At 40.8% G+C, this 72,089-nt stretch overlaps 1 protein-coding gene across 1 annotated transcript; it reads left to right on the plus strand.

The window, feature by feature from the left end:
- Window positions 1–2,363: 2,363 nt before the first annotated feature.
- On the plus strand, window positions 2,364–47,463 carry tsc22d3 (TSC22 domain family, member 3). Its single transcript, XM_084041228.1, has 3 exons — window positions 2,364–3,420; window positions 44,997–45,048; window positions 45,694–47,463. The coding sequence occupies exons 1-3, from the start codon at window positions 3,092–3,094 to the stop codon at window positions 45,964–45,966; spliced, it is 654 nt and encodes a 217-aa protein (XP_083897354.1). The 5' UTR covers window positions 2,364–3,091; the 3' UTR covers window positions 45,967–47,463.
- Window positions 47,464–72,089: the final 24,626 nt, after the last annotated feature.

The raw sequence follows: 72,089 nt of genomic DNA on the forward strand, positions 1-72,089 counted from the left end.
CACTGGAGCCTTCTGTGTGAGAGTCTGTAATCACCGCCCTTTACAACAGGCCTGTGAACCGGACCCAAACACACCATGCTCTTGACCATTCCAAAATGATTGTGCCAGATATTGAAACTGACCAAGTCGTAAACAAACAATGACCCATGTTGATAAGATAGCGATGTTAATGTTTACCATGCACGGAGGAGATTGCATGACCCCCCCCCCCCTCCCCACACACACACGTGCACAGTCATAAACAAACACAGTTAAACATGCAGGCACAAATACATGAACATGCACACATGCATGCATTGATAATCATCACACAAATGAGCCATCATATTGTTTCTTGAGATCATACTCCAGGACATTAGTAAATGCATGAGCTTCTAAATCATTTTAAATTTCTTACAAGTCGGTAATGCTAACAAACAGGTTCCATAAACTGTGTTCAAGAAAATAATGTGATTTGTATTAACATGGTTTTTGGTCATATGTTAGAAAAATCTATGTGTTGGCCTATCTAACTATATAAATGGCGACCAACTTCCGCACCCTCGGTGTCCACACCCCACAGCTCTGTTATCGACTAAACAACGCACCGCCAGACCACATCTCGCCAACTGACTCGCCACGGCGGCCGCGCTGAATTTACGCCTCGCGTAGGGGACATCTCACTGCTGACTACACCTTTTCCACCGCGCAACATAATTAATTCTACTCACCAAATGTCGGACAAAACGGAAGGGGAGGCAGCTTCGTACCGTTTACCGTGCGCACGACCTCATCACCACAACAGCACGCAGCCGCTGCGGGGGTTTTTTCCTTTTTTGGTCACCATTTTCTCCAGGCACCATTTCTGGTGTAACGTGCGGCACCATGCGCTGGGTTGCCACGTTTGTGCGGCAGCATGCGCTGGGTTGCCAGGTTTGCACAGCCAGCGCCAGAAACAAGCAACCACCTTCATGAAAAAAAAAAAAATTGTTCCAGGGGTGTCCCCGCGCGTCCCAACACTCCACAGGGGGTCAGTGGACCATCAGGGGGTCCGCGGACCCCCTGTGGACCCCCTGAAACATAACAAATATTATTTCTTCACATTTTTTCCTTTTTCAAAAAAACTTTTCCACAGTTTTACTCCGGCGATTTGGGTCCCCCAATATACACACGGCCACGCTGCGCCCCGTGCGCGGCTGGGGTTGAGGGGGGCGTAGCCCCCCGAAACTCTAGTCCATTCATAAACCATTAAAACGTCACCTTGGTTAAACGGGTATAAAATGTTTAAATATTTTTGGTGACTAATGTGTGGGCTTATTTTAGAAGTTAAGATTCAGCAGATGCAGGCTCAAATGCAGTAAAACAAACACCAACACAAGAATAATCCACCGCCTTTTTTATTTGAGAAATGAGATTCACAGAAAGAAAAAGTATGAATTAACTTTCAAAATATAAACATTTACCCATTTTTTTTTAAATTACTGAGTTAACTTTACACTCATCTTTACAGAGTAGCTTGGAAAATACAGGTTACATATGCTGGAAGCTTTTCTTTTTCAAATGACCTAGAAGGACAAACTGTGTGTGTGTGTGTGTGTGTGTGTGTGTGTGTGTGTGTGTGTGTGTGTGTGTGTGTGTGTGTGTGTGTGTGTGTGTGTGTGTGTGTGTGTGTGTGTTTTTGATTGATTGAATAATCTATTAACAGTTTGCAAATGGTACAGTGGTACGATTATACAAGGGTGCTAAAAGGATAACACAAAAAGGGCTTGTTTCCATTGTTATCCTGTGTATTCAATTCATCGAGACATTTAAAGACATACAATAATATACAAGACATCATCAACGCTAGTAGCAATAAAACGTATTATGTACAGTCAACAGTGTGTGTGTGTGTGTGTGTGTGTGTGTGTGTGTGTGTGTGTGTGTGTGTGTGTGTGTGTGTGTGTGTGTGTGTGTGTGTGTGTGTGTGTGTGTGTGTGTGTGTGTGTGCGCGCGTCCTCACACTCTTTTACAGAGCCACTCCTAGAGCTGTTAAGCATGGCAGGGCGGAGGTAACAGGACGTGCACGTTTTAAGCATGCTTCAGGACTCCTGTCCCACCCTGTTTCCCACTGTCTCATTCTCCTTCATTCTACCGAATGCAGACTGAGAGAGAGAATTACTGTGCACGCCACAGGCTTGTGCTTATTTTTTTTACCAATCACAGGGCTTTCCCCACCCTCCCTCCTATTCTTCCCTCCCTCCTATTCTCTCTTCTCTTCCCTCCCCTGTTCGCTCCCCTCCCTCTGTCTCTAAGCATGCTGGCCAAAGGAAAAAAAAGAAAAAGTGTAGGGGGAAAAAAGTGCTAAGCAGCTTCTGGGTTTTGCTTTCACGAGCACTCCTGCTGAATTGCTGTGTGTGTGTGTGTGTGTGTGTGTGTGTGTGTGTGTGTGTGTGTGTGTGTGTGTGTGTGTGTGTGTGTGTGTGTGTGTGTGTGTGTGTGTGTGTGTGTGTGTGTGTGTGTGTGTGTGTGTGTGTGTGTGTGTGTGTGTGTGTGTGTGAACACTGTATGTGTGTGTGTGTGTGTGTGTGTGTGTGAACACTGTATGTGTGTGTGTCCGGGGCGTTCACTCTCTCTGCTGCCACAGTAGCAACACATTGAAGCAGTGTTCGGCCTCCCGAACAAAAGGGTGAACGAGGCAGAGCCACAGGAGAGGAAACTCAGGGAGAGTTGCACAGCGTGACTGTACTTCTCAGGGAGGAACCCAACCTTTTAGCACTCCTGGCCCCAGGAGCGGAGCGGAGACGAGACGTGACGGGCCACTTCAACAGCCCGAGCACCTTGGATGCTATCCAACACCACGCCTCTCTGTCTGTCTGTCTGTTTGTCTGTCTGAAGGAGGAGCACAATCTCTTCCTGACATTCTGTGTGTCGCGCTACATCGGTCACACCTTCACACGCAGAACTGTAGGGGAAAAGTAGAAACAAGTCGGAGGGGGCTTAGTTCTTGTTTTCTCAGTTCTGTTTCTGCGAGCATCTCTTATCTACCTGCTGATTCATCTCTGAAAGCACGGCACCTGCCTGCAGCTCCTGAGCATCTCCTGCTGCTCTCCATCCCCTGCCATCTGCCGAGATGTCAGACGGAGAGCCCCGCTCGCCCATCGGCTTGGACTGCTGCAGCTGCTGCCTGGACCTGGCCAACGGTGCCGATGACTCCATGGCCGGGTCAGCGCACAGCCCAACGGGCATCCCCGGTAGTCCCACCAGCCCCAGTGTCAGCCACTTCCGTCAGCTCCGGGACCAGTTGATGTACCACAACCTGAACACAGACAAGCTGAACAACATCATGAGGCAGGACTCCCTGGAGTCAGTGGTGAATGACCCATGCTTCCTCCTCAACGAGGGCATCTGCAACAGCAACATCGACCAAACCATGCTGTCCATACTGCTGTTTTTCCACAGGTACAGTCTTCTTTCATTCATACTGTCATGGGGTGGTACTCATCTCAGTTTACATAGGTCAGTTCAGAAGTGGAAATCCCCCCCCCAATATGAAGCTTTTAGGCAGTGTTTCTCTCCCCAAACCAAAGGTGTGAACCTATTCTTGTTTGATGTCATGACATGGTATAAGAAATGTTTCAAAGAGTTCTGTCACTATACTCATATTACTTTGGATGTGAAATAACATGAGCTTGAGAATTAAATCATACAGTATATGATTCGCTAAAATCAGTTTACCACCTGCATGTTAATCTAATGGATGTGTCATTACATCTAACTGAATTAACCTCAAACCAACACAGAATAAAACATTTAATAAAAAAGAACTCACCGCTTAAGTGTGCCTGTACTAGATAAACAAGCCTACCATGATGAGGTTATTCTAAACTTACCTGTCATGTTGGACCGATTAAAATCAGCTTTAATTGTTAGAGGTCAATTAAAACTGGTCTTACTCCTTTTGTATTACTGCCAAATACTGTTTATAAAGACCAGGCTTATTTGTTGTCATGTTGGACCGATTAAAATCAGCTTTTATTGTTGGAGGTCAATTAAAACTGGTCTTACTCCTTCTCTGTTGCCGCCAAATACTGTTTATGACGACCTGGTTCATTTGGCACCTCGCTGACATACTATGTTTGTGAGGATTACGATGTCATGAAACACAGTACTGCCAGTTGGCAGGTTGGTTTGGCAGGTACTTTTCAATGACTTCAGCCTCAAATTAGCAGTTACCATGTTTTTGCTCAACTCTTCCACTGCTTCCTTGACCACTGCTGTGCGGTTGACTCTGGGCCAGGAGGTGCTGCAGCACAATGCTGACTTTGTAGAGCACAAATTACATATGGTGTGTTTGGTTTTCGAGGCAGCAAAATGTGGAGACCCAACGAGAAATGCCATCTCGATGCCAGGCAACGCAAAACTGTTATCAGCAAAATGTCCCACCTTTGAATAGATACTATATACCTGGAGTTCACCAGCATTTCCGGCAGGGGAAGCAGAAATATAGGTTCAAGTATCATGACATATATATGTCAGACACACGTCATACAGTATGATAATGTGAACCAGATAATGTGGTAGTGTTTTTGCTGTCCTCAGTAAAGAATGGTGATATCATCATTTACCTTTGCCCCAGCTCTAACCCCATCTTATCCCTTTGAAGCCCTTCGAAGGATTACGTATGTCACCATAGACTCACATACGCAGACCTGCTTTTCAGTGTTATTGGCTCCTGATGGAGCAATAACCCTTATTCCTCTTATCCCCCTTTCATTGAAAATAACAAAGGTTTTGAACCATTTTGATCCGCTTAATATGGATTTTTACCTCCAAAACCGGCCTTTAAACCGCCCTCTCTGTGAACGCAGGTGTGGGACATGACACATGACTCAGGTACTTCATTCGCATCATCAGGGACACGCCAATCAAATCCTTTTCAAAGTCTTGAATACACATAGCGTGCCTCGCGGTACCTGCAATGCACTGCATAATGTATTCAGCCTCTGATTGGACAACAGACTCACCCACATGACGGGAAGAATAGGAAGCAGGAAGTAAACAGAAGCATGTGAAAGCATAGATATATATAAGAAAGGCTAGATGGCTCAAGGGGGCGTCGCAAGCGTAGCTCAACCGCGGCCATCTTGCGACAGTCATTCATAACATTATGTCTATGGTACATGTACTATTGAAATAACCATAGCGTGCTCAATTTTCATCCGATTTTCAAACGGTTTGGTGTGTTTCAAGTTATTTTCATATCAAATCCATGATATGATTATAATTATAAGTATGCAGTATCATAACTACATCTTTGGTGTTTACAACACACCAGACCGTTTGAAAATCGGATGAAAATTGAGCACGCTATGGTTATTTCAATAGTACATGTACCATAGACATAATGTTATGAATGAGCGAGCTGACTGTCGCAAGATGGCCGCCATGTGGCAACGTCGTACTCTATTGGTCAGCAGCGCGGGTGAGTCATCTAGTGTTTATATATATCTATGTGTGAAAGACTCTAGTCGGCAGATCGCTGTGTATAATTTAATGGTAACTAGATTCTGCCAAGCCATCTAGTTGTATAACAATATAACGCCAAAATCATTTCAAAAAGTTGACTTAAAATGACAGGAATTTGGGATGACAAGCATTCTGATAGGCTGAGGACATAGGCAAAAAGGCACAATGAAGCAGCAGTGTTAGGAGAGTAGAGTTAGGTAGACAGACAGACTGAGCTAACCGACTAACCTCCTGACATAACCATCCTTAGAGCCATCTTGCAGAACTAAAAACACACCCAATTCAAAAGTATTCTTCACTAAATGTACAACCTCCCTAGTTGACCTTAATCCAAAATGAAATAAAAATCATGTAAAAACTCTGTAAACAACACTATCTTATCATCCACAAGCTTGGAATGGGCATTAGATACTTGTTATCATGGATTCTTTTGTATACAATCCAGAAAAAAGTCAAGGTCAGGGAGTTTTATCATTATTTTAATCAAACAGCTGTGCTAACCAGGCTTTCAAGAACACACTAGTAAGACTGTTAAATTTTAACATGGTTTATCATGATGAGGCCGCCTTGCTACGTGGCTCAGGCTATTAAAGCCTATTTTTATCATTTACTGACACGAGCACAAGATAGTGTGTGAGGACATATGGTACACAGGACAATAAAATAGTCCATATAACAACTGAAGTAGTAGATGGCAACTATGATTAGACTAAGTCTATATGATGTCATTCCTTTTGGCAGTGACAAATTGTGCAATATTGTCACTAAACAACATTTGACTTATAGTATATAGCATAGAGCAAGACAATAAATCACACTCAGGGAATGTATTGAATTTTCCAGTATTTTTCACAGTAATCTTTTATGAAACACCCCATTCAATGCTCATTAATTTGAGAACATTCAATGCTCTTTAAATTGAGAACATTTTCAAAGACGATATTATTCTCAGCTGTGTTATTTACTAAAGGAACACTGTGTACCTGATCTATTTACGATAGAGGGGTGTGCCGGTTTGATAGGAACATAGCAGAACAACGGGTCAAGAAACTTTGGGCCATGCACTATACAAATTTGGCCAGTACTTGACAGAGACAGATAATGGACTTAATGAACTGCTAATGTTCCTGGCTTGAGTCTTGAGACTTGGACGTGTTTTGATAAAGAAATATAATGTTTATCATGCATTCAACAGTGTACGATGGGAGAGCTTTGTTAATGTGTCATGTAGCTACAACATGGTTGTATATTGTAACGCTATATGGTCTAGCTGGTTCTGCATTTCCTTAAGTCTGAATCCAGAATATATATATATAAAAATAATTTTGCAAAGGGAACATTTAAAGTCATACTGTGTTATACACTCATTTTAGTAGCCCTTGTAGCTCCGTTGTCAATGCAGCATTTGTCTATAAGGAAAGAACGCTGAAAAAAGGAATGCTGCAGGGTTCTCTGTCATTTTGGAAAGCAACAACGCATCATAATTATTTATTAACTAAAAATATGTTACATCATAGATAATGAAATGACACATAGAACGCCGCCATCTCCCAGGGGGTAAAGGCAATCAGGTTATACAGTAAGTAGCAGTGTTTTGACACTATTGGCAGAGAAGTAATGTGTTCACCCTTACCATTGCTCAGTGTGACCCTGCATCTGTCCGTGGCAGCTCAACTGTTTGTCTGGCAAACAGAGGCCTTCGCCAGAACAGTCTGTCCTCTTGTCAAGTAGGAATCACGGACACAGGTCATGTGAGGGATCATCGTGGAGTGGCTCTCTCTCTCTCGCCAGGAAAGTCAGAATGTACAACATTTTGGTTTCACACACTCACACGCATGCACGCACGCACGCACACACACACACACACACACACACACACACACACACACACACACACACACACATTTCGCACGCACGCACGCACGCACGCACGCACACACACACACACACACACACACACACACATTCACACACGGATGCGCACGCACGCACGCACGCACGCACGCACGCACGCACGCACGCACGCACACACACACACACACACACACACACACACACACACACACACACACATACACACACACACACACACACACACACACAGTTTTAATCCTGTCAGTTGAAACAAGAAAGCTGCCTTGTTGAGCTTACGCTCTTAGAAGTTCGTACATTTTTCAAATACTTGGTTCAGAAGGGCCAACGTTATTATGAAAGACTTGCCACAGTTTATATTCTGACTAGGTTGTGGGTGGTCAATCCACAAAGCAGCCATCATTCTCAATGACCTTTTATTGCAATGTCCAGCATAGCACACAGAAGCCTACAAGGACCTGTTGAATATCTGTGTGAGGTAGCAGTGACCTTGTTACATAAAAGCTTTAAGGGTCAGAGAATCCTGCTGAGTGGAGAATTTCAGCTCTCAAGGCTTGTTTGGTGTTTGAGTGCTGTGATTTCCACAGGATAAAACTGGAGGAAATGGGTTGAGTTCAGTTTTTAAGCGTAGAGGGGGAGCCACACTTGGCTGGACTAAGAGAGATACCCTTCCAGTTTCACACCAGGCAGTCAGTCAGTCAGTGAGACATAACCACAATTATAGCCTGCAGGGATGATGTAAGCATTTATCCTGGATTTAAGTGCTGTGACCAGTTGGTGAGTTGTTGAAACACAAGAGTTTAAAACTGGCCCTGACTGAGTGTTTGTCAGTTACTTTTTCTTGTCTTTTCTATAGTCCCCACTACTGCCACCTAATGATCTACAGTATCTCGCAACACTGATTTCAGTCAGAAACACAAAATGTTACTAGAATATTCAGATGGTAAGATCATCTACAAAAACTGAAAGGACAAATGCTGAAGGGACTTTGACACTCTCGGTCCGCAGGTCGCAAAAAGTGCGAACCAACTGAGAAAAGCACACTATTGTACATTTTATTAACAGGGTCCCCACGGTCATGAAATTCCTGGAAATATTTTGAAATTCAAAAAAAAAAAATCCAGTACTGGAAAAGGTTTGGAATTGATCAAACTTCATCAAAGGTCCTGGAATTTATCAAGGGTCCTGGAAAAAGATTTGGCTATGCATTGTTTTTGGCTATTGATTATTTTTAATACAAAACCTTTTCATAAACATGTATAACATTACACGAAATATGTAACATAAGTAGTTTTTCGCCGAACAGGCTGTGTAACACCCCATCCGCACTGCCAGCGATGCGACGTGACGCGACGCGAGCGGGCGATGAAATCTCATTAAAATACATGTTTTTGAATGAGACCGTCCTGACCTACCGCAAGCGACAACGACCCGTGCAACGACGTCGTCCACCCCTCCTATTTTCGCTCGCAGGCTCTATTTGAGCGAGGTTTCGCGGCTGTGCCCCACCCCCAAACACTTTTTATTGTTTTTTATTTATTTATTTTGCTACACTGCCTATCTTTGGGCATTGTACATAGGAGTAAGAGACACATTATTGCGCTGAATGATTTTTATATAGGCCTGGAAATTGGGCTAAATATTCTGGAAAAGTTTTGGAAAAGTTTTGGAAATTCATTGCTAAAAATGTGTGGGGACCCTGTATTAAGTCTTCAGAGATACAAGAGGTTTCACCAGGGAATTTCAAGCTCACGGTTGAAGTCTGTCAATCCCATAATTGCTTTCTCAACCTGGTTGGGAAAGCAATTATAATGTTTGTCAGTCAAGCAAAGGTGCTTGTCTGTTAGTAAAGCATGAGGAAGAAACAATGGAGGAATAAGGGAGGAGGCCTGAGTTTTGCTCTATGCCACCACCAAGGGTGTGCATGTAACTTTAGAAAGGGATTAAGACATAACAGTTATAACCTCCCAGTCGAGTCAGAGCCAACCCGAGTCAAAGTCACAGTTTCTCTTTGGAAACATTTACTTCTGCCTTGTAGCAATTGTAATTTTTTAACAGTTACGCAAGTTCCTTGGTTTCAGTATTTAGACCAGCTGAATAATGGATACGGGATCCGCCTGTGCTTAAAGCTACTGTACCATCCTCTTTTGGTTATGATTGGTGAGCAATGTGGAACTAACATACGGTAACTAACATCATTAACTACTTAAACCAATAATACTTCGTTAACCAGGGTTCCCCAGGGGCCTATCCTTGGCCCCTACCTTTTCCCTCTTAAGGCCCGTTCATAGTCCCTAGATGTGTCTTAACGTGCGTCATGGGGGTGAGGCATTCCGTCCGTTCTTTACGGACACATACATGGTTAGCTCACGTGAGAGATTGCGCGTACCCAATGTTGCCATGTCTGCTTATTATAAGCGACTTTGGGCTTATTCTTCTGTATAGTTGCTTGTAAACAAACAAGCAATTTTTTATTGGTGGTTGCGGTTTTATTTGGTCTTGTTTCTAAAGTGTACTTGCTTATTTGGGCCAATTATTATTTAAACCAGTGATTCTCAAATATATATTGTAGATCTGCTATTTTCATATGCAGTGGTGTAAAGTAACCAAGTACATTTACTTAAGTACTGTACTTAAGTAAAATTTTGAGGTAATTGTACTTTACTTGAGTATTTCCAATTTCCAATACTTTTACTTTTACTCCACTACATCTCAGAGGCAAATATTGTACTTTTACTCCACTACAATTATTTGAAAACTTTAGTTACTAGTTACTTTTCAGATATAAATGATGATATTATGAAACATACATTAACCACTTTAGCCCAATTTTATACATAGGCTATTTTCAAACATTTTTGTACTTTTACTTTTGGTACTTTAAGTACATTCTGATACCAATACTTTTGTACTTTTACTCAAGTACATTTTTCATTCCAACTCCAATTTTTTTTACTTGTAACAGAGTACTTCTGCATTGGAGTAGTGATACTTTTACTTAAGTAAAACATTTGAGTACTTTTTCCACCACTGTTCATGCGTGGCCTAGTCGATTCTTTTGGGCTTGTTTTCATAGACCTGGTTACTTATTTCTCTCACAAAATCTGGCAACCGGTTGTGTCACGCTGCAATGTTATGAAACTAGCATTGTAGCCCAGTGGTACAACAGGCAAAACGTAGAAAACGTCCGTCGGGCTGACGGTGAACGTCAGCCCGACGGACGGAACAACTGGAGCCTTAAGTGACGGAGGGGGAGTAAAAAACGACAACGCAAGGAGCGCTGGCGCTCGTTACGTATCCTTACGTCCGACTATGAATGATACTTTACACAGAATCTCTTTGCCGAAAATAGAACATTGGCTGTTGGCTAAAATTATTTTAAATATGACCACACTAGCCTGTCCAGTGTCTGTGACCTCAGAGAATGCAGGCAGACCGTTTAATTTCCTTGTTCCTCAGATAAAGAGGCCATACAGTAATAATAATAATAATAATAATAATAATAATTGTGTTTATAATGCACTTTGCATTTGAAACAAATGCCATTGTGGTAATGAATAGAGGTATAGATAGAAGTCCCAGACACCTCCTCGTAGAAGGAATAAAATATGATTTGCATAGATCATAGACTGATTAAAAAGCTGAGTCATGTACTGTGTACAGTGCTCTCTCTATAGACGAATCCACAGACGCGCTGCCTGTAGCTGCCTGTAGGCGGCCATTGCTGCGGTGTCGCGGTGCGGAGCGTTGACACCGCAGCTATGGCTGCCTACAGGCAGCGCGTCTGTGGATTTGTCTATACAACAGCTTACTGCTTGCAACTGATTTCTGCTAGATGGGAAATAAACCTTTACACCTTTGGCTTCCTAACCAACAACTTGTTGGTTAGGAAGCTACAGGTGCAACAACACTGCACTGTTCTCTATAAAGCTTGGTTCATACTGCAGCATCATAGCCACATTACTACCTAACCCCCTTTCTGTATCAATAATAATAATAATAACAACAGCAGCAGCAACAACAACAACAACAACAACAATAACAATAACAATAACAACAACAACAACAATACATTTGACTATAAGTGTTTTTCTCACTTTTTGTGCCCATGGCACACCAAAGGGCAAGTAAAATCCATGCAAAATATCACTCATATATCATATCTTATCACTCTGTAAAAACATTTTTTTTACTAATCCCAGATAAAGGCTTTAAATAAATATCAGATCTACAAGCTCACAACATGTCATAGACATTTTAATTATTATTACTATTTCTGGCAACTGGGTAAAAAAGAGAACACCTCACATAACAGGCAATAGTACACTACAGTATACTGCAAACAAGAATGTAAAAATGTACACCTAAGTCCCATTTGTACACTCAGGATGTTACAGTTTTTTATAATTCGCTGTTGGCTATCTTACTCAAATAATCAGTATCAAAGTGCGACATGTCAGGAACATGCACAGAAGCAAATAATCTAATTTCAAGGATAAAAGTCACACTTAATGCTAGGCAGAATTCATAATAAAACTTGTGTTGACTAAAGGCAGAACTTTGCTCCCCCTAATTTAATATCTGTGATGTCTCTGCTCCATTGCATAAACACTCATGCCGCATTAGTCAAACTTCATGTTAGCCTTGGGCAAAGAGTATGGTTTCAAATGTCTCAACCACACATATACATATGTATTTGATTCATACCTCACAAGATAACAAATCGGTTGCTTTATGATTTCCAAGTATATATACTGTGGTGTTGACAACACTGTGATTTAATTGCACAATGCAGCTAGGTTTATAAGATACTGTATAAATAGTTTTTTTTACAGTCAAAATTGCCCCATTGATAGACAAGTGTAAACATTACGACAATTCATCATCTGGACATATTGTTTGTCCACAACAAATAGTTGCCACTAAATTACAGTATAGTGATCCATAAATTGATTTATTTTATCAAACTATGACTCATGTTACTAAATCAATGTTTCCCATTACTGCGAAGGAAATGTACAAGGTCACTGTTATTAATTAATACGGTTTAGAAATAACATGCATAAATATATATGCAGATACATCTGAAGTGATACATCTCAATGCAGTACGGTGGGTGCCTGCGATTTCGCAATACATGTCTACATTTGTTTTCTTCTTTTCTTTTGCATTTTGACACAGTTTTAAACCAGTCAAAATGTTTTACTTGCATTGATTAATTGCATTAATTGATCTAAACCACAACATATGCTCTATTTTCAAAGGTAATATAAAATAAAATAAAAGAGAAAATAAATAGTTAATTCCAGTTCTATAATAATTCGGGTCAGTTCATCAAACAGTTCAACAACAATGCAGTTCAGTTACCCGGTTGTTCAACAATACACAAAACAAGCGAAGCAATAAGTCTATGCTGGAAGCAAGGCTATTCCCAACCACTTTAGGATTATTATAAAAAACTAACCAAAAAAAACCCCAGGATATTTACGGGAAAATATTTAAACTGGAGGACCTTGGGAGAGAATGGTAAAATACAGGACAATCCTGGGGAAAATGGGAGGGTTTACAGGTGTATCACCGTCATCTCTCTCATTGTCTTTTATTTCTCCACATGAAAGGCACTAAAAAAACAAACAAATCTTTAGGACAACATGCAGGACCATCCTGCAGTCAAATACAATGGAGTTTTCTTTTGCTAAGAAAACAGGCACAGTGTAACTCACTGTTGGTCTGTGATCCCCAAGGGTCACACAGACATTAAAACGGAGTTGCATAACTTCATGGGCTGCAGGTGTCATGGGATGTAAACAACAGGCGGATTAGTGGAGTGACGGGAAAGGAGAGGAAGTCTGGGAGAGACTCCAGACTCGTGGGCAGACAAGTTGGGGCAGCAAATCTCCAAATGAACAAAAGGTGCGAAGGCAAGGTCTTCTTGAGCAATGTCAACGGAAGAGAAACAAGACTGAGTGTGTGTGTGTGTGTGTGTGTGTGTGTGTGTGTGTGTTTATGTGTAGAGAGAGAGAGAGAGAGAGAGAGAGAGAGAGAGAGAGAGACAGACAGAGAGACAGAGAGACAGACAGACAGACAGACAGACAAAAAAAAAAGCAAAAGACAAAACAAAGAGAGTGAGTTTCAGGACTTCTAAGATATAGGAATTCAAAGTTCTCATACTTGGAATTCCGTGGTAAAAGTTCATTGCCTTTCGATAGTTTAGGAGTCATTGTTTTGCTGCTTTGGACCAGAGGGAGTGGAAAGTACATTTGTATTTCCTCAATACTGTAGAGTCTCTCCAGTTTTGTTTTTTAAAACAAACAACAAACGTTTGATTTTAGGGTTTTCCTCTCTAAAACTTTGTACAATAGATAAGCCCCATTCTAGATGTATAACTCAAGTAGTGATAGTGGTGTGTGCAATAATGGCTCTTTAATGGACTTGTTGAGTTACTGCATTGTTGTGTCTGTGTGAATAGGCTGCTTTGGTGCTGTGCCAAGAGATGTCTAGCAGCTAGGAGCTGTTGTTAAATTTGTGTGTGTGTGTGTGTGTGTGTGTGTGTGTGTGCGTGTGCGTGCGGGTGCGGGTGCGGGTGCGGGTGCGTGCGTACAGTGTTTAGTGTCTTGTCCTCGGGGATGCACCAGGCACAGTCTATAAAGTGGTAATCAAGCCGTTGTTGCTCTTTGTGGGGAATGTGCGTGTATGTTTGTGCGCATGCACATCCTGTACACACACATGTTCACAAACGCTCTCGAATGCCATCATCATTATCTTGTGCCAGAGGCAGAGGCCGGGGTGTGAGCATTGTGGCAGTGGATCTGTAACTTTATGTACCTGTGAAGTTGGTCTGTGGGGACTAGGGCTGCAACTAGTGCTTACTTTTATTGGTTTATTATTATTTTTGATTAATCAAATAATCGAGAAGCATGTTCTTTTATAATATGTTTTATTTATTCATCATAATATATATCAATGAATTGATTTTATAATCAGCTAAATCGATTAATGTGATTAAGCACTTAATTTTTGAAAGCCATACTTTATACTTTGTCGCACCACAGTGTTGCGCAAAAATACAGCTATTATACCTCCCCAAATAATCTAATGATAGATCATTTAAAAAGAAAAAACGATTAAATCAATTAATTAGATTAACTGCTGCACCAGACCTGTGGCTGGAAAATAGCATCAGAGAATAAAGGGCACAGTTCATTGTGAACTAGGTGCTGCACTGTCACTTCATCTTTTCGAGCATTGTCACCGCTACCCTGAGGTGTCACATGAGCCCTGCGTGACTTCTGCAAACAAAGGAAACCATAGCAACTTCAATCTGAAGTTTGTAAGACCAAAAATAATCTAACACTCGGTGGTGTGATTATGTACAGTATCAATACACAGTTGAGATTGATCCTGCGTGCGTTCTTGAGGCTTTTCAACTTGGGGACTGGTTAGGGAGATTGATGTCAATTTTACCTTGGCTGAACATTTCTTTTCAAAGATAAGCCTATAGTAATCTTTTAATCAAACGATCCTGTACTTTTCAAGGATAAATAAAAGGGTCAGGTACTGTACGATTAATCAGTCATATTATTCAGTCATGCGACTCATGCCTGAACGCGCACGCACGCACGCACGCACGCACACACGCAAGCACGCTGAGAGGCACCATTAAGCAGCTGTTGACATCTCAGCATAGCAGCTGATTGCAGCTAAATGGTGTTATCCTGGGTGTCAATCACTACAGGTAGGTTCATGTAGATTAAGTTGATCAAAAAGCTCTTATTTATTCCTTTGTCATCATTAATCATTATTGTTCAGTATTAAAACCAAAAGATGCAGGTGTGCCAGGATTTTGAGGTGTAAATGTATATAAATGTATGTTTGACAGGCTTCCTTCAAAGGATCAGCCAAATTAATCTCTTGAAAAGTGTGTTTAAGTGTAATATGTTTAAAAAAGAATGCCCTCTTCTTTCTCCCTACCTTTGCATCTTTCTTTGTTTCTTTGTTTCTTTCTTTGTCACTTTCTTTCTTTCTTTCTTTCTTTCTTTCTTTCTTTCTAGCCTCTTCAATTCTTATTTTATTTGGCAGAAGTCGAGCTTATATAATTCAGAGTGGAGGGGGTGAGGGTTGAGTGACCATGGCTACTGCTTACAGTCTTATCTGTTTGGACCATGGCTGTGGCGCCTATTTAGATAATAAGGCAGTCTGTCAACACTCGCCTTCACACGCATGCACACACACACACACACACACACACACACACACACACACACACACACACACACACACACACACACACACACACACACACACACACACAGCCCAGTACCTGACACTGGGGCTGTTGTTCTGAATGCGAAGTGATGAGTAATTGCAATACAAATAGCCATTATGTTGTAATGACACCATGTAAAGGACCATTAGACAGTGATAGGGTTTTGTAATGCTAAATATTAGGGATAGACATAATTTGTCTGTCTTTTTGTCAGAGTACATGCTTGCATCAGACAGCATTCAAGAGTTGTTCTCAGACCACAGCCAAAATCTGTATTGCCTAGTTCAGTGGTGGAAAAAAGTACTCAACCCCACAGTACTTGAGACTCCTGGTCAAATATTACTCAACTGAAAGTTGCTCTGTCAAATTTGAGTTATAGAGTGCTTGCTTTAAAAAGTACTCAAAAAATACTTTGCACTTTACAAATTACAAAGCATTTTTTTAATGCATGTAATAAAAGGTATACATTTCCCCCCAAAATGCAAAGATTTCCCAGACATTTTCAAAAAATATCAATAATAGTGAATATAGCAGATCTACAAATATAGTGTTGCACCGTGACGCGCTGTGAGCTTGTAGATCTTCTATGTTCACTATATTATTTGAAATATAGCTTATAGCTTAAGTGGTTAATTCATAATGTACTTTTTCCCTTCCTAGAAATGTAGGCCTAGTTGAGTCAAAAATAGCTTCAATATTTGTCTTTGAAATGTAGTGGAGTGGAAGTATCGTAAAAACACTGTAATAATACAGTACTAAAGAAAATGTACTTTGTTACTGTCCACCACTGCATACAAGATTATTCTCAGACCACAGCCACAGTCAGTATTGTCTAGTTCAGAATTCCCTGGTCTCCCTGCAGGCCTGGCTGGAACTTGAGAAATGTGGGCAATAGTCTGATTGGGCTAACCATTTCAAGCCCAGCAGCATCCCTATTCTAGCGACAACATTCTGCAAAAATAGCCGATCTACAAGCTCACAACCCGTCGCATTGTGAGCTTGTAGATCGGCTATTTTTGCCGAGGAGATTTAGTTTAGACGGAAAAAAGCGGTCTATGGACTTAGAGGGCTTAAGTGGCTAATAGGCTGCCATCTCCATACCACCCAGGCTGAGGTATGAGCCACAGGCAAGTGTGCTTGTAAAAGTTACATTCCTAGCCACACATGTTTCATTTTCATAAGCCTGAGGTTCCTTTTTGACTGTTTTCACTCAGTATGAGAGTGGTCAGTGGGATAACCAACCGTGCAAGAGAGATATCAGGGAAAACGGGTTTGGTGAGATACGTCTAGACCTAGCACAACCTCCAAACCCAAAGACCTGCCACTTACATTTTTACAGAATTGAAACTTAAAATGATTTGCTGATCAAGAATAGGAGAATGTTTCATAAAAATATATATTTCAGTGAAATCTGGGATGAAATGCCAGTAGGTCGATTCCAGATATCTGCCTTGTGTGGACCCTAGCAAATGCAGGCATCTCCAGACAAGTATTCTGATGCTTATTCTTGGAGCCTTGTTTGAGAACCCCATGTGCTGTTATCCCAACCGCAAGTGAGGTTTGTTTTTTTCCCAGTCCACTGTAGTCTGTCGAACAATAAAGCCAGACAGCTTCTTTGTTGAGAGGGCCTGAGCCAGTCCTATCATTAGCTAGTCTAAACCTCCCAGGGCATTTTTCACATGCAGGTTGGGTACATACAGTACTGTACCTTGAGAGCACACATAAACACCCACACCATACTTAAATAGTAGAGTATTGAATAATGACACTCAAATGCACATTAAGGACTCTTGTCAGCCGATTGCGCACACATCCGCATGCATTCATGCACCCATTTACCCATGCATACACGTGCGAGTATTCACAAACGCACGCTGAGCATCTCTATTACTGCCATCCATGCCCCTGCAGGGCGTGCAGCTGGCGTTAGGCAGACTTTAGTTACAGCATTGCCAGCATAGCCCATTACGGTGGAGAGCTGCTAATGTTGCTGGGAAAATAACATATTTTCTTCCCTTCTACCTCGGCTCGTCATGAAGTAAGGTTTTCCAATACACAGGAAAGGTTACAGCGACACTGATGAGAATCGTTATTGATGTGCTCTAAGTTGCCAGACATCTGCAGTTGTGCAACACTGTTGTTGTTTTCGCTCTCTGTCTCTAGCCACACTTCTGTGTTTTCTAGTAAACAATTTTGAGCTGCGGAGTCGGACATGTAATTAAAGTCAAGAAACGTAGCCCAAACATGACTGTCTTGTCATGCGATGAGAGAGATCAGTTGACAAGAATAAAGGAAGACAATTTCTGTCATAAAGCAGAGGCAAACTTAGAACTGTATGGTCCAGATAAGTTAATGTATATGTGCAATTGGACTTCATACTGGAAGTTGCCATGGTATGTCCTTAATTAAAGCTGCAATCCATAATTGTCAAGTCCTACCCCGGTCCCCTGCACGATCGTCAACATTTCTACTGTTGAGTTGTGACAGTAAGCTCATTTGGGAATATTTGGGATATTTCATGCCTATACCTCTTGTCAACCAGTAGTGGTCCTACTTTTCTCAAAAGAAGAGCACCTCCAACCACCGCATCTGCCACACAGATTGGTTAAAATAATGTTTATTCACACACAAAGAAAGTTATGGATTGCAGCATTAAATCTACTTTAAATCTGTGAAAACGTCAAAAATCTGGGCTTTGTTTTTCTTCACCAACTGTTATTGCATCATCAATCTAAATATTTTCACAACATCAAGATAGTTTAGAAAAAACAAACTGACCTCAGAGCACCTCACAGCACTCATGCTGGGAACCTGGGTGGAGTAAAGTTGGGCAACTCTTGCAGTTTCATCAGACCGTATAGAGCTGTGTTCCTTGATTGTGTGAACTCGATGAACTGTGTGAACTCGGTGAATCATATGAAACAACCTCACATATGTGTGCAGATGTGCCGCTGTCATTGCTCTTAAATCAACAACACAAAAATACCGCATGGCCAAATGTATGAGCCATGTAACTGCCAGTATAAATTACAATTAATGCGTTTGGGGAAAACATTAAGTCAAGTAACTGGCAAAACTTCATATACATTTACATAATCAAACGCCCTCCTTTAACGTAATGAATACAGTTTCCTGTTTGTTACCAATTTTCCTACTGTAAGTCTAATTTTCCGTCTTATTTTTTGGGTCAGAGGATCTGTGGGAAAAGGGAGAAAGAAAGAAAGAAAGAAAGAAAGAAAGAAAGAACACACAACCAAGGAAACAACAAGAATAAAAGTATGATCTAACTTGGAAAAGAAGTGTCATGTTGGATGGACAATAATTTTCACGAGGTTATAACATAAAAGTATAACATAAATACATGCCTTTTAAAAGTTCTGAAATTTGGAGGCTTACTATAGCACCACCCTCAGGAGAAGTGACCCTACTGTATGTTCTACTTAAGTATGGTTTTGGACTGAACTGAAATTATGTGTTTTTTCCCCCGTTCATGGTAAGGCAGCTTTAGTAAGATGAAAGAAAGAACAAAAGTACAACAAAAGCAAGCTACAGTATAAAGGAAGGAAACAACAAAAACTGATATAATTTGGAAAATAACCTCTGGTTCACAGGGCACTGTACTAAGTGGACACTCCCAAAAGTACAAAACATTTCCTTCACGATACCACTGTGTACCGTATCAATGGCACAATGCAATTTAGTTAATCAGGATAACTTCCTTTGATATAAGAGTGTCCCTTTGAACACAATCAACGTTGTTGGCCGCAGATTTTTCATGGAAGCGATGCATGCAGGACTCTCTAGTCCACTTGGGCCCATTAGCAAGCTGTCCTGGTGTAATGAAAAGGTGCATTTGTTCTGCCAAGCTCTCTCTCATGCTGTATGTCTGTCCATGCAGACGAGAGAGAGAGAGTGAGAGAGAGAGACGAGAACAGAATGTATGTGCCAAGTTTGACTGACTCAGTGATTGTTTCTGGCCATTCCCCAATAGAGAGAGAGCGAGAGAGAGAGAGAGAGCAAGAGGATGAGAGAGCTTAGGAAGAAGAGAGGGAGAGAGAGAATTAAGCACTAGCAGGCTCTAACGAGCGAAAATAACAAGATGTATCCTGTCCAAGACCTCGCTTCTGGCTTTTTGTCCTTTTGTTTACAACAGGCTGCCGTGCCACAGAGTGAGATGGGGCGGGGCAATGGTAACAGGCACTAGTCGTGTCGTTTACATGGAGTCTAATGCTCATGCCAACCTGCAGTACCATCAGGAGGAGCAATTAGCATGCGTGACATTGAATGATGTCTCGTCACATTCTTTCCAGCCTGCTGTCATGGAGAGCGATGAGTCACAGTTTTGTTTGCATGCTCGTTTTAAACAAGCAGAGATTTGGGGTAAACAGCCGACCTCTGGAACACATTGATGTTAGTGCAACAGAGCTCTCAAGCTCTGATGCAGAGCTTAGGGACTAGGAAATATCCTGCACTGCCAAGAGACCATGGGGTATTCACGGAGGAATGCTGAGAAATGTCTCCCTTCCTTAACCTTGTCACTCTCTTCTCCTTCCCTTTAATGTCCACCTCTTTAGAAATGTCTCCCTTCCTTAACCTTGTCATTCTCTTCTCCTTCTCTTCAACATCCACCTCTTTTCCTCTGCAACTTTTGTACGCCGATATAGACACGCGTTGCACACACACACACACGCACACGCACACGCGCACACGCACGCGCACGCGCACGCGCACGCACACGCACACGCACACACACACACACACACACACACACACACACACACAGACACACACACACACACACACACACACACACACACACACACACACACACACACACACACACACACACACACACACACACACACACACACACACACACATGCCTCCATCTATGTAACAGGGTTTGTTAGGGTTCTTCCCTGCATACAAAGACCTGTTTGTCCCTAACTTACTGAATTGCAAGGTGTCTTATAAGGGGAAATGTATGGCGATAGCTGAGGACTGGTAAAGAAGGGGGGAACTCATGTAACAGTTGAGGTCATGGCTCTTTAGTCTGGGAGTCAGCTGATGGGGTCGAGACGGTTCTTGGTTAAATAGCGATGTGGCTTTTTGTTCTGGATTACCTCGGGCTCAACAGGAAGGTTGACAGCTGCCCTCTTCTTCACCTTCAAAGTAACAGCTTATGGATCAGCAAAGGCCACCTTGAACTTGCTGGAGGTTAGGGTTCGCAGTTCCCTCTTTTTATGTGTAGATTCATGACATATATATAAAAATCCTCCATGTAGATATGCTAAAAAGAAACTTAAGCAGGCACCACTAAACACACTTTTTTCACTTGCCCTGTAATTGAACATATCAATTCAATTTAATCTTATTCTGTTTTTCATTCAATTGTTGTATTTCCAATATGCAAGGAAAGCATTGGTCGACATGCGGAATAATTCAATCATAGTGGCGTGTGTTCATTGCTCTCCTCTCAGTCTCATGTCCTAATATCGCCACCACCCTCAGGCTTGTTCAGCTTTTTTGTTGTTTTGCTGTGGGTTACTCATATGCCAGAGTGCAACACGTGGGAAGAAAATGATTGAGGCAGGGCACACACAGAATAAATAAAATAACTTGACTCTTAACTGTTAGAATTCCTGGGCTGGAATGCAAAGTAAAATGATTACCATACCCTGTATGCCTTGCACGCACGCGTGCCCACACACACACACACACACACACACTCGCGCGCGCAGGAGAGTGCACACTCACACATACACGGTTGTAAAGTTTATGGTAGGCATTTGAAGCAACTACAGAATTGCACGCAACAAACCTACAAACATACAGCAACAAGGCCAATGTATAGACAATTTGAATATTACATTCTAACATACTGCTGTTATTTTACCCACTCATATCTGACTGTGATAATCTGTAAAAAGTAAAGTAACTATATCAGAAATTGACATTGTTCATGGCAACTAAGTGCAGAAGATCAATGCTGAAGAGCTCTAACTGTCATGCATGCGGTAAATCCTGCTAATTGACATGAGAGAAAGGAAGGTCAAGCCCTCAGGGTTTGGAGTCATTTGGAGGTGAGATGGCTGTGAGACATCATCACGCACCTTTATTTCTTACCTCAGGTACTTACCGCACCTTATGTCTTACTCAGGTACTAAATGTGTAAATATGCAGATAGTTTGTTTGTTTTCTTTGATTGATCTATCTTCCCCCTTGCCCCACCCCTTCTTCTTCTTCCCTTTCTTTGGATGGAGCTTGGACAAAAACAAATTTCAGTTTTTCAGCTGTAAACCTGTGATGTGACAATAAAGCTGATTCTTGATCATTCGAAGCTCATCTCTGAGGGTTCAGTGTAATGTCTGATGGCTCCTGTTAAAGGACTATTCACAGCTTTGGAAAATATTGTATATAAACGAAGACCAATTTTCCTTGAATGGTTTTATTTTTAGATTTCACTTTTCATTTTCTTTATAGTCATTAAACATGTTGCCGAACATACCTGAATAATTCATTCATTTTCACTAAACATCATCGAGCTGTTAATAAGTCATGGACATTTGAATTACGTTTTTAAATCAATTTGTTCTCCACTGAAAGATTTTGTCTAGACTCAATCAGTACTTTTGCATTAAAACTCTCTGCAAGTAGTTTTTCATACCGTACTGAAATGAACGGAATCCAGTGGCTTCTTTGGAAATCAAACAAACCATGGAATTTTTTGAAAAAGGGTGAGCAGTAATGTCAAGTATACCGTGAGTTCAATAGGCAAAAAATGGCAGACCACCAGTATGGTCCTTTGAGTCCCAGATAGCATTCTCTTATTACTGAGTTACATAACAAATCGATATCCTTCAAAAAAATGGACCCTAGGCCGCAACGGCAATTGTGCCAAAAAAAATCAATAATTCTGCAAATCCCCATACATGGAGTACCCTGGTGTCATCAACATAACGTCATAAATACTTACGTCATAGACTGGCCTCGACTCCATATTTGGACATGGCTGACAGGGAAGTCCTATATGGGCATAAAAGGAGTAACGATACAGAGATCTCCATATATGGGCATATATTTGACACAGGCAGACAGAAAGACAGATACAGATATCTCCATATGGGCATAAAAGGACAGACAGGTACTACGGGTACTCTGACAATGGGTACAAACGGGTATCCTGAGGATTTTGTCGATTAAATTGTCACTTTGAATGTGGAAGAATGTGTTGTTACCTAAACAAGTATTGAGTGAAGGTCCAGTGGGTTTCTAGTTGTTTTTACGTTAGGGATCACTTTAGAGGAAAAGGATGCTATTGTAGCTGACATCAAGGGGAAATTCAGAGAAATACCCATAATAAAGACTCCTGGCTGTGTTTTGTATGGAAGTCAGCAAAGGGAGGATTAAAAAAAAGTCTTGTTTTCTCACTCGTTCAGACGGCAAAGATACTTCCTCCCATTCATATTGAAATAACCCCCCCAACTACACATATCTGTTTCAGACAAGGTGGGGCTTGCCCCGTTTTGTTTCTTTTCTTTTTGTTTTGAATGTTGTGACTGTAAAAGGATTTGGGTCATCACAGTGAATACACAATGCAGCAAACACGTCTTGTGAGGTCTCTCTTGGCAGTGTCTGTTCCTCTCTCAGTATCACCTTTCAAGCGATTTAAAATTAGCATGTTATAAACGTACATTATCACTTGTGTGTTCTGGAAACAAAATGGTCAAGGGGAGTGTACGGTAGCCAGTATTCAGAGACCCAAGGAAAGCACATCCTGTCATGAAAGTCTTCATGACATGCAGCAGGGCAGATTACAGATTTAGATGTGGCTTAGAGCCTAGCTAATTTAGCAGATCTCAGCACTGTGACCTGTAACACAACAATGTCACACCAGACAGGCTTTTGGATATGAGACGTTACATTATATTTATTTTATCTATTATTTTCTTATTATTTTATAACCGCATTAACCCTTGTGTTCCTATTTTGGGTACATTTTCAAAATAGCAAAAATAAATTAAATCTATTCAAAAATAATTTGAAAATAGCAAATAGCACTTTGTAGTATTAGTAGCCCTATGCAGCGCTGATGGAATGAATGACTTAGCATGTGTTATGTTTTTGTCTTGTTGAGAAACACTCAGTCCCGCCCTCTCTCTATCCTCCATCTATCTCTCTATCCCTCTTTATCCATCTCTCATCATATCCCTTTCCTTTCCTCTCTGTCTCACATTTCCACTCTCTCTCTCATCTCAAGGTAACCATGTTTTTTTTGACAGTTTACTTAAGAACTGGGAGTACAGCCAGAGGTTCCTATCAGAGGAAATACTGCCTAACAACAGCTGTGAAAGCCCTCCCTTCAACCTCCAGTCCCATCCTATCCCATCCCTTCCCCTCGTTCTTTTTTTCCTTTTCTTCCTCTTTTTTTTTTGTTGCATTTCCCTGTTGTTGGTGTCCAGTAGCTGTCAGCCAGGCTAACCTGTCTGCGCTACAAAAGCGAGGGGTTGTCCTCGGGCTCTGGAACACACAAAGACATCTGGGTGAACTGTGGCACGGGAGGAAAGGCGATATACTGTGCATTCTTCTCGCGGTGCTACTCCGCGCACCGTTAACCCGGGCTCTCTGCGTGCAGATGACAACTATCCTGACAATTATCTTGCAGTCAATACAAAGAGACGGCTTTGCATCTTTTCTAGTAACGCTCCAAAGACACCAAAGTATTGACTGTGACTTGCAGTCTCCAATGTACAGAAAAACAGGATATGCCGGTTGTTGTTGTTCTGTGATCAGCCAATAATAACACAATGTGCTCATAGAAAAAAAAAACAGAGGAAATATTGCCTCTGAGTGTGGTCAGTCATATCTCCAAGCAAAAGGAAACATGCATATCTTTCACCACTTCCATGTCTTCCATGTTGGTGTCAAGAGGGGTTTATATCTGTCTAAATATAGGAAGCGAGTCTTTTCTATGTGTGTTTGTGTGTTTCCTCCTTGTCCTCGTGAAGGGGTCACACAAAGTTCCATTCTTCTCGATATCCAGCGAACATTCATCTTCGGATAAAACAAGACAACAGCACCACTGCTGTCATGTTGCTTCTTGTTGTGTACGTGAGCACGTGCACAGCAGCGTGTGTTCTAGGCACGTTTGCCACTGTTTGCAGGCTGGCACTGGTGCACTGTACTGCACTCAAGGGTTCTCTTAGGAAAACATGATGGACGGGCATGATGGGGCACAATGTTCGCCTGCCTAGCACGGATCGAAATTGGTGCAAACATGGACCAGTTGCAAGGCAAACACAGGTATCTCGTAACACCCTGCACAGGGCTGACCTGGTTGTACCCCTTAAACGGTCCCCGCCCTTCCACTCCCCGCCTTTCCACACAAGTATACAGTCGCAATCGTGTGCACCGAGCAGAGCTGCCTTGCCCTGTCAACAAAACGTGAGCGACACAACAGTGCCTGTGTCATAAATAGGTTAGCCCGTACCAGACAAAAGCCAGGACTGCACCCAGACACGCCTGAGACAGATAATTACCTCAGGGCTCCTTTGGGCTCGGCAATGCGTGCCAGCGAGATGAGCTTTGCTGCTCACAGACAGCGCAAATGGATAGGAAAAACAAAAGCTATCGGGAGGGGCAGACAGACGTAAAGAGAGCGAGAGGAGAGACATAAACAGGAGAGAGAGATGGGGGGGGAAGCAGAGGGTTGAGATAGGCTTAGACATGCATTCAAACAAAAGGGGGTAGACGTAGACGAAAATAGACGATCTACCAGCTCAGAACAGCTGATCTGCCAGCTCACAATGAGCTTGTAGATCGGCTATTTTCAGCAAGTGACACTGCCATACGCGAAGCATGAATCAGGCTGTAGACAGACCCTGAAGGAGAAGCAGAACTAAACAGTGTTCACAAGGTGGCAGGCGAGATGCACCGAGCGAGCGGTCACAGCTGATTCTATGCTAGTCACTGGCAACAACAACATGTTTCTCACACTAATCAAAACAAGAGGCACATATTATTACACTGTTAGGAGTATCGCCTGGGGCGGCCATGTTTCTTTTTTTCCCTTTTCTTTTTTTTTTTTAAAGACAGCAGCTTCCATTGCAGGCGCCACACTGTGCTGGTTCCTCTGTGGTGCGACCATAATTACAGCCCTGTCAGAGCAGAATACCAAACCTGGTAAAGCGGAGTGTGAGTAAGACAATCAGTTATGTAATGTAGGCTGGAAAACAAAGATAAATGACGTTTAGTGTCAGTGGATGTTATTCTAACTGTTAATCATGAAATACTGTATGGGTGTGCATACAGTATGTGGTGGGTTGTGTGTGTGTGTGTGTGTGTGTGTGTGTGTGTGTGTGTGTGTGTGTGTGTGTGTGTGTGTGTGTGCGTGTGCGTGTGTGTGTGTGCGTTTGTGTGAGTGTCTCCTGTAGATGCGTGTGTGAGTGTGAGTCAAGAGGCCGTCTAGTGGGTGTGGGAGGCCTGTGAAAATTGGTTTCAGTTCTGCAAACTCTGCGCAGAGTTTCCACAAGATTTGGCCTCTGTCCATGTTATTGTAAATTACAAAACAGGCTACACTAATTATTGTCTCTGGTGCCTGACAGTGAGTCCCCGGTTTGATTCCTGGGCCGGGAAGACCTTTGCTGCATGTTACTCCCCTATTTCCTGTCCTATCAACAAAGGAAAGAAAAGGCTGAAAAAATTACTAAAATATTATTACATGTATTTTTTATTTATACATTTTATTATAGAAATAAAATGTCATTACAGGAATGCAAGTAAGAAATGTACATATAAAGTAGAGAGGCAAGTACATAGTAAAATCCTAAGTGGATTCTTTTGTAATGGGATCATTATTAACATGGTGTAATCTTTCATGTGACTAATATGCATATTTCTTGTGATATTCGATTACAATCTAATCAAAGGATGCATGTTAATGCCAGGTGTAAATGGGGCTATAGTAAGGATCTGTCAATCCTATAATGTTTGATTAGTAGCAGCGCAGAAGGATGGCCAGGTTCTTAGAAATACTGCCCTGGCTGTAACTGTAAGGTCACAGGTTTAATCTCGTGTGACAAATAATGGCCAGGTTCTTAGAAATACTGCCCTGTAACTGTAAGGTCACAAGTTTAATCCCGTGTGACAAATAATGTGTCTTGGCTTGTTCCTTGACCCCTCTCATGAGAGGGATATACTGAATGTGTGTCTGCGAGGATCAAGTGAAGAAACTAATTCGTAATTACACTGTGTATAACACACAGACGCAGGCACGTTCGTGCACACACACACACACACACACACACACACACACACACACACACACACACACACACACACACACACACACACACACACACACACACACACACAGACTCCATTCCACCTATAATCCCCTGTGGATTTATAGCTCATTATTCTGTCATAACACAATCAAATGCAATCAATAGGCTTGGTTCATTTCTCCTGTTCCACGAGGAGATACAGTGAGCTGCTGTGTTATTACAGGGTTGAAGCCAAGGACAACCCAGGCTCACTATGACATGGAATGCGTCTCTTTAGCATGTACCTTGCTTCACCTTTTATAGCCTCTCTCACTCTCTTATCCTCCCCCTTCTCATTTCTACCCAATATTGACTTAATTGAAATCCATCCATTTACATGTAGCCTATACTGCCATTCTCCCTCCCTCCCTCCCTCATGTATTTTGCTGTGCTGGCGTGGTGCCAAGGCATTGCCATGTCTGTGGGAACCTCTTCTAACAATACCTGAAGTCTGTGATCGAGGCAGGAGATAAGGTGACAGTTCGCTGGCTCCCAGTCACTGCCTACGTGGGTAACATCTATTTCCCATCTCTCAAACTCCTGCTCTTACGCACGTCTCCCTCGATCTGATTAGAGACGTATTTTTTGGTGCCTGCCTTACCTTTCTTACCCGCAGATCTGAGTGGGTACCATTATGTTCTCTAATCCCTCAGCTTTTTCTTCTTTTCTGTTATCTCACACTTTTCAGAAGACGTGTCATTTTGATTGATGTCAGACGATGACATTTGGTGGAATGACTTTGCCTTTTTCGCATAGATTTCAATTCCTGGCAGTGTAAATCCCTCGCTCTTCAGGAGTATCACCTTTCAAATGTGCATTTAATCCCGGGGGAAGGAAAGCTCAGCTCTACTGTAGGTGTTACGTTAGTACGAAGTTTCTCCATCTATTCAGCGGCTTAAGAATGTGAGGGATTGTCTGCCAAACACTGTAAATCTACACGTCCAGGCAGAGGGTATTATTGTGTGTGCGCGAGTGTGCATGAAGGTGTGTAAGCTCGTCTGTTTCTTCATATGCATGCGTGAGTGTATGCACACGCATGACTGTGTGTGCTTGTGCACCACTTTGTGTTGTTGGCGTCCACGCTCGGATGGATGTTCACGCTTCCGTGAGAGTGAAGCTGTGTACCTGTGCTTGGGCGGGTGTGCGTGCATAACAGACAGAACAGTGTGTTCTACGGTTTCACCGGTGAACTTTGGACCCATGCTCCTTGGGTACACACTGGAGACAGGCCACATTGTTTACCTGAGACCGAGACCGGAGTGGTGGGGAATCATGTTTACCAAAGTCTTCTGCTCCGCTGTGAAACCAGGAAGACGGCATCGCAAGAGGACAATTTGTCTCGCACACTTTGACCGACTGCAAGTTCAAGAGGCTGTTTGAGTGGAAGTATTTCCTGTTTGGTTCTTGGACGAGAGCTTGGCGACGAGGCCTCATACTTTGTAGCGAGCCAGTCCTCTGTTGTCATATGTACAAAATTAAAGGGAATGTTGGGGAACATCAAGCCAACATAAAGGAGAAGCTGTATTTTTGCTTTAAAGAAGTCGGAATCAGTTTGGGGGAAAATATGTTTTCCAGACAATCTTGCTCTGTGTTTGAATTTCAAAACGGGGAACGTTTTACCCTCCAAACCTTAATTGTTATTGTCCCCACCTTACACTTTCATAATTATGCAAATCAGGCATTTCACAGCACAGTAATACAATTGCTTGAGCGAAATCGTCAGGAGCAGAATGGAACTCACAGAGTGTGAGGTGTGAGACCTTTTAAAGAGTTATCTGGAATGCAGAAGGAATGTTTTAATGATGGATGTACCCACATGTAATCAAAATGTTCAAAAGTAAAGTAGTCACATTTGACTTTAGCATAAGCATGTAACATTTTGCACCCTATGTGTTCTACCCCACATTCTGTATCTTGATGTTGTGAAGGTCCATTTCATTTTATATTTTCCCTTAATAAATCTCTTATGCAGTACACTGGAAATAAGGTGATTATGTATCAACTTTAAACATCTATCAGCTGCAAGTTTTTGGACTCTCGGATAGTCTGGGGTTCCTGTAAACTCCCAAATAGCTTCCTACAGTAAAGCTCAGTGTTCCCAATTAGCTTGGATCATTACTTGGAGCTTTTCATGACAATCCTTTTCCTGTCTGATTCACATCCTGACATAGTGCTCTTGTGGTGCACTATTAATCCTGCTGAATTCATATCAGTCGGTGGTGGGGAAAAAAAGGGGGAAAAACAGACCTGAAAATAGTTTTGCCAATTGTAACCACTTAAGGAGGGGCTTGAAATGCTTCCAAAGAAAAAACAAGCCTCGCATGAGAAGGAAGGTTTGCAAAATTTCCATACAAAATTCATGAAATACTTGAATCATATTCAAGAACTCAGTATTATTGTATGATCAGTCTAACCACAGCAAGATAAGAGCTGAAAGAGAGATTATTTGCGTTGCATTGTGAGCTTGTAAATCAGCTATTTTTGAAATAATTTTGTAAATGTTTATGGTAGTAGACAAATTGTATTTTTTGTAAGTAAAGCTACTAACTTCAGTTATGTTACATGTGAAAAGTCATGACAGTACACCATGTCAGAAGTAATGCTGTAGCATCCTTATATTATATATCTAATTTTGGAATTGAATAAAATGAATCAAATAAGTGGATTTATCAGTAACAAGTGAACAACTCAGTATTGAGTGAATGTCTGCAATTCAATCATCTACAATTTAATATTTTACAAATAGGTTTTGTTCAAGATTATACTGGAGCTGGAAGGGGAGAGGAACTAATTAAATTAGAAGAGACAAATCCACCATTGCAGACTCAAAACCATGCTACAACTTTCTTGGATGCACACAAGTGTGTATGTATGTGTGTGTGTGTGTGTGTGTGTGTGTGTGTGTGTGTGTGTGTGTGTGTGTGTGTGTGCGTGTGCGTGTGCGTGTGCGTGTACAGACAGTACACCAAGTGCTTTTTTTCCTTCTCAGATACAGGTCATAGAATCGTGACCTTTTCTTGAAAGGCTAGGAAGCGTATGACAGAATAGAAGCTTTGACTTTAATGAGGTTAAATTCAGGCCAAGAAAAGAATCCACAGAATAATGTTAACCCTTGCGGCTTTCCTTGTCTGTCTGATTGTGTATGATGGGCCCACAGAAAAAACTGTTAGTTAAACTGACACTGGGGATTTTGCGGTGCATGTATACATGCAATGGAGTAGGTAAAAACAAAAGCAACATTTGATTATTAACAAAACAACACGCTTTACAAACTCACGTATGAAACTGATGGGATAAAATGACTAAAATGTGCTATCAAAGGCTGCAGGTCTCCAACATATCAGGATGGTTACTGGGTCTGCTGAGGGAAGGCTGGAGCTCACCACAGTTGCCATAGGAACCAGAGGTCCAGCTCTTCTTTCACTTTCCTTGCACGCTCTTCTTTCATTCAGCTATAGACACAGGTCCACACTGCAACCCTCTCTGTATGCATAGGCATTACATAAGACTCCCTGTGTGTGTGTGTGTGTGTGTGTGTGTGTGTGTGTGTGTGTGTGTGTGTGTGTGTGTGTGTGTGTGTGTGTGTGTGTGTGTGTGTGTGTGTGTGTGTGTGTGTGCGTGCGTGTGTGAGAGAAAGAAAGTGCATGGATGTTTTCTCCATACCAAAGCAACAAAGTCTCGCCCTATTCCCCTCATCTGCAGGACACCACAGCAGGGGGCCACTCATGTGAACATAATATGTTCAGATGACTGGCCCAGTGCTGTATTATGCCAGATTATGTTTAAACTCTGACTTTATGGCCTTGTTAAAGCATGTGTGGTGTGAGCTTGTAGATCAGCTATTTTTGAAAGAATTAAAAAAAAAGAAGTGTAGCAAGGTAATTGTGTTTAAGTGCTTTGAGCTGCCGTGTGCAACTAGATTTCAAAAAGTTGTATCTACTGCACATTTGCTTGTCCTAACATTCTTATGCACAATATCTGAGGTAAAGGTTTGTGAAGGCAAGTGTATGAGTTTGTTAATGTCACAAGTGAGAGCAAGTAACTTATCTTCAGGGAACACCTTATTAATAATCCAGCTGGGGAAATTCTGTTTCAGCTTCACCCAGTTGATGGCTGCTCAGATGATGATGAGTGCTGGGGGGAGCTGTGTCTTGCTCAGGGACACTTCAACACATAGACTGGGCGGCCTGAGAGGCAAACCGGTAACCTTTTGATTACCAGACGGTATCTCCGCCCACTAAGTTGTTTTTTTATGTGCCATTGCTGGCAAGAAAATGTTATACAATAGAAATGAAGCTTGAACTGCTTCACCTGTTCAACTCTAGGTACACAACTTCATTACTTGGCAGGTGACAGCAATCAGGCAAAAGAAGTGGAAACTTTCAAGTGTTTTTATGAAAACACGTCTTGTTTAAATTTTAATTTGTATTTGATACACTTTTCTTCTTTTTCAAATTGGAGCTTGCAGCGATAGTTTGACATGCTGTATACATAGACATACTATATAAAGCTTGAACTAATACAAGCTATGTACAAATGTACATCATAAATCTGATTCAATTTGATTCAATTTCACAGGATACATTTTAAATCCCCCAGTCTTACTCTCTTTATTGTACTAACAAAGAATGACCAGTATCACGCAATAACAAACATTATGACATAACATTAACAGACCTAATAAGCCTGAGATGTGTGTTAATGCAATAACTTGTGTTAATGTCAAAATGCGCCCTAGGTAACGGACAGTTTTCGACCCCCCCCCACCCCCCCCCAGCGCACATGCGCGCGCGCAAAATTTTGCGGGCATTTCGCGGATTGTGGCCGTTTTTGGGCATTTCTTTGTTACTTTATTTCGCTTTTAGGGTTAGGGTTAGGGTTAGGTTAGGCTTATGTTATATAATATATATATTTTTTATTTTTTTATGGGTGCATTTTTCGCCCCCCCGACAAGACATAGGCATGTGCCTACAGTGCCTGTGCTTAAACACGGCCCTGCCCATAGCCATGCATGCATGTTCGTGGTTAAGCCTGACTTATATAAGCCTACCATGTCGTGACAGATATACATATATACAGTATATCTTGGTGGGGGTTGTATAACTACAGTGAGTCACGCCACACATGAGTAATACACAGACTGATGTGGGGCTCAGTTAGGCAATATAGCCCCTCGAGGAGGATCCATACTGCACATCCTGACAGGGATATAGAATAATACCAGTCCATAAAGAACAGCATCACACTACTATAGCCTACATAAGCATCACGGGTAGTCATATAAGCAATCTACGCGGCCCACATCTCTAGTAATTAGTAATGTGCTGAGCAGTGTAAACATGACAAAATCACAACTTGCATTAAGTACATAAGCCTCCTTGATTTCTGTGAATGTATCATCTCCATGTACATTATAAAAAAACAAAAAACATTATCCTCACATAATGCAATATAAATTATTTATTATTATATTATATATATATTATAGAAAAACATTCACAATTACCATTTTAACATTTTCAGTACTAAATGCAATTCAATTAAGACGTCAATAAACCCTCATTACCTTTGAACCATGACAGACGTTGTGTAACAGATACATTTACTGCACAACGTGTTTTTTGTTTACTGATTTCACAAGGGTGGCCAACATCTGGATGTACGTTTTGGTCTCTCCATTTAAGTGGGAGTGGCAGGCTTTAATTGCAGTCTCTCATTAAAGCTTCTCTTGGCATTAAACGACATGTTTCCGTTTAGCAGTCAATGCAATGAAGCTCACATCTGGAACATTCCAAGTCTGTCTCCATCTGCCTGTCCCCTATCAGTAGGGGGTTCCTCACCACAAAGACAGGCTGAATGAGGGTACATTCTGCACACCAGTTTTATACTCTGTTGTACGACGAAGTATAACTCAGGCTGGCATTACCCTTCTCTCTCACGTTTTGTACCCTTCTCTCTCACGTTTTGTATGCGTGCAATCCGCTGTACATCTGTTTCCTTTTTTTTAGACAGATCTTTTCCCCTGTGGTTTCCTTGACCGAGACGTTGAATGGTTTTAATCTATGACATTGTTAAATATACTGTGCACAAGGGCACGCTGCACTGTTGCCTGCAGCTCCACTTCCACTTTCCACTTTGAACAAAATAAATAGTGTCACTTCCAATTAATGTTAATACAACTGCATGGCTTGACATAATTTACGTACATACTGTAGCTACATATGCTATATTTATAGTCATACAGTAGGTTACAAGTGATAAATCAGAGGCATCAATAGTGTTAACAGAGTGAACAGTTATTAGTTCAGCACAAACAGTGGGGGAGATCCCTGGACTGATTGTAACGGAATTGAAATATAATCATAATTATCATTCTACCCCTGTCCCGGTCACATACCAAATCTGCTGGCAGTGGCAAAAGATATTGTATCTGCTCCAGATTTGCACATAATTCCACATGTGTCCTTTACTCATACCATATGCTACTTCAATTCCTCTATCACAGTGTGCTACATGAATGTAATAGTGTTATTTCACAAACCACCTTGATGATTCTTGTAAACATGACATTATCTTATGTGCATAGATGTTTAAGCTCAATTTGATATGTAAACGCACTGCCAATACACCCATAACCTATAAATATTATTATATTCTTTCATCGTTATTTCGTTATTTTGAGCGAGCACATGCTGCATATTGATAGAGAGATTAAATCTGGTCCAGTGTATCTCTGTGGTCTTGTTGAAGGAGAATAATATAATTTGTACAACTCATTGAAATCACTGGACCCTGGTCCTGGTGGTACCATCATGTGTTGATAAAAAAGGCTGGAAATCTTCCCCAGGCTAATATACCAATATACCAAATTACAGCCCTGGGATCATTGCTATCTTTCAATGAGGAGCAATTATTTTGCCCTTAAGCTATAACATTATGGCTTTTAACAGCTGAAACACTATAATCTTCTTTCACTGATTTCACAGGGGCAGTTATGATAATAACTTTTGTGTAAATGCAGCCATTTTTTTAGATGGCAGTTTTTTCATCAGTGAGATTTTACCGTTAATCATACATAATTTGACAATATTAGTGTGATTCGACCATAGTAGTCATGCTTACTGTAGCCCATTGACTACAACTCACGGTGTACTTGACATTACTGCAGTGCCGACCATTTCCAAAGCACACAGTAGTTTCCCATTATTTTCAGTATGTTTTGAAAATCAACTTGAGGAAACTTGAAACTTGCTTGAGATACACAATCCAACATAAGTATCATTGCATTGTTATTTTTTGGGGGGATGAGGGGTACATTGGGGGAAGGATGATGAAGATGGAGAAGAGGCAGAAGAGGAAGGCCAAATAGGAGGTTTATGGATTTGGTGAGAGAGGACATGCAGGTGGCTGGAATGACCAAGCAAGATGCAGAATACAGGAAGCACATGGAAACAGGTGATCCGCTGTGGCAACCCCTGATGGGAATTAGTCAAAATAAGAAGATTATTGCTTGTGTGTCATGGCAACAATGACCGCCAGTGACTGTCTCTTGTTGACCATGGGAACTTTGCTCATTGCTCCATCATCTTCCCCCAGGTGACACGAGTATTAGCTGTGGTGCTCAGCAGATGAGCCTGCTGGAATCTGTGGGAAAGTCCCATTGTTTGGATGACACTGATGGATAGAGTTAGCAGGGTGTCCATCAGCCAGTTAAATCCAGATTGTGCTGACAAGGCAGGCACACATCAGCATGAACCTATGCAAGCACGGTTTGCAGATGAACGCGTACCCCCCCCACACACACACACACACGAGCGCGCGCACACACACACACACACACACACACACACACACACACACACACACACACACACACACACACACACACACACACACACACACACACACACACACACACACACACACACACACACCAGTGATGTGCTCATCAGGGCCTGCCTCCCTGCCGTCCCAGTTGCTGGTGACATGGGTCACACAGCTGCACATTCAGGCTGCCTTGTAGGCTGGGAAAGTGGAGGGTAGCAGCAGGGATGGAAGACTGAGAGAGACTAGGAGGGAGGGAGGGTTTGTCTGGATGTTCATTGGTGGGAGTAAGTGGGGAAGTTGGGGGGGGGGGATCCATTCTACTGTCATTGACCACTTAAGCCCTTTATAATTTGTTGTATGGCAAATAGTGAAAATAGCTGATCTACAAGTTCAGAACACATTTCATTGTGGCACGTTGTGGAGCTCATAGATGTGCTATTTCCTCTAACCCTAACCCTAATCCTAGCCCTTTAATGACATGCCAAATTAGAGACACCAGGTTGAAAGTGGTTAACTCTCAGGATTTTGCAGCGTGTGAGGTCATATTGTGCTTTGCGCCTACACAACTGGATGAGGGGGGCGATTGCACGCAATACTTTTAGATGCAGCAGTGTGACATTTGTAGGGTTAATGTAACTCATATTATGTGCAGGATATCCATTAGAACCATCAGATATACCGTATGTCTGTTTGATACAAGGACTATTGAAACACAATGTGAATGTGGGCTTGAGGAATCATGATGTCCTAAAGCCAATTCTGGCGCTTACCCTTCATCCATTACCTTTCAATCTCTCAACTCTGTCTAAGATAATTCTTGACTGTAAACCAGCATAATATATAGAAGGATGGAAGATCATATACTGTATTACTACTAGCCTACTACTACTACTACTACTACTACTACTACTACTACTAGTAAGAAGAAGAAGAATCATTGACATGCTTCTATTTAGAAAATAATCTCCTAGTTTTATGAAACCTCTTGGTGTGCTTGTGTGAGTAGTGTTTCTCTGCCTGTGGTCTTGTGATTGATTGTAGAACAGTATGCACCCCTCAGCCTGTTTCACAATGAAGAGTGCAGTGAGGGCACACACACACACACACACACACGCGCACGCGCACGCGCACACACACACACACACACACACACACACACACACACACACACACACACACACACACACACACACACACACACACACACACACACACACACACACACACAGACACACACACACACACACACACACACACACGTGCATGTGTGTGCGCATACACTATACTGTACATACATACATACTGCACACACACATACCACTGGTAGACTAACAGGCATGCAGATGGATGGTTTTGACCTCTGTAACCTTTTGTTCTGGGATGAGGCCTACCAGTGCATTTAAATTGGGCAACGCAATTCAACATTTCATGCTCTGCTCCACGACTATCGTCATCTCTGCTTTGTCATTATCTCTCTCACTTTATCCCCGTCTCTTTTATTTGCTAGCCAACATTTTCATTTGTGACGCACTCTTTCTGGCGGATATTTTCAGATATAGCTAATTGATTTTCCTTAGCAAGATTCAGAGTTGAGACAAACTGGATAAACAACTTGCAGCACAGAGGCCCGATAGATCTCTGACAACAGTCTGAGTAACAGGCTTCAGGGCTGAGATACAATGAGTAATATACTAATTAAGTTCTATCTAGCACGGCATGGCCAATTAGTTTTTTGTTTTTGTTTTGAAAAGTTGTGACAACAACACGGAGGCCAGTGTTAAAGCTGCACTATTGAACCCGGGTGACATTTTTACCATTGCGCTAATAGAGCCTGTCTGCTTGATCAGGGTATACATTTCAGGTTAAAATTTGTGTTAAACCATGGTGTCAAAGGTCATGTCGCACCTAGACACAGGATCTAAATGTCTCAATAGAAGAGCAGGGAGACCAAATACAACCGCCCCAAATTGTATACGTTTTATTAACATACTCTATCATACAGTTTGGACAAAATAAAAATGTATTCATTAAAAAACGTTACATTACTGAGGTTAATGCAAATTGTCAAAGATTGTTTCATAAACAGACAGTAGACTACTCTGTATATTCTAGTGAAGTCTGCTGGAGATCAGATGAAGTGCCATCTCCCTCTTCTTAGTTATGTAACTGGGCACCGCCCTGTGTGTGTGTGTGTGTGTGTGTGTGTGTGTGTGTGTGTGTGTGTGTGTGTGTGTGTGTGTGTGTGTGTGTGTGTGTGTGTGTGTGTGTGTGTGTGTGTGTGTGTGTGTGTGTGTGTGTGTGTGAGCGTGTGTTTCCCCACCCTGCCTGTGATGAATGACTAAGGTTGTGGCCTGTAAGCACCCATTTTACCCTCTCAGAGTTAAATGAAACACTCAGGATTTTACTGTGCTGATGAAAACATGCACATCTGGTGGCAAACTACTGGTATAATTAAGTATGTATTTGTTGATTTGATTGTCTCAAATGTGGAAAATAATAATGTGTGCGTATGTATTTGTGTGTACATTTTTGTTAATTGAGTTAGTCGATTATAGTCCATTACAATATTTCTGTGTTGATTTGACGCGCTTCTCGATCATTCGATTAATAAAAAAATGTATTGATAGAATAATCACTAAAAAGATAATTGATAGATGGTTCCTTCACCTCATTTCTTTCTGCTCTTTACTTCAGTTGTGAAGCGCATCAATTTCCCCCTGTATAGGCTACCCATCGGGCATTGGTTGCTATGATAATGTGAAATTGGGTTCACTGTGGGCTAGTTCAGTAATTACAGCTTTTCCTCCACAATCTTGCATGGTACATTTTCTAACGATTGAAAGGGTTATCTTATCTACCTCACAGCTGACAGTTGATGAGCAATGCACTGAATAAAAAGTGCACTCTTCACCTGACGTTCAAAGTAAAGCACACATTTCACTAATGGAATATCGGCATGTTTCCAGGATTTCTACCACTTAATCTAATAACTCCAGCTATTCTCTCCTCTGATGCTGTGCAAGCCCACTCAGCAATAATCAAGCTACATACCATCTCACGGTCAAGCTAACTTGACATCAGTAAGTGCCAGGCAAAATTGCATCACACAAATGTCACATATGCATGCATGTGACATGTTTGTAAGGAGCATTTGTGTAGTTATGATTGTTACAATGCACAGAGTCCACAAACTACTATAACAATGGTTTCATACTAAACAGTATGAGGGCAAAAATATCAATATCACTGATTGATGTTTCATGTAAGCTGTTAATTAAGTGTATTAGAACTTTCATGACAAAAACATGAAGTAAAGTGCTCCTTGTTTTGACATCCAAATCATCTGACTGCCTAGGGTGAAGTTTAAAGCACAATTGACAATAATGTTGAGTGATGACATCTGATATACAGTACAGTACATCATTGGATATCAAAATCCTTCATTTGCCAAGAAAATGGATTAAATAGATTAATGGTTAATTGGGTGCTAGATTTCTTTACTAACACCTGTCAAACTAGACAGCGGCTAAACATTGTTCAGGGTTTCAGCCACACCTCCAGTATCAGTGACGCCTTGCCCAACATTAATATCTGAATTACACTTGCAATCATGCCAGGGTGATTCTCAAAATGTGACAAACCTGTTTAATTAAAATATAACAGTACTTAAAGGATTATAAGAAGGAGGTGCTGCCTGATATTTTATTTTCACACGTCTCAACTTGTTTCGACATAGACATAAAAAGATAAAAATAAATATTACACGGAGGTAAACAACCCAAAAGGCAAAATGACTTTTCATGAGAATTTTATGACACTATAAAAGTCATAAAAGTCCAAATAACTGTTGACATTTGGTTCTATTTATTTGACTGCCTTCAGTTTTGTGGAAAAGAATTGTATGACCTACGTCTCAAAGTCTTCATTTCATGGAACAATGATGCCGCTGTGTATATTATCACAAACACTGTTCTAATGAGGTATGGAGATTGGCATGCTGATTAGTTCCTTCAGGTAGCATTTAAATATGTTGTTCTCTGTCCGCCCACTATATGAAGAGATTCCATCCATAATGGAACAATTCATTGTTGGGACGTTTTTCACTGGTGGCATGAAAGCCCTTATTACATTGCAACAGAAATGGAAATGCATCACACAAGTGCCACTCTGTGCATGGTTCTTACTGTCTGGATTACACATCCAGAAGTATCAGCAATGGTCAATTGTCTCTTTGTGCTTTGAGAGGACACTGTTGACAAAACAACGATAACAGCATAAGATATCCGTGAGCAGTCGAAGAAGTCAAAGTTTCTGTCCCCTGATCATCCACCCTGCCATTTGTTTGCAACGATGGGACATCGTCAGTCGCGTCCCGCTGAAATGGTCCCGTCTGCGGCCAAGCCACCCTTGCCAGGGGCGATGTGTGGCCGGTGCCTAGCTGAACAACTTCCAAGATCCTGCTGTCAAAGCTACCACCACCACTTCAGCTATCCTGAACGAGTTATGAGCTACGCACCCCCTTATTCACCTAGTCTGTTCAGGATACCGTGTCGCCGGTAAGTGGGGGGGGGGGGGGGGGGTACAGACGAGGCTAGTCAGATATTGGGAGCTGTTTGAGTGAGGAAGCATCTATACAGTAACAAGTGACAGTGAACATTAGCCTCAAGACAGTTCAAGGGAAAGCTGGTATTTAGTGTCTTCCTTTTGAGCCCTAATTGTCAGAGGCACAATACAGTATATCGCTGTCTTTCATTAGAGCTTATTGACAGAGACAGAATACGGTATGTCTGTGTCATTTGAGAGCTTATTGAGAGAGACTGAGGCACAGAATGTTGTTGTCTTCCATTTCAGTGCTTATTGACAGAGACAGAGCATGTCGGTGCCTTTTATTTGAGTGCTATTGACAGAGACAGAATACTGTATGTCGGTGTCTTCATTTGAGTGCTATTGACAGAGACAGAGTACTGTATGTCGGAGTCTTCCAATTTGGAGTGCTTATTTGACACATTTAATGTGAGACAGAGTATGTTGGTGTCTTTCATTTGAGTAGTCATTGACAGACACAGAGTATGTCAGAGTCTTTTGAGAGATTTTGTATTTAACTAACATTTTCCAAAGTCATTTGGTTTGAACTTTAAAGCTCTTGGTTACAGTAATGGTAAGGGTTGCCAGTAATTGTTGCTCACAAAGGCCAGACACTAGATAGTAAAAATCTAAATCTGCAAGTTGGGAATATGTGAGAGGAGAAGTAAATACTTTTTGTTTATCCATCTGTCTGTTGGTCCAAACTTTCAAAAGCTGCCACAATACAAAACAATGTATGGATATCCCTGTGTCCTGATTGACTGAGAGGGCATGCAACAGTAATGATTGCATTTGCATTACTTTTTTTAAAAGACAGACTTTGTATCTGCCACATATAATGTCTTATTTATTAACGACTTACAATGCTGTATGTACAGTACATACTCACACTTGCAACCTGTAGGCAAACTCATAGCTGGTCACAGTTTATCACAAATGATGTGTTTGTATGTATTTATTGATAACATGGAGTAAATTGAACAGTTTATGAGGGTGGCCACTGTGCGTAGTGCAGTGCACCCTGGTAGAGACATCTCTACCAGTCTCTGAATAACAATGTAAAGTCTGTTGTCATCATCTTGTGCATGTACTGGACTGTATGTGGCCTTTCAATCCACATCTTGGTATCTTTCCTCAATTATATCTTTTTAATGTAACATATGAGCGTGGATTATTATCTGCCATTATACTCCTTTTTTTTTGGGGGGGGGGGGGGTCTTTCTGCGAACAGGCACACACATGTGCACACACAAAAGTTAAAATAAGAACAAAACCTGGGTACTTGGCGACGTGTCTCACTCTGGATTCCCCGGCTGTCGGACGTGTGGTGCAGATGAATAACAGTATTATATAATGCTGCTGGCTCTCATGCAGGAGCCATCTGATGGAAAGTATGGCCGTTAGAGTGACTTGCTGGATCTGGCACAAGCTAAATGGTGGGCCAGTCAGAGTGCAAGGAACACAGCTGTGTGAAAGGGGTGGAATGCCAATGGTTTGCTCAAGTTCAGATACATTGTAGAAAGGTGGAGTTATTACACAGCTGAGCAAGAAATGCATTTATACCCCCTCTCTCTCTGTCACTTTCCACCTCATGAATTACGCCTATACTTCCTCACTTGACTGTGTCGTTCAACGCAAATAACATTGTATGACGAAGTATAAATCAGCAGTAGTGACTACTCTGACAAACCGTGACTAAAGAACACTAAACAGAAGGGTGAAATGCGTACAAGTTTGTGGACTATATTCATTTGATAGCATGCATGCGGTTTAAATTGCGGACTGTAGGGAGCCTTAAACACTGTGTGGCAAACACAGTGTGTAAGGCTCCCTAGCGTCCGCATTTTGTGCAGCTGAACCAAGCTGCTGGCACACAGCAGTCTGATCTCCCCTCCTAGCTGAGGTAGTGGGACATAATGGAGAGGCTGGGGCAATCGAGCGGCCCCTCATCACCACAGCGGACTTGGTATTAAACCTGACAGCTTTACTGTCACAGCACAAAATACGAGACGACAGGCACTATGCACCTTAATGCCCAGTCAATGTGTTTCTGCTCAGTGTCATTAGACTGACCAAAAGTCAGCCTTTCTCCCCTAATTGTTAGGTTACATAACAGGCCTGTTTACTATTGCAAAAATGCAGTAGACCTGACCCATGAGGTTTCCAAGAGGCTAATTATAATAATAAACTTTATTTATTTAGCACTTATTTATATAGCACTTATCTAAAAGCAAAGTTTACCAAGTGGTTTACAGCATGACAAAGGTCAGTAGTAAAAAGCAATATACTAATAATCATAATAATAAAAAAAAGTTAAATAATAAAAGCATACTTGGCAGGGTTTGTTATTCACCCTTTTCTTGTTACAGTATAAATTTACCCTTGGATATTGTCAACAGACAAAATAAAAGTTGCCTTTTGGCTGAGATTGACTTCTTATAATATAAATGTAACCTTGGATATTGTCAACAGACAAAATAAACATAGCCTTTTTAGGTGAGATTCACTTAGTTATTACAGTATAAATATACCCTTGGATATTGTCAACAGACAAAATAAATGTTGCCTTTTGGGTTTGGTTGCAGGCAGTGACTTTAGATTAAAATATAGCTGTGTCTGCGTTTGCTGTAATGTTGTCCATTGCAGAGAATGTTCCTTATAGTCTACAAGTAAAAAGGCAAAGGAAAAATATCAAGGTTTTGAGGAATAGGGCAAAGGAACATGGAAAATTCCTGCCTAAACATAATCTCCTGAAACGTTTTACTACTATGTGATCAATAGTTTTATGAGAGGGTGAATTATACATGTTCTCCACCAGAGGTCAATGGTGCTCTGAAGAATACAGAAGGGAAATGTACAGGGAGATGGGGTGGAAAAGTACCTGTGGAGGGAATCCCTCAAAAACAACATGGGGGTGCAGTTGCAGTTGTACAAAGTGAAATGAACAATATTTCACAATCACAGCCATGTAAAAAAAATAAGTAATTTTTATGTTACAGTGTTTGGAATGTAAGGGGCATGCAAGTGTGTGTATGTGCATTATATAGCCTACTGTACACTGTGAACACCATAACAAGATGAATCATATTTCACAATAACTACAATGTAAATAAACATGTCAATATGTGAAAGTGTTTAGACTGTGAAGGGCATGCAGCACATTTGTATTCATGAATTACAACTGAGAAATAATGGCATAGTGCATACAGAATAAAGGGAAAAACAAATAAAGAGGATTATAAAAGTGCAATAATAAATCATGTTAATAGAATAACAATTAATAGAATAATGCATAATGACATTTGTCATTGAATCAGACATAAAGGCCATGGTCAGTGTCAGTGTCACTTTGTGCAAATTATAGACAACAGTTTTGTAACTGTGGTTAATGCAGTCTTAATATGAAAGTAAAGAGGTGACCCTTTGTTTCTTTGTGAAACAGTTGCAGGTTATTGCGTTTGTTTTGCAGTGGTGTAAAGTAACAAAGTTACCCTACATACATTTTCAAAAGATTTTCGTACATTTCATACATATTTGAAAACTTGTGAAATGGGACATTCTGCATAATGAGTACTTTCTACTTTTGGTACTTTAAGTACATTTTGATACCAATACTTTTGCACTTTTACTCATGTACATTTTTAATTAATTATAACAGAGTATTTCTACATTGCAGTATTGATACTTTTCCCTTAAAGTAAAACATGTGAGTACATGTGAGTACTTTTTCCACCACCGGTTACAGTTGCGTTTGTTTTGTTTATTTGTTGACTAGTCTGATAGGCGTTCTGAAAACTCGGTCAACACGAGAGGGGCGGAGCTATGAGTTCAGAGGTAGGGCAGAAGGAAGGAAGAATCATACCAGTCCACTCATTTGACTAATATATTCCTGCGTCAGATGACGCGGGGGACACGGCTCGTTTATAATGCTGGCGGGTGCAGAAAATAGCATCAGTTCTCCTGAAACCCAACGAAGCTCATATCACACCGACACTGCACTATAATAACTCAAAGGAGTTATCAGTGCATCGTGATTTAGAGCTGAAACAGAAACAAAAAGAAACCCGGATCTATTATCACTTAGGTGACCAACCAATCGCAAGCGTGGCGAGAAGTATTATCACAACGAGTCTGGTACTCGAAATGAGCCGCACGGAGATGTTCGCCAATAAAACACCCATGGAGGTGGCCGTCTACCAGCTGCACAACTTCTCCATCTCCTTCTTCTCGTCGTTCGTGGGGGGAGATGTGGTCTCGGTCAAACTTGACAACAGGTAAATATCTGGAAATGTTCAGGGCGACCGGTGCAATACGTGGCTTGCATTCGCGATATATATATCATATAATATTCAAAAACAACAACTTACTTTTGCGAAAACCGATATAACCGCTGGTGGTAAAAGTAATCACATTTTTTTACTTTACTTTAATACTTACACGTATAAGTCCCGTAATAAAAATGTACTCAAGTGAAAGTACAAAAGTATTGGCATCAAGATGTATGTACTTAAACGTAACAAAAGTAATAGTTATGGAGAATGTCCCGTCTAGAATGTGTAAAAATCTTTAGAAAATGACCGATCTACAAGCCCACAATGTGTTGCATAATTGTAGATCGGCTATTTTCAAATAGACAGAGTTTAAATAGGGCTGAAGTGGTAAATGTATGTTTTGTAATAATAATCAAAATCTACAAAGTAACTAGTAGTAACTAAAGTTTCAAATAATTTTAGTAGAGTAAAATTACAATATTTGCCTGATTGCCTCTGAGATGTAATGGAGTAGAAGTAAAAAGTACTGAAAATTGGAAACACTCCAGTAAAGTGAAATGCCTCAAAATGTAAACTTAAGTACTTGAGTACATGTACTTGGTTACTTTACAGTACTGCAACGTTGCTGCAGCGCTGGCATGCATTTGCGATAGATATAATACTAAAAACAACAACTTACTTTTGCGAAAACCGATATAAAACCGGGAGAAATTTGAATAATGAGTGCAACTTGCGTGTGATCTGCCGCGCTCTGCAGTTCACTGTACATGATGTACTGTCTGATGTCTGCTAGGCAGTGTTGCCATATTTTGTGAGAGAAATAAGCAACTAGGTCTAGGAAAACAAGCCCTAAAGAAGCAACTTTATGGCCACATGAGCACTTTAAACCGCTTGTAATAAGCCGACATGGCAACACCGCTGCTAGTCTCTTGAACTTTGAGCCACAGAAATGGCCCATTACCCTCATAACTTAGTGACCTAAATTCCAAAGTATGTTATATAATGCAGACCATGGCATGTTGAGAGTAAAATACATTAGTCTACATTATATCTAGCCTTGGATCAAGACATCTATGATAGTCTTGATCCAAGGCTACATTTAATATATCAGAATGTACAATGTTACGTTTTTACGTTTTTTTTCCTGCAAGTTTTCCTTGCATAAGAAGGGGGGAAAATGGACTAGATGCAGCCTGCCTATTCATTCACCATATACCATTACCAGGCTGGTCTGGTCTATGTTGGATAGGAGAGGTTTCATTAAGCTCTAGTGATTGTTCCACTGTGTTGACTGAATTAACTTTTTTTTGGTGATTTGATGAGTCAGTCAGCTTACTGTATTGTTTCTGTTTTCTTTCTTTGCAGTGCCTCTGGTGCTAGCGTTGTGGCCATCGACAACAAGATAGAACAAGCAATGGTAAGCTCACTAGTATACGCCTCAAGAACAAAAATATTTTATGTGGCTGGTATACTAATTTGGCTACTTCTGTAGCACTTGCCAAACCAAATGTGGACATAAATGTAGAATAATTAGAGCTCCCTAAAGGAAGGGCACTCATAGTATGTGCACTGTGCAGCTATGGCCTGCTTATTGAAATTCACAAGAGTAGCCCTAGTAGTAAGATGCACATGATCGTTCTTATCATGCATGTAGATCATGGATGGGCTGCTGCGTGCTTAATTCACACAAGAAATTAGAGATCACCTTCCTTCAGAAGATGATTGCAAAAACTCATTCAAAAAGTTAACATTTGTTTTTTGAACACATGCTTAAGTCAATGATAATGATATTAATTAGTTGCCACATGCCAAATAAGATGACTTATTGTGATTTATTGTCACAAGATCCAGGCCTGTTTACTTCCCTTGGATGCTATTCAGGATATCATTTGCGACTTTACAGTGTTATTGTGATGTGCACAACTGAGGCAAAAGCAGTGTTCACCTCAACATGGAGACGGAGATGCATGCTGACTTGCTCGTTAGTTTAATAGTTTCTCCAGTTTTGTTGTGCCTTTCTCTAATTGGACCCCCCCCCCCACCTTCTTCTCTCCTCGGGCAGGATCTCGTCAAGAACCACCTGATGTATGCAGTACGCGAAGAAGTGGAAATCCTCAAAGAGCAGATCAAGGAGCTGGCTGAGAAGAACAACCAGCTAGAGAGGGAGAACAACCTGCTCAAGAACCTAGCCAGTCCAGAGCAGCTGGAGAAGTTCCAGTCCCGCATTCCCACAGACGGCCTGCTAGCCCTGGATAACCAGCCTATTCAAGTGACCCCTGACCATCACCACCAGCAGCAGCAGCCTTGCTCCCTCAGTGCTGGCTCTGCTGTGTAAGTGGCTCTGCCTAGGGGCGGGCAGAGCCACAGCCTAGTAACAATAATGGACCTCCATGGTTTTTAAGCGTTAGAGTTGTAAAGTAATCGCCGCCGCTGAGCAGCTTTCCTCGCACGAAGTGGAAGAGAGGGAAGCGCCAGGGCGGTAAATGATCGATGAAACTCACAACTGCTGACATTATAAAAGCACAACACACACAAAAAGACGCTCTGAGTGGCATGGTCTCAGGCCCATCCTCTGACACCATTAGACTCTTTGTTGTTTTTTCTAGTCTCTCTGTGTAGACAAAAGCGCTAAGAGCGAGGGCTGACTGTACGCCAGCGAGCGCTTGCTATGGGACTCAGGAGTGGGGGTGCTTCCCCCACCTAGTCTTACCCTCCCTACAAGAACCCCATTCTCTCGAGAGAGGGGTTGGGAGGTGTGATAGGACTGGTCCTGCAGGTGCTAACTTGGAATGGTTGAGGAAGAGGAGGAAGGGGGGGGCTGACCCAGCCTCCCCATTAAAGGTCAAGTAAAGGAAGTGGACGTCTTGAGACGGCCCTCCATGTCTCAACACAAAAGAGCCCCAGCATGTGGACTGATCTCAGCATACAAGCTCCACAATTTCAAAACTACACACTTAAGCAACCTTTAAGACCCTTACCTGCAGTAGTGTATTAATGGCTCATTATGTTAATGTACTTTTAAGTATAGCAAGAATCATAACACAAATAATCAAACGGTAGCAAAGGTGGAGGTCAGCATAGCTTATTAAGAGCTGGGGGAGCTATCGCAGTACATTCTGATCTGATTGTCTGCTGTAACCATTCATAAAATGCAATGCTTGTATTTTTTCTGCAGTTGGGGCTTGCTGCTTATTGGGGGTAAAACAAAAACAAATCCTGCTATTTTCTTCTGTTTTTTGTGATTCTTAACAAAAATCAGCGTTTGTAAAATAGGAGTACACTGTTCTGTAAAGGTGTTTTTTTTGTTTTTGTTTCATACATATAGCAAATATATGGAGGCGATGGACATATCTACCCCTCCTTTGTTGCCTAGCTCTGCACAGTAAAGGATAGCTACAATGATATGTATATAGTCTTGAAAGATTTAGTGCAGTGGAGATGCATTTCTTGCTGCAGATGCACTCCTGACTTTGTCAGCATTTCCACAGAATCTGGTCCCCTGTTTGATGGTCAGATGCCAACTTGAAAACAATGGCATGACAACAGTGCCTGTCAGTACTAGTAGTAAGAGAGGAACACATTTCCACAATGAGCTCTGTTGTTGTTGTTGTTTGTCTACTAGCTACCAAAGACTTTGCCTCAATGAAAGCCAAGAAACCCAGGACCACGTGTACAACTTCACAGGGAGAAGTCTTGTTAGCTAGAGCTAAGGTTTCTATCTCTTTTGTAAAGATAACGGTGTTGTTGCTGTACTGTATCCAAGAAACAGGTGTTCACTAATGGTGTATGGATACAAATGCACATTTGCAATAAACCTTATGTTTACATAATACAGTATTTTCCTCTGTGTCTTCTTTAACCACTTAAACTCAACAGTATATACTTCAATGACTGGGGTCTGTACTTCGCCTTCTCCTTTTCCCCCCTCAATGCCACATCTTATCACTGAAAATAGCCAATCTACAAGCCCACAGTGCATCGCATTGCGTTGGGTTGTGAGCTTGTAAATTAGCTATTTTCAGTGAATTTTCGCTTAGTGTAGTCTTTTATGACAATACCCAGAACAGGGATTCTAGAGTTGATGTGGTTAAAATGAAGGGTAGCTGTGTCCACATAGTTGGTGTGCGTACTATAGGCTTTAACGTGCTACATTCTGTTTTATAATGTTGAGTGGTACGTATTTTCCCTGAAGAAATATGTGATATTTTTTGAAGACCGCACATTTTAGTGCTTACACTATGTATTTGTAACTTTGGTTTAGGTCCTCAGTCGTTGCATTGAGGGTTCATTGTTATGCCTTTTCTTTCCTTGCATGTGCATTTCACCACAAAATTGCCACTGCTAACCAATGCTAGTACCTCACAACAGCAGAGTGCACACTTTTTAGGCGACATCAGGGGCCCTGCTAATGGCAGTGAAGTAATAATAGCTAGGTTGTCAGTGGGGTGGAATCTGCAAGAGGAGGAAAACAGCTTGCCATCAGTGTTTTCCCCTCAGACAGTTTGGCAGCCAGTCAGTGAAGCAGTGTGTAACTGGAGACGTTGTGGTTGGTTTCCCTGCGGTGCCGTAGGCCAGGCGCGACTCCCATCCGTTTCTCCGAGTCCAGTCCGGGGGCCATATGTATGAAGGTTTGGTAGCATCCACGTTATATGGATGCATACTGTAGGGCTGACATTTTAGTTGACGATCACATGACATACAAATAATAGCCGATAGAATATATTTTACGTAATAGTTGTAATAGTGAAAACAGCCAGTTTAGTATCCCAAACTGAAAATGTATTTTCTGTTAGACGGGGAGTCCTCTACTGAACAAAAACTCTATATGATTACTATCATAATATAGAGTTATTTAATACTCTCAAAACCAACAAACAAATCACTTATAGTATCTTTGAAACAGCAGCTGTTGTAACAAATATGCAGCCTACAGTACATAACGTGCATGGTTTAAGGAAAATATTGATAAATGAGGCAGTTAAAAATTAGGTGACAGGCAGGAAAATAGAAATTGAATGTGGTAAAAATGACATGGATATAATGACATCTGTTAACATACTGTTTCATACAGATGAATGAAAAAAATGCCTTTTTCTCTTTCTCTTCTTTTTTAACTTTAGAAATGTATCAATTCATAATGATGTGTACCAGTGGGGAAAAAGTGTGTTGAACCAAATATACATTTCCTGTAAATTTACGGGCGATCTGTGAAATGTTATTGGACTCAGAACTCAGACTATACTTCACTTTAGTGTAAGAACAGCCAAAAACACAACACTTATATAATTGTTCCTGCATAATGTCTCCTTGCGACTGTCATCAAAAGACTCCCTGAAAATCTGTACCACCTCAGAGTATGTGGAGAGGTACGCATCTGCATACATCAGCTTTCCTTTATCATAAATACCAATCTTTATGTAGATTTGTACTCATCATTGTTGCATACACACCCTTAGTACATAGGGTCCAGGGCCTTTTGGAAAGCCCACAGCCACCACAGATCACATAGCCCACCAATGAATACAATGTGTCCTTCGTTTGTCTCCCCCTCAGACAAAACAAAACAAAAAACAAGTTCTCTTCAGATGTTAGTGTTTAAAATCTCATAAACAACCGATTTCGGTGAAACAAATGACCCAGATTGATGTATTTGTTCTTGTATTTACTTTTAAATGTCTTCGATGTAGAGGTTTGTTAATAGTGGCTAGTGTTGTGCGTGTGGTGTTCAGTCATCTAGTGAAGTCGTTATTAGAGAGGGACAGGAGCACATTAGTACTCTTACATAAGGTTATTAGAATCAGACCTTTTCTATTTCTTCCTCTTACTAAACACACAGGGCACCCGGTGCATCCTCTGTGAATGTCATTGGGAAAAACCAGAGCTCAGAATGAGCCACTGTAGGCAGCACTTAGTAGTTTTATAATTTGTGTGCTAATGCCAACATTTACAAATGTCTTGCCTGTTAAAACTGTGGAAAAAGCTGTGAGTTGTACAACTGGTGTACATATTCTACCACCACATAAAGTTCTGATAGAAATCTGGAGACAATTAGTATTGGCTTGAAATTGGTACTTTGTTTTTGTACCAGTTCTATTTTGGGATGATTTGGTAACAATTTAATCCAGTTACATTTTTGTGTGTGTAGCAGCCACCTCATTTTGTAATCAATTGGCCATAAAGCATAAGACTGCGATCACCATTATAAAATGGTAATTTAGAAAAACAAAAAAACTGTAGGACTTATTTTCACAAATTATAGCTATTTTGCATTTTAGGTCATGTCTGTTGTCAAACATGCTGTTGGACTGGACGTAGAATGTGTGCTTCTGAACAATCACAGAATCTTTCTATTCTAAAAAAAATCATGTTTGTGAATTCTAACTTTCTATATAAAGTACAGTTAAATATTAAAAGTTCCTGTAGAACAGAATTAAACCTTTTCTTTGAAGCTTGTTCTGCCTGGGAGCATCAAGCAGCAGGCAGCTACAGTATGAGCGGCAGTTCTGCTGGATTACTGGTATGTTATGCAATGAAAAAAACATCTGGTTCAGATGGAAATTTTGGTGGGTGTGCTGGGACAAGTGGACCCAGCCTAAATGTGGTTACATTCGCATGCAAGGAGATGGTTTGGCAAGGAAACATAACCATACAAGGGGCTTTGCACAGTTTAAAAACAGAGTGCCAGAGCCAACATAATTTGCTGTTGTATTAGTGTGCTGATAGCTTAATCTTTTATTGTGTCTGCAGACAAAACATAAAAAAAGCTCAATGTCAATAGAAGACTAGAAATTATATAAAAACATCTCATATGATCTAATTTCAGATTTGTTTTTATCAAAGATAATCTCATTTTATTTGGATTGCATCTTTATGGTTGCTGACATGATGCAAATACTTCAGGAACGGATATTAAAGCTGGTTATGTTTGTAGGCTAACTGCTTTACTCATGATATTTTACAGACAGTGCCTGCCTCTCTCCTATCTTGTCCAAAGTTCAACGGCAACAGACACGTTAGTCATTATATCACAAATTGAAGTTGGCTTGGACTAGTTGTTTCATGGATAACCAAGTTAATCTTTATCTGATACACAAACTTACTAGTTTGTCATAATGATCAGAATGAAGAGACGTTCATACATAAATGTTTTGCTTTGCGATCAGCTAGTAGTACATTTAGGCCAACCAAAGACTTCCCATGCCTGGAGGGATGATTGCTCTTCAGTTGGCTAGTTATTTGTAAGGCCAACCAGTTGACCAATGCTGTAACTTCACTTAATGACTCAGTCAGTCAGTCAGTCAGTCAGTCAGTCAGTCAGATAGATCTTAGTCTCAAAGTGCACACCAAGATCAGAGATAAAGAACGACATTCATTCTCTTGGTTTGGATTATTACCCTGTCCACATGCATGCATGGCAGAGTAAACAGTCCTATCTGTGTCTGTGAACAAAATTACAGATGGTTGGATTTTCATGAAACTTGGTGGGAATGAAGGTCAAAACAAAAGGGTCAATATAACGTAGAAACCTGCACAGATCAAACCACAGAAATCATCTCACAACAGGACTCATAATTCACAACGTGAGAATGGCCGGGTGTTTAAATATCAGACCCCTAAATATTTTGCTCTCAAGGCCTCGCCACCTGAGTTTGCAGCATGCAGAAGCGGAATACAGCCAAGAAGAGAAAACTTCTTTTAATGTCACAAATCATCTGCACAAGATGCTTTTTTATGTTGTTGTTGGTATATGGTCTGGAAGAAAATTAATATGGTCAACAACAGATAAATACCTCACGTCTGGCCACCAATGACAAGATAAACAAAAACCTGACACTTGCATCACATAAAATAAATGAACTGATTATTAAGTAGCGAGTTACATACAGTTACATTTACAGTTACTGTTTGTATTTACAGTTGTTTACTGTTTTAAATAGCCCTCACAAAGTCATCAATTTGTTTTGATGTGAACCTCACCTTAAAATGTTGCACCTGAAATTGGGGACATATTTTTTTTTATCAGCCTCAGCTATGACACAGGTAGCCCAGGTGGGGGGGGGGCATTGAGGGGCAATGCCCACCCAGATTAGATTTTGTGCCCCCCCAGTCCAGATTGGCCAGTAGTACCCTACCCCACCATCCTACTATCCTACTATAATTCTAGTAACCTCTGTCCGTAGTGGTGAGTGAGTGAGTGAGTGAGTGAGTGAGTAGGTGAAGCTACCCGGTTCTCCTCAGTGGCTGGACCAATTGCTCTGATTTTGCACACAGCCATTGACCATTACCATCTGAACTTAACTGTGAAGCCCGTTTTTCAATTTCATCAAATCTCAGCTTCTTATTAGCGTTTTTGTGTCAAACACTGTCGCCATGGTTACGGGGCTGCCCAGCTATGGGACGAACTGCCTCCCGGGTTGCCAGATCATGTGCGCATATCCCCCCACGGATGCGTCGACCGGGTATGGTCTAGTTATTTTAACATGTACAAGTGTTAAATATATAAGTTCTTTTCATGTTCTGTGTGATTATTATTAACATATACATTTTTTAATTAATCAATAGTTTAATGAAAATGCAATAATAAAAGGTACACTGGCACTAGTCTGCACCTAGTCGGATTTGTTTTGATGTAGCACACCTTACACGCGACGTGACATTACCCCCTCTGTGTGTTGTTGTGGTGCATGCAGCATGTATGTGAGAAAACTAGTAAAATGGACATAAAATATGGCTCAAAACGCCGCAAAAAAATGGCATCATCTTGTCCATCTACATCTGAAAAATCAGACCCACCACCGTCCGAATGTCAGGCGATAATTCCGATTGACAAAGACGATGATGATTGTGAAACTACGCCAGTGTCTGTGGTTGCGGGGAGTTCAATCACCAACAGGCCCTGCTCCCGCTGCAACTTCCAGAGCCAGTCACAGCAGCTTAACGTTTGGACCACCAGAGCCCCCTGTGCACATACTTCTCCACCAGTCAGAGGATCTCGGGTCCGAGACACCGAATCAGGTGAAATGGGAATGGGATAAATATCCGAGCAGCATTTACAGTAGGAAGAAACGCTCGTTTGTAAGTTCATGGTGTCATGGTAGCCCCGAAACGTCATATCATGACCGTCATGACGAAACTTCAACCTGGTTTTTGCACTTTCTCTACTTACGGCCCGTACATCTTAAACGTTCAGATTTCAAATAAAAAAGTTCTTACTTCATGGCCATGGATGTTACAATTATGTACGGCTCCTCAAAAGTACCCTATATATTCTGTGTTGTTCAATAAAAAGCATTTTAATCCGATTGGTGGCCATTTTCTCATAGTTATAATGTATCAGAGTGCAATACATCTTCCAACCGATAGGGTCACGTAGTAGAAAGCGTGGAGAACATTCGAAGAAAATGTCTACCGATCGGATTAAAATGCTTTTTATTTAACAATACGGAAGATACGGGTACTTCTGAGGGCCCGTACAGAATCGTAACATCCGTGGCCACGGGGTAAGCACTTTAAATTTAAAATCTTACCGTTAATGTAGATGTACGGGTTGTAATAGAGAAAGTGCAGAAAACTGGTTGGAGTTCAGCCATGACGCTCGTGACGGACGAGCTTCGTGTGTTCCATGGCTAGGTTTAGGGAACTTTGACCAACTTTTCCTCCCGCCGTGGAGATTGATGGCGACATTAAGACACTATAGACATATACATTAATGCTCAACATAGTTTTGTTGTTGTTGGTGCATCCTTTTCCCCTTTCCTTCCGCCGTGGAGATGGTGAAATTATATGATTATAATGCTCAACAATGTATTTCATTTGTTGCTATTGGTGCGATCGTATGTGCTGCTTTTTTGTGTATAGTGATTGATTGTTTACAGCAGTGGGTCTATCTACATTATATGAAGGCTGTTATTATTTGCGCAGTACCTTTTCTGTTTCTTTTTTTTCTCCCGCCGTGGAGATGCTGACATTACATTAAGACATTATAATGCTATAATTTTATTTGTTGTTGTTGGTGCATAATTGTAGCCTACTTGTAGTCTTTTTCAAAGCACTTTCACTGTGTTGTTGTTCATTGTATAGGTGAGCATTTGCTTGCTATATATATGGGGGTGTTGAAAAATAAAGTGCCCCCTTGGAAAAATAATACCCCCCTGCTGATTACTGGAGCCGACACTGCAGGTAACCCACGTGACCCTGATCTGATCAACTAATTAACTAATTAGGGAATTTCCTAATTTGACCGTGACATAATTACGGTTCCCCTTGATCAAATTGTGACATTCATATTGGAACATAACACTGCAATTTCTTTTAAGAGACTTACCAGAGACTTAACAGCATTGGTAAAAGTGTGCTTTATTGTATATATACATTTTCATTGTATCTGGTTGTAGGCTTACTTAAATTGAACTACTTATCTTCACAAAGACCCTTCTCGGGATAGCTGTAGTAATTATCATTTGATACGCACTATAATACTTGCACCTTAATAAGACTTGCTATACATACTTAATGTCTCTAGTTTCACTACACATTTTACCAATAAGGTCAACATACAGTCTCCCTGGCATTTCATTGACCAGCTGATCGCATCTTCCCAGGTGTTCAGAAGGCTGTGTCAAACTGTGTGGTTTCTCCTTAGTGTTTGATTTGTAGAATACTGTATCTGCTATACTGCTATAAGGAGGCTGTATAGTGTAATGGCTTGCAGCATGCAGTGGCTTGCTCAGCATGAGTGCACAGAGACGGAAAACAGTTGGAGTTAAGTGTCTTGCTCAGGGACACTTAACCTGTCTTAAAGGCAGACACGTTTTTGGGAGTGCATGTACTGTGTGGACAAGATTCTGCAGGCTGCATAATGATCATTCTACTGCAATTGATTAACAATTACACATTGTTATCAATTTCTTATTTGAAATGCATAGAGCTGCCACATCATTTAGAAGAAATAGTCCCACACAAAGCAAACGTCGCAAAAACAGGAGTCTTTCATTGCTATTCACCCTCCAGTGTCTGAGACAAGCAATACAATTAATAAGGAAAAGATGTGGTGGTTTATTGTGGCAATATAGTGTAAGCCTCAAGGGAGGTTGCTAAATTCAGCCTACCATTTTAATGCGCTGCCTGTATTCTTTTGTGAAATACTTAAACACACTTTTACAACTTTTCATTCCATTTTTATTTAGCTAGGTCAATGAGCCCAGGACTCAATGCAGTTAGCCAGATAACTAATCGTCTGTGTGAAGCCTTTTCAATTGCACAGGGAAGCAACGCTGTTGATAGATGCATCTGCATCTTTTTTTTCTCCTTTCAAGTAATTCTCAAGGACCATGTAAGTCTATAGTATCTTCGTTCTCGTTGTATTAGTCTCTGCCACAAACAAACCGAACTGCCTGAAGAACAGCTATAATTCTCTAGTGTGGAGACTTGGTTCTAGCTTATGCAACTGTCTCTCCTCCCATTGTGGTGTGTTTGGGTGACCGTGACCACTGTGTGGTAAACATCCCTCATCCTCTGTTATAGTTTTGGCCTCTGCGAAGACAACTGTCACTTGGTCTCAGGAACTAAAAGATGTAAACAGACCAGGGAATTAACTCTTCTCATGGGGATTTGTGTAAAAAGGCTACTGGTGTTTCCCATTGAATCAATAGCACACAGTTTATTACTTTTCAAATTAGTTTTCTTTGTCAATCATTATGCTTTTCTGTAAAAGATCCAATACAATAATAAGTGTCAGTCGCTCTAGCACAAAACACACATGACATACAGTGTTTAACAGTTTCAAGGGCAACATCCTTTTAATTAAACTAGTCTGATTGCATGCTTAATGTTTTTGCCTCAGTGCTCCAAATTGACATAATGTGTTTAAATCCTGCATTGTGTTTTGGAGGTGGAGGGGTCTGTAGCTGGTTTATGCTTTGTTGATTGCCGAAAATAAAAAATTATATATATATAAATAAAAAAGTGCTTTTCAGCATCCAACACCATCGTGTGACAAAGTATAGCCTACTGTATTATTAGGCTTAAATCAAGCTACAGTAGTGAGAACACATAGAACGCTAGTTCTATGTGTTCTCATTTGTACACTGAGTCTTGTCCCCTTGGCCATCCCACTGATAATTGATACATTAATTAACCACATTGGCAAAAAAGATTCTTTCTTTACACCATTTTGTTTGTAGCTCAATACTATTCATTTAAAGGGGCTACACCATGAATTTCATTTTTTTTTTAGGTTTTTAGTATTTCTTGGGCTCCCCAGTGTCTCTTGTACCCCAAAAAATATATATTTTTAACATTCAGTCATTCATGCTGATTTCATGGATTTCCTGAATTGGCGTGTCTGAACAGGCTATTTCAGAATGGCAGGGCAAGTGATGTCACTTGCCCTGATTTTGCATTGATGATGGCCAGACAGAATTGCTCAGTAGCTCCCCCCTGCCCAATAGGACGTTTTGGTATTGCAGCTGAAAAAGCTTGGAATGACAGACAGTCAGATTGTGAGAAAAAAATATCTGGATGTTTTTTAGGCTTACAACCTGTTTAAAACGTATTAGGGGGCAATATTTATATATAATATATATTTTTTAAATTCATGGTGTAGCCCCTTTAAGTTAGTACTTACTTTAAGTTTAGTGCAGCAGAACTCATGTGAGAAGGTGGGAAATTGAGCAAGAGCAAGTTTGTGTACATTTACGTCAATAACATATCTGCAAGCTCAGTGCTCATGAGATCTGTGTGGCACTCAGACCAACTGAAAAGTCCAATTGAATTGATACAATTAGTAATTGAAAAGAAAGGTGAACTCATGCACTGCTAAGCCAGCAACACAACTCATCTAGAAGGAAAATAACTGTTGTGGATCACTTGGATAGGCCCAAAATGGCCTATCCAATCTGTCACAGAAAAAACTAAAGAGAACTACAACTGTGGTATCATTCTGTTTGGGTCAAGACACTTAACCTATATATCAGATCTACACGCTCACAACACGTCACTATGCAATGCATTGTGAGATTGGGTGTAGAAGGGGGAAAAATATATATAGAGCCGACCCCATTAGTTTACTAAGTATGGGGGGTTTTAGTGGTTAAAGCTCAGCTTCGGCACAGACTCTGCTAGGAAAGAGCATTCCATGCATTAAAAGTTATAAACAGTGAGGTAGGCTGAGTAAGGAGACAAGTAGCCATTGAATGTGCCTTTAAAGGTGGACAATTCATTATCATGGATTATTTGTAATAAGATAGACCAAACAAACATGTCATGTGCAATAATAAAAAGGGGCGTTGTTGCATGAACGTGATTTGCAATTAGTTTTTGACGCATTTTCCATAATTGGCTTTTCAAGGAACCAGCATGATTCAGGGTCAAGATGGCAATGCTATGGTCCATTACAGACAATGGAACTAAAGAGGAGAATAAAACGTCAATAAAAGGCCATCAGTCATTGTCATAAACTTTCCTCTATTGTCAATGAGATTCATGGAATTCAAATGAAGGTGGCTTTAGTAAACAGACTTTATAGCAGTTGAGTATGTTGTCCATTTTTGTCTTGTGAAGTTTTACTGATTTATTTCATAAGAAATTAACTTTGGACATGTGGGCTGTCACGTGAGCCAGCAGTGCCTCCTTTCCCACATCATACATGCTGAAAGATCCTGATGTAGCACTTATGAAGCAATGGATTTCCACACTGATTTGAGTGATTTCTCACAAATTCTATTATGTTATGTTCAACCATGCCGAATTGTCTGACACTGCAAAAGTTCACATTGTTATGTGTCTAAAACTCACTTTGCTCTGATATGATTTCAGAGTCATGACAATACTGTAATAACAAGTATTATGTCATCATCTGTTACAAAATAAATAGTAGTGTTTGACATAGCATTGCTGTTATGAAAGCAGAGTGTGGCTTAAAGGCTAATGACCAGCAAGACCGTATCAACAAAACTCAGTTGTCATTCTCCTCTCTCTTTATTTCAAGCATGTCTGACAGGTATTCCCTGGGGCAAACATGTCTGTCAGACAGTTAGGTGATGAAAGAAAGGTTTCATGAGATGCAGTGTGAACAGCACTTGTCTGGTACCTCTCTGCACTAAAGAAACAACGTAACAATAGAAAGTGACATGGATTAAATCAGCAAAATCCTTTCGCAGGGTAATTTTTCCTTGACCCTTGACAGTTTTACCTTATAATCACACAGACATTGTGAGACAGTATTTACATTCACATTTCTAACAATTTGCCTTCAGGAGCAAACGGGAGAAAAGTTTGTTTATGCAAATGTCACCTGTATGTCTGCACATGGAAAGTGTATATGCATATAGAAATCTGTCTGAGTCACATCTGAAATGACGTATAGTCTGTCCAAAACAATGGCAATGGTGTCATTGACACAGCCTACCATAGTATAATAGTATGACCATGACCATGTCCAAAAATAAATAATTACATGTTTAAATATTATGCAACATACAAAACAAATGATGTGGTAAGCAATCTTGCTAATTGTATACACTCCTTATTCCAGACATTTGCACATTTTAAAATGTGTTTCAATTGTTTCAACAACTGTATCTTAGATTTCACGCAGATGTACTTTTTCCATTTTTTTTGTCTTGCTGATTATTGAATCAGATGGCACTTTATTCCAGGTCCTGCATGGTGCTACAAGGCAACATTAGCATTTTATTTGCCACTTGTCATAGACATAACTTTCATGATTTCGCACAGGTAAAAAAAAGAGTGGAAGAAGCAGCACTGTGCAGACCAACATGGACAACAGGAGTTCGTGTCTGTATTTAGGGTGGGGGGAGGGTGAAGAAAGGCTAGTGTTTGTGGCATCTTCTAATGGAAATTAGCTCACACCTGTCCTCTGCTATAGTCCCATTTTTAGAGGCAGACTCTTTTTGAGCGCGGTGAAGAAGGCAGAACACCATGTTCTCTGGGAGAGTTTATTGCCTTCCTGTGGTTTTCTGGGGTTGTGAACTTCACAAGGGCTGCTTTACAACAGTAGATTTATTTATACTTAGTTGTGCACCGGTGTCGCACACTGAAAATAGTTGATCTACAAGCTCACAGCACGTCACACTGCGGTGAGTTGTGAGATGGTAGATCGGTATTTTTGGTGCACGATACGCCGCACAACCAAGTATAAATCAGCCTGCCTCAGCCCTATAGAGCTATTTTGGATTAGAAAAAGATGTTCGCTGGCTTTGTGTTGCTATATTGCCAGCTAACTACATCATGGGATTTTATCTTTTTTTCAAATTATAGTGCCGGCCACCCCTGTTTGTTTACCCTGCCTTATGCAACCATCGAATTCCAACATTTATTGACTTCATATGGGCTGTCCTGGTTCTATCATAGGCCACACACCTATTCCTGGCATCAGCTATGAATTGTTCATTACATACATACAGGAATAATTATACAGGAATATATACTATAAAGCAACACAAGTAAAGTTGAGGCATATTTTCTTTACATAGTTTTTAGAATTCATCAAGTTTGTCTGCTTTTCCAATTGAAAATATTGCCCAGGCCCCTTTCTTTATATTATCTTTGACTGCCTGGAACATAGAATAAATACAAACTAAATCTGCTCTTCGGAACACAAGTCTCCGCCAGGCCAGGTAGCTTAATGTGGGCCAGCAATGTTACAGTACTTGCCAATCGGGATTTGTAATTAATCATGGATGCATAAAATTATGACAAGTTCCTTCTGACTTTCCCGGAGTTGAGGTAACTGTGTGCCCACGGGTTACTGTTGCTCTCTAGCCTTGATGTCAGAAACTCATTAAGTCAAGTACCTTCACACCGGGCAGAACAGAAGAAAGATCTTCCTGTCTTTATTGTAATGAATGTGCATGACAGTGTAAAAAGACACCTGCAACACCTATGTGTGTGTCATTAAGTTCAGTTGTCTTAGGCATGTTAATGTTATGTCATAGTATGCATAGTATGGATCGTTTATAAAAAAAGATGTGTATTTGTTATTGCATTGCATCCCTGTACCTTTTATGCAATGTCAAGTTAGTGTCATATGCAGTGATACTAGTGGTACAATAAAGTCAGTAAGACATTTTGAAAATGTGTTCAGTCAAATTGAATCAGATTCAATCAGACATAATAACAAATTAAAAAGTGCATCCAAGTTTGCACATGAACAAGTTTCTACTTCTTTTCGAGCCTGACTGCTGTCACCTGCCAAGTAAGTTGTTGTACCTAGAGCTGAACAGGTGAACAGATATTTTCAGAAAAGCAGTTCAAACTTTGTGTTTATTGTATAACACATTTTATTGCCAGCAATGGCACATTAACACACTCACACACTTGCCTTCACACACCTTTACCTCAGGGCTGTGTGCAAGAATTCTGGGATAAGGACATGCAAATGTATAGTAAATGAAACTTTTCCGACATATAGTTTCACACTTAATAAACAAACTACTACTACTACCACATAAAAATATTTGTTGTTGTAGTAAAATCATTTTTGTTCAGCTACTCAGACATTGTAGCAGCATTAAACAATAAAGTAATTAGAAGAACAAAGAAAAAAACGACATAATCTATATAATAAATGTATACAATATACTATATACAACATAATAGCAGCAGTACACCAGTGTTCGTATACCCCATCTACTGTAAATATTCAGCAATATTTCTCTTTTCCTCAAAATAAAGGAGAAGAGGATTCTTTGATCAGCCTGACAGCTGTCATGAAGCGAGGACAGTGTACTTTGAGGTTGCAAGGTGTCAACTTGCAGATGAGTTAGATTGGCAAACGACATTCCCAGCTGCTCCATTTAGTAGAAATGACAAGCACGGCCTATCTGAGGGGAAGGAGGACAGACAGACAGACAGACAGACAGACAGACAGACAGACAGGCAGACAGGCAGGCAGGCAGACAGACAGACAGACAGACAGACAGACAGACAGACAGACATGCAAATCTCGGGAACCCCGCCGCAATAGACCGTAAGCTGATATGAGGGTTGGGCATTCTTAAGCCTGGGCCGAAAATAGCCGACCTACAAGCTCACAATGTGTTGTACATGCTACGTGTTGTGAGTTTGTAGGTCTGCTATTTTCAGTGTGCATTGCCGTCGTGCGACGGAGCATGAATTAGGCAATAGACTGACAAGTTTGACAGGTTTTATGAGGGAAATATGTTGTTGCTCGTTCCAAAATTACATATTGTACATACTCTGGATAATGATATATGGAACCCTGCATAGCATAGCTAGACGAGAGTCACAAATACATTTCTTTCTAAGTTCAGTTATGACTTGAACCCAAAGACGTGCAGTGGCTTGTCATGAAACGTTACATAACATCATGTGGAAAATAATATGTAACATTGCTGGCGTAGACCATGTCTACTTTGAATACAAATAATTTTTTCTGGAATAATAATAACTCAGCAAGCATCTTTTAATCATCACTTTACTTCAACAGGACGCCAGTCATTTTGTTGGAAAACACATTAAATATGAAACCTTGTAGTCAGAACAAATTCAGTCTCACCTCGTTCAGAATGGCTTATTTCAGTAGTGTCTCAGGCCACATAATGTGACAGCCTCATAAGATGAGCTGAACATTGTGTTCTACTTTAGCAAGGCCATACGATTTATACTCTGACCATAGGTCAGACTCAGAGTATAAACATAACCTGGCATATGTTCAGATTCAGTGGTCCCATGCTGTGTCATCCTGCAGATGAGGGGGATAGGGTGAGACTTTGGGCCTTTGGCATGGAGAAAGGCCCCCCTCCACACACACACACACACACACACACACTCACTCACTCACTCACTCACTCACTCACTCACTCACTCACTCACTCACTCACTCACACACACACACACACACACACACACACACACACACACACACACACACACACACACACACACACACACACACACACACACACACACACACACACACACACACACACACACACACACACACACACACACACACACACACACACACACACACACACACACACACACACACACACACACACACACACACACACACACACAGGGCGTCTTATGTAATGCCTATGCATACAGAGAAGGTTGCCGTGTGGACTTGTGTCTATAGCTGAATGAAAGAAGAGCGTGCAAGGAAAGTGAAAGAAGACCTCTGGTTCCTATGGCAACTGTGGTGAGCTGCAGCCTTCCCTCAGCAGACCCAGTAGAAACCATCCTGATACGTTGGAGACCACAGCCTTTGATAGCACATTTGAACAGCTATCATTTTATACCATCCGTTTCATATGTGAGTTTGTAAAATGTAACGTGTTGTTTTGTTAATAATCAAGAGGTGCAAAGGTTGCTCTTTACCTACTCAATTACATGCAAACGTATATGCAGAGCAAAATCCCCAGGGTCAGTTTAATTATGAGTGTAAGAATGGAACCTTTACTAACAGAATTTTGCTATGTGCCCATCATACACAATCAGACAAAGAAAGGCACAACAAGGACTATAAAGAGTTTATATTGATTGGTTTCTTGGCCTTAATTAACTTCATTAAAGTCAAAGCTTCTCTCTTCTCATATGCTTCCTGGGCTTTCATGTGCCAAATTGTGCAACAGTAGCGATAGGAAATGCAGCAAAGAAATGATCATTTGTCTGATAGAAGGAAAAAAAAACTTGTGCTGTCTACACATGCATGCACGCATACAGGCGCGCACACACACACACACACACACACACACACACACACACACACACACACACACACACACACACACACACTATTTACACTTATGTATGAGCATGTTACGTAAAAGCTTTAGGCTATCCCCCTGCGGTGCATTCTTCACAAGTCTTGAACAAAAAAAGAGTAGAGCAGGCATGGCAAGGAAGGCTATTAACCTGTCTGTTGACGTGTATGTATTATAATTAGGTCATCTGTCATTACAATTGTTTCACACAGAACATCCACTTTAAGTGATAGGTGCAGTATTTGTAGCTATTTAACCAGTGTCAGTGACATGTCTTGTCATCGAGATATTAAGTACTGTAGTAGCATGGTTTTAGCCTGCAATGGTGGGTTTGTTTCTATTAATTTAATCCATTCCTCTGGCATTTCAGCTCCTGTATAATCTCAAACCTATTTAGTAAATTTTGTAGGGCAAGTTTTCATAATGATTTAATTGTAGACAATTGCATGAATGGGCCCTTGCAGGAATTCACACAATACTGAGTTGTCCTCTGTTGGTAAATCCACTTTATTAGATTTGTTTTATTTAATTCCAAAATGGGATAATCTAAAGATACTACAGCAGTACCTCTGACATACTTAAACTCACATAACACGTAACCTAACTGAAGTCAGTTGCTAACATCTAACCTTTACTTGCGAAAATGAGAAGGTGTTAGAGATGGATTGGACACATCATGTGGAGAAAACAAGATGGCGTCACAAGAACTACTCTTTACTGGAAACCAGAAAAAAATGAAAGCGAGGAAGACCCAAAGAAACCTGCCGTCAAACAGTGGAGGGAGATCCATTGAAAAGCTTGCCCAAAACAGGCAAAAGTGGATTTTCTTTGTAGTTTGTACCTGCCTTGCATGCCAAAAGGCATAAAGGGCAGTATGTAAGGGCTGTATGTGTGCATGAATTTGTAGGATACCTCTACCATTACAACTACAGTATAACTACTGTTTGGGGAACACCTGACCCTAATTCTAGCTGTGCCTGCAGTTACCCTCGTGTTTAATGTAAAGGACAAATCCAAAATGACACGTTAGAACCACGTGTCTGTGTTAAGCTGGATCCCTAAGGGAAAGAATGGGACCTTTCATGTAATACAGTACATCACATGACTCGGACACATAAATACACATGCATACGCACACGCTTGTACAGTACCTACTACCTACTTACACATTGCATAATACAACAGACAGGGTGTTGGCAGGCATGTGTGCACGGCACGCGCACACACACACGCACGCACGCACGCACGCACGCACGCACGCACGCACGCACGCACAACAAACACAAACAAACAAACAAACAAACACACACACACCAAAATCGGTAATCTTTAACCCTCAATTTCTAAATATTCTGTCCCTCACACTTTGTTTTATTTATACATAAGCCACTTGTCGTTACAAAGACACACTCGGTTTCTGCCGTTCTTTTTTTCACACACTTTGACTGACAGGTGATGAGTTTGTCTGTTAGCCTCGTCAGAAAAGCAGCCTCTCTACTCTGCCCCGGGTGCTGAAGTGTCAGCAGAGTGTGAAAATACTTCAAATGTTATGTAGGCTTACTGCCTGAGAATTTATGACCACCTCAGGCCTAGCAGTACATACAGGGCTGGGAGGATAGATGGCTTCTTTGTGCGCTGCAGTCTCAAGGCCATGTGCAATACATTCACTTTTCCTCATGATTGCTCCATTTAAGACCCTCTGACCTCCATGGACCATGGGATGTACTGTATCTTCAACATCTCTGAATACAGTAAAGATACAAATACTGGAAGTAGCAGAGATTAAATAGTTCAGGTTAATAAACAATTAAGCCTTACTTTATACTTTTTCGTACGATGGTGTTGTGTGGTGAAAATAGCTGCTACTTTCTCACACCAAAAAAAGCATTAGAAATGTATTTAATTTTTATGAATTTCATCTATAATGATGTGCCCAAAATAGGGACGTCAGTTGGAAAGTTGTTAAAATGTTGGCAGTTAAAATATGTTGGCACATTCAGTAGAATAGCTTGCGTCTTTTAATGTTTACAATCACCTCTAATTGACGATTATTCTGTACAAAATAATATCTTGATTTATTTTTATTTCATTTGATCCATGTCTATGAATCAGTAATTGTTATCAGTATAAAACGAAAAGTTATACAAACCAAAAAACATAGCCAACTCATTGTTAATGTAGTGTACAAATGGGTTAAAATGTGTTAACATTAATATTGAGGATTTTACTTTGCACTTCTACTGATGCAGAACATGGACTCCCCATCCACCTGATAGCATGGCATGCTACAGACATGCTGAATGCATGAGTGTTTAGTCAATAACAATAAATGGGAAGGAAACAGGATGCCCTGTCGCACATCTGTGCGCCATGTCTATTTCTGCTCTGTCAAGACAGATTGACAGGAGACGATCATCACTATCAACAACAATGGTAATAACAGACAATGCATATTGCTGTATTGCTATATTGCTTTGTAACTCTCTCGGTTTGGGTAATGGAGTGGAATAAGAGAGAGCCAGAAAAGTGTGCTCCTTCGAGAGCAGGTCTTCTCCAGTGCTATTACTGCCTTTGGAAGGCAGTAACAGCCAATTGGAAAGGAATCTGAAAATCTTGATCACATGACCCCAGAGATAATGTGTACCGATTAGCATGAACTTTGGACAAAAGTTGTTAGAGTAGTAGCAAAAAGGATGTTTTGAAGAAAACAGGAAATGACCAGGGCCTATATGGGGAGTGTTACTTACTTACTTATCCCCATTACGCCGGCTGGCGCATAGGGCAGCAACAAAGTTTCTCCACTTGCATCTGTCTTTGGCCATCTTCTCTATGGTCCCCCAGCTCTGGTGTTGTTGCTGGAGCTCCTTCTCTATCGTCCTCCGCCATGTCGTTTTAGGCCTCCCTTTCTTTCTTTTGCCTTCTGGGGTCCAGTGTAATGCGACTCTTGGGATCGCGTTGATGTCCATTCTGAGGACATGGCCGATCCAGGTCCACCTGCGTTTATTGATTATGTAGAGCATGTCGTCCTGTTGGGTGATGTTGCGGAGATTATTGTTTGAGATGGTCTTGGGCCAGAATATTCGCAGGATTTTGCGCAGGCATGATGTGTGAAAAGTGGATAGTTTATGGATGTCGCTTTCTGTGGTTTTCCAGCATTCTGCACCGTATAGTAGTGTTGATAGTACGCAGCTTTGGTAGATCCGGAGTTTTTGTTTTGGTGCTGTATTGTATGGGGAGTGTAGTCATGATCTAGTCTCTGGCGGGAAAATATTTGTATTGTATGACCTACACTAGGATTCAAGAGTTATGGGCCAAAATGTGAAGTGGGCTGTTATAGCGCCACCATGAGGCCGATTTGAAAGAACATGGGGTTGAGGGTCTTCCTTGGCCTACTGGGAGTGTGTGTGCAGAGTACACGGACACACACACACGGACGGACGGATGGACAGGGTCGAAAACATAGTGTCCCGCTGTCCGGCCTAGCAGAGACAACTAGACCAACTAAAGAGACTATACTATAATACAGAAGAGCTGGCCTGAAAATGGCAGCTGCACCCATCTTGTGCATTCATCAATGTACACAAACTCATGGAAACGGCTGCTGTACTGTATAAACACAAAAGGTAGATAACCTGTAGATAACCTTCACTACACCACACTACTGCAAATCTTTAAGCTGACATGATGCCGATATTTCAAAGCAGAATACAATACATCCTGACATTCTCTAAGGGTGACAAGTTTGCCTCCTACCATATTATAAGAAGCATGAAGCTTTAATTTTCTCCCTAAACGTGGTGGTCCATGTTGTTCAAGTGCTGAGGCTGAGATTATGGCTTGTTCATACTAGTGAAGCGCAGAAAAAAGGGAGTCCCGCACAGTTTCTTCACTTGGTTCAAAAAAATATCAATAGGGATACAACTCTGACGTACCTCTTCGTCTCCATAGGCGGACTTTTTCTTCTTTGTTCATAAGTAACAAAGGCAAGTGCTTTACTGAGGCTGGGGGCTCAGCCCCAGGCTAGAATATTTTTCTCTATATTTGGACTTTGATATGGAGATCAAAAAGAATATGCTTTTTTCCCCTTAACTTTTCCCCTATTTTATATCAGACATAACTGGAATGCAGATAATTATGTAAGAGGGAAATGTTATTATAGATTCATTTATGCAGTATGTCTCTTCCAAAACCAGATTTTTTCCTCCAATGTATTTCCTTTTTTAATCAGTTTATGCCGTGCTAAAGATTTGAGAAATGTGCTACTCCTCCCCACCGAAGTAGAGTAGGTTAAACTAAGTTCCATTTTGTGTGGTTTTGTAAATACACTGAAAAGCGTATTTGTTTAACCTACTACTAGTTATTTCGGTAGCTTTCGGGGCCGGATAACCAAATAACTGTGCTGCGGAAAGCCAATCAGACTTGACATGAACTGGCATGGAATGTGGCCAAGTATGTTGCATAATATTTGAGACAAAGAGCAAAAGCACAGGCTAGTACCTATACAGTAGGACTGCGAACTCTGCAGTGCAAAGCTTTGCACGCAACACTCCGTACTGAGTGGATTTTGTGTGTGCAAGCACATGTGTGTGCATTTTTATGTAAGGTTGTATGCGTGCATACTATGGTTACCCTAGCTCTTTGTCTCTAATAAAACTGTGACATGGCATTTAGCTCTAAACTAGCCATGCCACTGAAATTCAGGTTACTCAAATCAATTTTCAAGTGATATGAGATGGATTATGTGTCAGCTTTGATATAAATTGTTATTAGCACCCCATACACACTGCCAGCAAACGAGCGATCTGACAACGACATTGCTGGAGAAACTGTCCTGATATGGAGCATCGGCCATGGTGTTGCGACATTGCCTGAACCAATCAAATTAACTATTAAATGAATAAATACTAAGAGTTTGACTATCAAACAAGACAGTAGTCATTTTAATTACTTCACAGTCCTTTTAATTACTTTTTAATATATAGTCTTTGAAATACTTGTCATCGCTCGCTCGCATAGGCAGTGCGGACAGGACACTATAAACCTATAATATAATTCCATTCAAGACACATCTTTATTATCAGTTTGTATGTATAGATAGCTGAGATAATCATGAGGACACAGGGGGATTACACATCTCATATGCTTGTCGTCTTTGTCAGTGTCTACATGTCTCTCTATCATATTGTCATCTTTAAGAATCTATACATCTCTTTATCATAACCTTAAGAATGACTTCCCTCTCTACGCATCAACATATGTCTTTTAGCATTATGTACTAAAAGAACATATTCAAACTCAGATTAACTGCGTAATTCAGGATTCTAATTAATTCTTTAGGCATCTTTGCACACTCAAGACTCAAAGCCGCTTAATGGTTTACCTTTAACATTATGACTGAAAATGTTATTTTGGTTCCCTTCTGTTTTCATGAGGCCTGATCCCTAAATGACTCCAAAAACAACTTGGAGAGCCACTTATCCAAATCTTCATGACGTTATTGGTCTTTAAATGAATGCTCAAACATTAATTTGGCTCAGAGATGAGATGGAGGTGTAAGTTTACACAAAAACAATGAACGCCCTCTAACCGATTGGCATAAGTATTCCTCCAGGCTATAAGTTGAAGCATATGAAGATCTCACTCTCACAATAATCCAAATAAGTCTAACTTCCTTTGTGTTGTTTGTGGAATGCCAAACAAAAAATAGAATCATGGAATGTCAGGGCCAGAGTGTTTGTTTAGCGTTATAAGAAACAAAGGAAGCCATCAGCTCTGCAAAGAGCAGCAGTTTATGAGGTAGATACTGCACAATAGCCATTCATATTCCCCCATGGAATGGGATCTGGTCATGCCAGGAGTGAACAAGGTCATGGAAATGTTAATTACAATCCCATTTGTTTTTCAGGTTGGCTTACTCATGTCTGGGACTTTCTTTGTGCAGAAACTGTTTTGACTTTATAGGCTGGCAGAGTTGAGGTAAACAGCGGTGTGTCATTGGGTACTGTGGACTGTGGATCAATGATTCTTTTAACATTATTATGTTCAAGTCTGGACCAGTTACATCAGAGTCCTATGTATGCATCATAGTTCAAAAATAGTTCTTCGTTTTTTATCTACAGTTTGCAACATTCTTCTTTGTCTTCTTGACTGAGTCCAAGTAGTTCACTCGGTAGAGCCCTCGCCTTTGGACCTGGGTTACTGTAGATCTTGGGCACAGGCAACTCTGTGTATCAGTAGCACAGTTTCAGTAAGTAGTGCGGCAAGTACTGGGAGCAAGTACCACCTCAGCGATCCATCTCTAGGGGTCTAGGGCTTTGAAAAGGGGATGATACTTCAATAAGCCTCTCTGACTTACTTGAAAGAGTGTCTGACTTATTGGTCGACTGATCGATAAGATGATGGTCTGTTTATGCTGCATGCAGTTTGACTCAAAGGTTTCTTCTTGTGCTACAACCCAAGTAGTCTCGGGAACCCATGCATTTATAACCCAAGTAACCCAGTTAAGTCAGTTTTTTAAGATTTCTTTTGGGGGGGCTTTTTTTAATGCCTTTATTTAGAGAGGGATAGGGAAAGTAGGCTGACAGGAATTGGGGAGAGAGATGGGGGGGTGACACGCAGCAAAGGTTGTCGGGAACGGGAGTCGAACCTGCGACACGCTGTCAGGCTGGCATTGCAGCCTAGGGTGCCTGGACCGCTATGCTACGGTCCGGGCCTAGTTAAGTAACTGTTGATGAATGGAATGGAAACATGAGTATGCGATACGCAACTATTGAGCTAATCTAACTGAAATAACAGGTTTCGTCATCACAAAACACAGAATTCCATTGGTTCAGATAATTACTTCTTAGATTGCAGATACGCTTACAAGTGTGTTTGATGTGGTTGGCAGTGAATGCTGATTGAGGGAAATTGGCACCTAATGAGGAAACTGAAGGTGTTGTGGTAAATCAAAAGAGCTCTGTTTCCCACCAGGAGATTGTGCTTGTACTGTATATGTAACCTATCAAAAACCCCAACACCGGAAGGTTTGTGTTTCAATTGCTTTCAAATCCCAGCCATTTCCCACAATTTGATCAACAATAAGATATCAATGTTGTACAGGGGTGAAAATAAACCGAGGAAAGGTTTCAAATCCTCGTGGCTTTAGCCTGTGCTTCCTCAGCTGCGGTGTGATACTCACAGAGCTCCATTCAGGTCTGACAGTGCGTTTTCAAGGAGTTTCCTGAGGGAAAGCTATTCTGGCACGCTGACAAGAGAAACATGCTCTCTTTCTCTCTCTTCTTTAGGGACTTGTGGGCCCGCGAGTCGGACAGGAAAGAGCATCAGCCTACTTCCATAATTGTTTCCTCTCAGCTGTCAAAGCATGGGTCACCCTCTGAAGGGCAGGTTCACCTCTTTGTTGCCTGGCAGTAGAAAGAGCTCTGCTTGCTTTAGACCTATAACCATTACCTGAGGACTTTATCCTTCTACATGGGTAGATCACAGTCACTGTGAGTCTAAGTGCTACAATGGGATGGAGCACAAAACAACTTAACGAAACGTATGGCTCCATCTCCCTTTTTAGCAGTATGCCGTCACAGAACCTGCTGTAAACATCTTTTAGAATGAACTGACAGAAGCTGGCACGTACAAGAGACAGACATATATCGGTTAATTCTATGCTTGATGTAAAAGTATTGAGCTTTAGAAGACCTTTGTCAACAATGATGAATCCAGTTTCGTACACATCTACAGATCAATTGTCTGCATATTCCATTTGTGAAAGGATTTGCTTGTTGTGAGTTTAAGTTTTGTCACATTTTCAAGTAGTACTAGTCTACTGTTCTCTATTTACCTCAGACGACCTGAAATGATCTAATATGAACATCACTGGACCCTCTCTCGCTGCAGACATGATACTGTATAATATATAAACTACAGAATATAGTGGGCAAACATGGTACCTCAAGAAACACAAGACCCCTGGAAAAGTACTGTATGGGGAAGGAACCCAGGAAGAAGGTGCATGCTGGGCCGACAACACATCCATAACATCATGGCATGTGACATACTTTGTGCTGACCAACTGACCTAATTCGGTTCACGAAAGCTACACTTCAAAGTAATCTCTGTATCACCCACTATGTTTTTAGGTCATGTGCATGAGAGAATTCTTAGAGATCATCATTAGTTTAAGCACGTGTGAAAGGCGCTAGCACACATTCATACGGGCCAGACAAAATATATCGATTTAGGTCATGGTTTCATAACCATGACCATTCCTTTAGAGAAGCCCATATTGGCCCCTATTTTCACAGACGGAGATAATCCCTTTAGCAGATAGCAGTTTGGTATACTGTATATACTGTACGTATGAAATGTGTGGGGGATGGAGTGTACAAACAAACAAAAGAAAAGTGGCACACACCAGTGTTGTGGAGGGGCTGACCACAATGTTATCAATGTTAAAAGAAAGAAGTTGTGCAGCTCGACTCGTAGCCACACAATGCAAAAATATAATTCATTTAAGAGTACAAACCAGCGTTTTTGACTAACGTCTTCTTCTTCTGAGTGTATTCCTCACAGCCTGACTGATTAAACTGTACCTTAGACCAGTGGTCTTAACATGTTAAGCAGATGGTTGGGTTGCGTGCATTTTCAGAGCATACATTTTTCAAATCAAATCAATCTTTGTTTATAGAGAACATTCGAAATTGACGAAAGTGCTGTACAGAATGAGGCAAAACATCAACAAGAAAAATATGCAAGTGCAACAACAAAGTTATATGAAATCAAATAGAACGACTGGACTCAAATGTGATTAAAAGCTAATGACTAAGGATTTAAAAATCAATAAGGTACATTGGTCAATTTTCTTTAAACAAAATACCACAATGAAATACATAAAAAAGGCAATGATATAGATAAAAACACAATGATATAAATAAAAATGCAATGAATTAAATAAATAATGCAATAATTTCATTATCTTTTTTAAAATTTCATTATGTATTTTATTCATTTCATTGTGTCTTTTATTCATTTCATTTTTGAATTTATTTCATTGTTTTTTTTATTTCATGCTGTCTTTTCATGGATAATGGTTTGTCATCTCAGTCTGTACATTCCACAAACATACAATACAAATAGGAATTGTGCTCTCAGAGTTAAATTAACACAGAGGACTTTACTGTGCACCACACAGGGCCCCAACCTGCTAAAGCAATGCAAATGATAACACACATAAAGATTTAACATTGATTTTAGTTTGACAGCGGCAGTGGGCCAGGTACTGTATTTACACATTGATATATGGAGCCTGAGCCTCTGTGAATAAAGAGATTATAACTGAAGTGGATCAGAGCAAAGTTTACTTCTCTGTATAATCTTACAATATGTAATGAGCCCAAAGGTGCTTACTACTGAAACTAAGTTGATTTGTATAAAACTGGGGCACTTTCCCATGGAGCTAAAACACCAATCCCGAACAGCATCGGAGATTCTGCCAAACGTAGTGGTAAAGCATTTAACACATAAATGTTTACATTATCCCTTTATGCAGCAGGTCTATTTAATGCAGCCGTTCCCACTCCCATACAAACATGTAGTAGGCATTCTTAACCACATCAGCCCGTGTGTCCTTATTTTGGCCATGTCATTATAGGTGGAAATTTCCTAAATGTAAAAATATTTGTTATGTTTTTTCAGAAATATTTGATTTACAATC

The sequence above is a fragment of the Gymnoscopelus microlampas genome (genome assembly GCF_963454915.1).
Source record: "Gymnoscopelus microlampas genome assembly, chromosome: 18".
In the NCBI taxonomy this organism is placed as follows: domain Eukaryota; kingdom Metazoa; phylum Chordata; class Actinopteri; order Myctophiformes; family Myctophidae; genus Gymnoscopelus; species Gymnoscopelus microlampas.

Coding starts and splice junctions, on each gene's coding strand:
- tsc22d3 (XM_084041228.1), top strand. CDS start 3,092: ATGTCAGACGGAGAGCCCCGCTCGCCCATCGGCTTGGACTGCTGCAGC. Junction 3,421..44,996: donor ATACTGCTGTTTTTCCACAG/GTACAGTCTTCT, acceptor CTTTCTTTGCAG/TGCCTCTGGTGCTAGCGTTG. Junction 45,049..45,693: donor ACAAGATAGAACAAGCAATG/GTAAGCTCACTA, acceptor CTCCTCGGGCAG/GATCTCGTCAAGAACCACCT.